Raw genomic sequence first — 72089 nt, forward strand, 5'->3', positions numbered from 1 at the left:
TCGGAAGTCATTGAAAACCGGCACTTGGTCAGTGACCTCTGGGCTGTCAGACGCCGACAAACACTTGCTTGAGATAGGGCCTTTCAAGTTTTCACTTCAGCCACTGTAGTTAGCAGCCCCTCCACAACAGGCTGAAAAGCATTAGAAAAGCACTGATTTTTAGCGGAAAACTGCTTTACTCAATGTTTTGCTGGTTTAAACCACCAGGTCTATTTGTTTTGGAGAGAACAAAACATCTACAGATAATTCGGCTCCTGATAGAAACTTGTGAAATGTATTGATCTTAAATTATCAGAGAAAAAAGCGGAGCACACATGAGCAGGTGCTGGGCTAGCAACATGTCTGAGATGTGCCGAACAGCATTGGACAAACACTGAATTGCAACATGAAACTGCCTTCTTGAGTGTTGTTACTAGTTTAAATAACCTGGAGTCTCATATATAAAACAATGTGTAGGATCCATTCTAAAAATGTACATATGGACAAAAGCCAAAAATGGCGTGCGCCAAAAAATGTCAGACAGTTTCTACGGTCAGGCTTTCACCTCACCATCTACGCCACCAGTTTCCCATCTCTGACTTGTTCCAAAGCACAGGTCAAAGTTTCTCCCATAAAATCAGTTTTTAAAGATCACAACTTTTGTGTGGGAAGTTGCATAAGCCTCTGTCAGGCCTTGTTTTGTATGTACGCAATGTTTATAAAGGAGACCCCAGGTCTGTTTCTTTTGGTCAGGAAGAGACCTGTGCGAATAGTTTGGCTCGCTGTAAAAAAACGCCTGAACAATGAACTGAAGGAATTGTAACCAGGAGTTTACGCTTGGCACATGTAAGAAGTTTCAGCTGGTTGCAAAGTGCAGTCTAGGACCAATGGTCAACTCAGTGCTTTTGAGGGTTTTCTAGCTTTTCTATACACAAGTAGTTTAAGCCTTGTTTTTCAGTGGTCGGTCTGGCGGCGCAGATGTGCTTCTATATTAACCAGCACAGCTGTCTACACAGGCCCTGTTATAACATTTCCACCATTTCACTTGCCTTAACTGCTTAAAACACAAGTTGAGGCAAACGTTAATGCTTTAATTCTCTTCTGTTTTACACTACAGCTGTTATATAGCAATTGTGTATTGGGCTCTGAGCGCTGCCTACACAGGTGACCTACACTCGACACTGTGCCTGAATGCATCCTGTGTAGACAAAGACGGAGGACTGAAGCTGCTGCTGCTCTGCTAATGGGCTGCTTTCACTCTGCAGCCTGTGTAGACATTATGTAAGACATGCCTTGGACCTGCCCTCCTGGACCTGTGGCACGACTTGAGACTTTAGCTAAAAGACTTCAAAGTTCTGGCTCTTGCAGACAACAATGCAGTCTTAGATGTCTGTGGGTGGTTCGAGAAAAGTTTTGAAGAGGAAGAGTTTTCTCTTATCAGAAGGGAGCTCTGATGCATTTCTATAGTTTTATTTCACAGCTTATTAGTGTATGATTATTCAAAGGATATATATTAATGCAGAATCTTATCTAATTTCACTCGTTGGATGCATAGAATACATGTTAAGCATTAGGGGCAGGCTCTGCGGTGACAGCATAACAGTCTGCTAACAGTGAGCCAAAGATTAGAAATTGAATCAGATTAGTCTGATATTGCAAATCATTATTGATTCCCATGGAAAAACGGGGATTCTGTAGCAGGAAATGTTACGGATACAGAACAATAACACAACATTGTAGGAAGAGATATCAAACATTCAAACATGTCGAGAAAATGGCTCCATTTAAGGGATTTTCTGTTGAGAAAAATAATGTACTCATAGCTGAATAATATCAAGAGCAGCAACAGTTAGCTTTGTGCAACTTTGTGCAATTATTTGTTTCCTTCCATTATCAGAACATGGATAGCACACACACTGTTTGCAGAAGTATATGCAAACTCGTGTGCCCATGTCGACTCCGATGTCAAGAAATGTGCAAATCAGAAATTGTATCATAATATAAGGGGAAAAAAGGATATTAAAATGCAGCCTAGCTCAGACTGTGTGGGCAGTGCAGCAGTGCTCTCTTCAGTCAACACAGAGCCACACATATACATTTAATAATGAAATTCATAGACAACAGCTGAAGTACAAAAACCTCTGCACATACTGAACATATATACATGAGATATGGAGGTTCTGCCATGCAGAGAAGGCAGACCCCAGTGCGCTGCTGTATCTCAGGTTCATCACTCGCCAGACTGATCTCAAGGCTGTACCAACTATGGCCTTTTTCTTTTTAATGTGTAACCAATTTGCCTATGTTAGTGTTTGTCACCATTTTTACATTGAACCATTAGATCTGATGTGAAGAATCTGCTTTATGCAAAATATCTGAAAGATTAAACAAGCTTACTGGATGTTTCCAGGTGACAAGAAGACATAGACTGCAGTTTGATTTAATTTTTACATTTTCAAACAATTCTTTTTACACTATGTGAAGAAATAATGTTGTTAAAACATTATTTTTATTATAACGTCTTGTCAGATTTTACAAATGAGTTAATATTGATTTCAGGGATCCTGTGACATCATTGTTGAAAGATGTCGACTTTAACATTTATGTTGCGAGAAAGTTTTCCCCAACAGAGAATGTGTCCTCTTTTCTTCTTTGTTGACTTCTATCTGTGTCACTCTGTTCAGTATTGGTAATTAAAATGCAATGATGAAGCCCTGCTTGTGATGGCCAGTGGATTCAGGGGTCCAACTAAGCCAACAACTGTCAGTCAGGGAGAATGTCTATAATTTGGTCTACTTGTCTGGCATGGTGTAGAAAATGTGATCAGAGGTTGGTTTTTTTTAAAACAGAAATAAGCTGTAGAAAAAGTCACAGGGGGACATTTTAAAGACTATTTCATGTCTCAAATTCAAGACAGTATTCCATAAAAGTGGCCATTGCAATGTTAAATTAATATTTACTGTGGCATTCAGCAGACTAATAACCATAAGGGAGTCACTTTGGGACACCCTCTGGGTTCCAGAGCTCATCATTTCCAACATTTCGTTGAATTTACTGTACTTACTCTGAAGACACACACTGTATATGATCCGGGCCTAGGTTTTTAGTGCCCACCAACACAATATGCACAACAAATCCATAATTCCAGCCCCAAAAGAAAAAAGAAAAAGATTACAGACCTCCATTAAGGCCAAATGCCCACTTAATAGTGTCAAAATTGGAATAAACATTAAGCACACTGGAGCAAGCATCTGTTTGCTATTTAAAAATATAGTGGAGTATTGGTGTCCTGTGCAGAAGATGAAGTCACACCCCTCTGTGTGTATTGTAATCTGAGCTTCGCTGTTCTTTATTTTGGTCTCCGGGCCAGCCACGCATGCATGTTAGTGCATGAAAGTCCCTCCCTTGCCTCATCTCATGTTCATGTCCCCACTGGCTAGCTAATCGACACTGCTCTGCACTGCGCATCACAGTGCTCTTTTTACTGTATTACCAACAGTCCAGTAGGGCTTACCACAACTCCAGCTTCTTTCTCCTGAACACGATTAACTGACTCTTGCACACTGAGTTATATTCAAGTTAGGATAGCTGTAAAGGTACACCGTACTGGACTGTGTTGGTGAAGATTCTCAGTCATCGAGGTCACGGTAATGTTAAGTGCTCAAACATAGGCACTGGGCAGCAGATCCAGTTGCCTACAATATAGCACTTAAGCATACTGGACCCTCAGCTACTGTTTGTGAACAGGATAGAAAGTGAAAATTTAAGTGAAAGCCAACTCCAGCTTTGTCTGCTTGGCCTTTCTGGTCTGTGCCTGAGGTTCTCGTCACTTCCTCTTGGATGTATGCTGCTGGCAGTCTTGCATCTGGCTGCTACCTTTTTGTGAAGTCCTGGTATCACCTGCGCCCTGTGCCAGGAAACAATTCAAACATACATGATTAAGATGAAAATAAGAAATGTGTTGCATCTCTACAGATAAATACATCACCATACACTTTCAGTGGGTCATAATTAATGATTGAGAGAGATTACTTTCACCTTTGGTAACCTGCTAACTAGCTTTAATAGAAATTGTGCAGCGCCTTAAACCCATATTTTGGTTAGGGCTGCCACTTGAAGGTCGGAGATTCGAATCGTCAGTGAGAGGCCCCTCAGTCGACTGAGATGCTTTTTTGTTCGCTAGTGTGCTGTGCAGCATACTTCTTTGGTCCTCAGATTTTGCTGCAAATTCACAAGGGCCCTACCTTAACCCAATATTTTCATGTTTACGAGGAATGAGTTATGAAAAACTAAAAAGATATAAATGTAAGGCCAGCGTGACAGGAAAACCTAAATTGTGTCTGGTTCTGCTGGCCTATCACCTTTTTATTTTACTTCGTAGGGGCTGATTGAATATTTGAGGCCCAATAACGGTACAAGAGCACCCCTAATCATAACATACTCACATCCCAGTGTTTTCAGGCAAAGCTGGACTAAAGGTTTAATCTGTACAGGTGCCAAGGTAATTCAGTGAGGTTCAGGGGAGAGGAATATATACCATTGATATGATCAATCATATCAAAAAGTCCAGAAGAAAACAGCTACAATACGATGAACTTCTCATATGAGAATATATGACAATATGCTGTCTTAAAAAAAAATGCATTGTAGATAGTCCTGTTGCTCATCTCACATTCTTCCTTTCACCTTGACAGGAATCCCAGCACATCTATTGACTTGTATCACAGTTTGACAGGTCTAGCTGGTAACAGACATTTTCTTCGACTTACAGGCTGAATGCGTTTGCAGCCAGCTCATAAGACTGTTTTAAAGTCGAGTTAATCCACCAAAAGCTGTCAAAATGGAAAGTAATATATTCTTGCTCGTGGTTTTTGAGCAGTTTATTCTCTGGTTCCCTCCTATTCCCAAAGATGAACTTTTCAACAGTTGCGTCTCCTCTTGAAGCACAACAATATTTACCTTTAGGGATATGGATCAAAATTAACAAGACAGAAGGCACAGAATGCTGTGAAAAGAGATTAACAGAAAACTTTGAAAGTAAAATCTGAATTCAAACAGAATAAATCGCAGTAGACTCCAGCGTGCTGCTGAATAGTCACGTTTTATATTAAATATTTTGAATTGAATTATAGAGAACCAGAGGATGCAACTACAGACGTATGCCCACACCCTTAGGATTAAAGTAAGACATTTCTGAGGGTCCATTCAGTATATAAAGTATATTCTGCAGCTTTGTAACTTCTTTCATTAATAGGGAGTGTAGAGCTGCTAATCATTAGCATCATGAATAACATAGCAGCTGGGGCCAACCAACACTGGGGCCTGTGTGGTTTCTGCATGAGATTCTGCTTCAGCCAGTGTGCCTGAATTACAAACTTCCGGTTTTATGTGCGCATCTGTGTGTGTGTATTCAAATATGTGTGTGTATGAGGTAGCAAGGAATACATGTCAGCGTCTGAGACTGCCGTGAGTCCCTCCAAGTGTCAAGGTGCTCAATGCTGCTGGCATAATTGAGTGGAAAGATTTCATTTTCACTGTAACATGGAGGAAGACACGCTACTCAAATACCCTGTGGAGTGAAATGTCACATGGACAAGTTTAGTTCACATTTTAGCAATGGCTTCCAATGAAACACATAAACACACACACACAGGCAGTACTTTCTAATGCTTGGCTCTAGTAGACTCTTTGCATATGACATCATACATTGGTGCACTGTCCAGATGGAGGGCAGGCAACTGGAGGCAAAGACTACCAACACGGCACAAATGCTTATGATTTGCGCTGTTTATGGCTGTTCTAACTGATCAAATTGGAAATAAAACGAGGGCCATTATAAGTCCCAAAAATAGTAGGACATTAAGGGGAGAAAAAAAAAGCAACTCACTAAGAAACAGCAGCAGATGTGGATCAAAAACCTCAGTCTTCAGTCTTGAGGAGCGGCATCAACTAATGTCAAACATTATTGTTAAAACGTTGGTATTACACATGCCTCGAGTTTGTCTTTAGCCACAACCCAGATATCTGACCGTAGTTCACCAGACCGCTGGAAACAGTCGACCTAGTAGATAGAAAATAGTGGGTAATAATAATGTCAGCTAGTAGGGCTGCCCCCGCCTAAGAATTTTCCTAGTCGAGCAATTCTGGTCATTTAGGGACTAGTCGCCCGCATGTTTACGATATTAATTTGATTATTAAATGATCTATTTTGGGCGGGGCAACACAATGGTTTGAGTTGAAGGTGTGAGAAAGAATACTATCAGTAACATTGTTAACACTGTGCTACATTACAGAGAAATACAAAACCGTACTAATGAACCTTCATTAATATAGGCCTATATTTTATCTACAAGTGCACGTCACACACTGAGTGAGCTGCCTGTTAATGACGCCATCGGCAAAGTAGTAATGATTGTGCTAAGTGGCTAATGGGCATGTAGCTACTTAAATGTTTCGGATGATACGTCATGTTTGTAGCCGACCATTGAAGATGAGTTTACATATCACCTTGGGTTCGTTATTCACCTTCTCAAAATGATCCCACACTTTGGATTTCCTGCCCAACATGTTATTAGCTAGTCTGTGTAATAACCGCAGGTACCAGCCCTGGCAATTAGGGGCCGTACACACGCCGTCTTTAACCACCTGGAAAACGCATGGTCAGGCACTCTGCGCTACTCCTGTGCCTTTTTTGTGCCAGCTTTCAAGAGCACTGTGGCAGGTTGCGTCCAAGGTTACCAAGCAGCCTTAACAAGCACAGTATCCTGAGTGCAGAGCTGATCGTCTTCCAGGCGCAGTTTATAAGTGTGTAGGCCTATCGTCCGTGGGACAGATGTAAAGCTCTGGGTAGCCCTGCACTGAAATTATCAACTTTTCCGTGTTTATCAGACTGAATATATACAGAAGAAGGGAAAGTTATCTGTTGGCTGTGATTGGTTTGTATCATGACTCCTGTCTGACTGCTGAGCGTGGCCTCTTCCTGTGTCTGTCCTTTCAAATTCAGTTCCCACATGGTCCAGTCATATAGGTATTGATTTATTTTGACAATACGCATCTCTTAATAGAGTTTCAAGTTAGTATTCTGTTTTTTGTTTTCTACTGCGACTAAGCCACCAATGAAATCTTGCCGACTAATGACCTTTCACGTCGACTAACGTTTGGTTGACTATTAGGAGGCAGCCCCGTTAACTAGTAACGTGAGCCTGACAGCAGTGCATCCACTTTAGGGTTGGGTACCGTTCATAATTGAACCAATACGGTATCAGTACCGGTATCTGGAATTCGGTACCGGTACCAAACGGTACCTTATTTTGGTACTTTTTAAAGTCTAAACTTTCCAGTTTCAACATTTTATTGAGATTTTTTTGTCACCATTGTTGCTGAGTCTGAGGTGTGAGTCATGCGCTCTCGCTCCGCCTCCACCTCAGGTACCGAAATTTGGCACCGATTCATTTTAAGTGAATCGGTACTTGGTAGTACCAACGTGAATCGGTACCAAGTACAAAAAGTACCGAGTTTCGGTACCCAACCCTAATCCATGTACCGTCTTGAAATGTAAAAGACATGTACACTCAAGCACATTTCCTCACCCCGCCAAAAACAAGACAGCAGTTGTTTTATTTGTAAATGCATTGGCACAAACTAATGTTAAAGTCCTTTATAGACTCTTGTATGCTTTCATCAGCTCTCCATGTAACATAAGTAACTTTAGGAGGTCTGAAGGAAGAGGTCATTTGTAACGATGATCGTGTCCACACCGGGCAAATAAGTCAAATTGTGAGAAAATCTCTTTTCTTTGTTTTGTATGGATCACATACCTGCCACCTGCAGGTTCATCTAACCCCTTTATGTAGTCACATTCCACTTAGTCTGAGTGGGTGGAAGTTCGCTGCAAAGATCAGCCTCTCATTGGGCGGAATGAGCCACCCGCTGAAGTCCTGCCCTACCACCTCCGGTTGCAGTTTTCAACATGTCCTTTACTAACTTTTGCGGTGTTTGATCTTGCGGGGATGTAGCCATTTTTCTGCCATGGTTCGCGTCCTGTAGGCGATATTTTTGTGGGCATATTACACCAAAACCTGTTTCCCCCCGGCAATATTTTTGCAAGCGCACCGTTGCTGTGGCACCGCCAAGAATGATTGTGATTGGTTGAAAGAAATACAAGCAGCCAGGGCGTTTTTTTCCTCCAATCTTAAAGTGAGAGTCGGCCCAGCCAGACCTTTCTTTTCTTGAGAAAGGTCTGGTGAGCGAGACTACATTCCACTACTTTCAATACTGTATGGATTTGTCATTAACTGCACTCCATCTGAATTTTGCAGGTCAAAAAAGTCACAGGATTTGAAAGAAGCTATTGATTTTTACATCTGTAGAAATTGCTGTGTTTGTCTACTATCTCCAATAATTGTAATTTCATTTATAGTCATGGCGTTTTCTTCAAGATGTAAGTACTAGAGCCTTGAGGTAAGAAAGTGTGAGGCCCATGGGAAGTCACATACATGAGAGTATGATGGTGACATTGTGACCCAACATGTAGAAGCAAGGAACAAAAAGAAAGTTGGCAGCAGGTATTATCAGGCCCCCTGGAGAGAAGCCATTGTGAGGTGTCCTTATAGGCACTATCAGATGCTGCTGCTGCTGCTGCTGCTGCTGCTGGTGAGAGAGATGGACTGTGAAGAGACATGAAAAATCTTACAACTCACAGGTGAAGAGTTTTTCTGATATATCCTTTTTTTGGTTTGAACTTTATTTTTGTCCTTTTGTAAGTTGAAATTCTGAAAATAGAAAATGCAGTCTTATAAATAATTCTCTGTTCTTTTGAAAACTTTTAATGGTTTTACGTTATTTGCAAAGGTTTGTGAGATAGCCACCAACCTATTATTTGTACTCTGTTATATTTTAGCAGCATTTATATTTTACTCTGTGTGTGTTTGAGTGTGTGTGTGTGTGTGTGTGTGTGTGTGTGTGTGTGTGTACATCGCCGTGTGTTGTAAAACACAAACAGTTTAATCATGCCTGCAAACCCTAATGCAGCGTTTCAGAGCAGCAGCCCAGCACACTAAGGCCTGTCTGGGGAGCCTGGACTCCCAACTGCGTCTCACATGAGCAGTCCAGTAAAATTAGTTGATGATTGATCCCACTCTAGTGGGAGTGGAATGTTTTTCTTTTTCTTACTCCTAAATAGATATTGTATTCAAATAGAAGAACAACCATTGACTTTGTAATCCCCGTGCAACTGTAGCTGACGAGCAGGAAAAGTCAAGTGTTGTATTTGTCTGTGTGCCACGCTTATCTCCTCCGGTCCCCACAGGCCTGGCTTGTCAATGTCTGTAGCTTCAAGCTACGCTTAGCTGTCTCTGATATTAAAGAGCACTATCTCTGAGGTGGCCATTTGGGGAGACAGGTTTCTTTTCATTCCAACAAAGACACTCTTTGCCATAATATTGTGAGCATTTTTACCATGTCAAGCTGAATGCACTTTCACCACGATATAACGTTTGTAGTCTTTATCTCTGTGGATATGGATTTCATTCAGTCTGCCCTGTATGTAGCTTTATTTAGAACATCCGTACAATAGCAATACTGTAATATATTGCATTTGCAATATTTTACGTTGGGTATGCACCTCTTTATCAGGCAATATTTGCCTTGTTGACTGCCACTGGCCTATCAGCAAATAAGGCCTTCACCAATGGCAGTGGCCGATGTTTTTTCTTTTTGTCACATCAATTTTTGCACAAAGCAGGGCTTGAGACTAATGGGGTCTCGTCATACCAAGAACAATAAAAAAAATTGTGTTTATAAAGGAATAGAGCTCTTTTCCCAGGACGCCTTTGGAGCGGGAGGACACAGTAAACTCGTATCGATGCGGGGTGCACCCTATTGTGTCCCTGATAATACTACATTTTAAACAACAAATGCATGCTAGGGTTGGCAGGATGAGTGCTAGTTAATGTCAGTTGTTAGCAGCCCATGTCCAGAACTAACAGATGATGAAGGTTGCATTCTGTTACATAATGATGTATTCAAGCTCTCTTTGGTAAAAAGTGTATTAGGCGAAGCTGAATTATAACATTCTCATCATGTGTTCAAATGTAATTTTGTGAAATATAGATTTTGGTGAGAAACTTACAAGTTATAAATAAATGTATTATTGTATCAATGTATTCACGGCAATACAAAATACATATTACAAAGGGAATTGTGATATAGATAAAATGGCTTTCAAAGTTTTTTAAAAATCTTTTCATTAGGGCTGTCAAAATATCACGTTTTTTGTGATTAAATACTCACAGAAAAAATAACAGGTTAAAAAATTAACACTGATTAATTGCGTTCCATGGTGCCTTTGACCTGGTGGGTCACTTAAGGCCACAATGGCTTTGTCGCATGATGGAGGCAGACGAGAAGCTGCTTGGCCCCTGTGAATGGAACATTTACATTTAAAACTCACCCAGATGGAACTGCTGACAGGAGCATCGTTCTCTGCAGCTTCTGCAGTGACGAATTATTGTACCATCGGAGTACTGCAAGCCTGAAATATCACCTCAACACAAAGCATTAAGCAGCGAAACCCGAATGTCCAAGCTAGCGCTAGCAGGCAGTCTCATCAAGCCACACTCGACCAGGCGTTCAGACACAAACGAATTCTACATGTGACCCACTAACTAACTCCCTTGCAAAATGGACTGCAGACCAGTTTGTGTGGGAGAGGGCAGGGGGACAATTGTGTCCGAAATCAAGCAGCTTTACTGCGATATATCTGCCAAAAAACATTTGAATTGTTTTTTTTTTTTCTTTAAAATACTTTCACAACAAATATTATGTTATGTATGCAGTTAATGTAGATTAATTAATCACAAATCATGTACTTAATTAGATTATTGTTTTAATCACTTGACGGCCCTACTTTTCATATTGAAGAAGTTTACTTTAAAGGTTGTGTCATAAATGTGTATGACTGAATTTATGCTCATTCAAAAGTAGTGTAATGAAGGGCTGAATGACTTTAAAAGTTATTTTTTTTACAATGAACATTTCTTTGTTTCCCTTGGACAAAAGGGGGAATAAATAACAACAAAAACAACATTAAAAAACCTCAGTATTGGCTGTTGGCTGAAGTGTTATTTTAAACATTGTTTATTGACTCAGAATTTCAAAATCAGTGCATCCCTATTTAAATATACTCTTAACATTTAAACTATTAAAATACATTAAAATGTAGAAGTCAGATCCTGATTATATATAACGCCAGAGTGTAAAGGGTTTTAATGAAGGGTTTTAATAATTTTAATGAAATGCTAAGGTTGTTTCAGTCTTTCCAATCCTGCATTAAAATCAGCTGCCCTGCATGCACCAATTAAGCAGTAATTACAAAAGCATCCAGTTTTATCTCTACTTGCATGAGTCCGGTGGTCTGTTATGTACTTATTAAAGTGAATTATCTCTGATAATCATTCTAATCGGGGTTCAGCTCATGTTAGCAGGCTTCCTGCTGGGTGCTAATGTCTAATTACAGTGGAGCACGTCTTGATGGGAAGGGTGCCCCGCAGCCCTCCTGCTCCACGTTCTGCTATGCCTCTCTATCCTTGTCTAATCACACACTGGACTGTCAAGTACACATCACGGCCAATCACTGTTGATAAGCAGCTGATCAAAGAAACCAGAATGAACCTGATCAAAAAGACTGGGAAATATGGGGAGGGAGTCCATTCCTGTGAGATCGTATTTTTCCTCCCCAGGATGACCTTGATGCCCCGAAGGCGAGTCCTCCATACACGTTGCTTCTTTTGTTCTGTGCGAGTGTGTGCATAAATCCACGTGTCTTCACGTGTGTCCATCTATCTATATATGTGCACTCATAGATATAGAGAGGGGCTAGGGGTAGGTGTCTTTGGCGGGGACATGTGTGTGGGTGTGCACTCTCCACAGGCAATCAATATGCTATGCAGCTATAAAGAGACATGCAGAGAATATGTTAAATAGTCTCATTTAGTTCAACAGCTGCTGACTGAAATAAAATGCAACTCCAGAAAAGTAAAAAAAAATAAAAGGACAACTTTATATAGGTTTCTTAAAGTGAACATAATGAGCGCTGCAAAAAATGCATTTACTTTTATATTTTAGGCAATCCATCATTGCCGAGACAGGTGGTGTACATATAGTCTGCATTTCAAAGAATATTGAAAATATGAATCTTCATATAAAGAAAAAAACCTTTGTCCAGGACAGATTTGTATTTCACCTACTGTTGTCTTTCATGAAAATAAATTGAGTGGAAATCCGCTTCCAAGGTTGATCATTACCAGTGGTAGGTAGAGTGATTTCATGGCAGCAGATTGGAAAATGGCCCTTTGTAGCAACTCCATTTACATAGAGAAATGCTGATGGTTCACAATAACAAATGTGCCATAGTCGACAGAGAGCTGCTCTGCCCGTTGTCTTTCACTGACACTTGATAGTAGTGCATGTACAATTATGCATAATGCACTAATGGCGGTTTCTCATAACTGTCAGAGAAGCTGTGGGTAAAGTGTTTCCTTTGCAGACAACTTGATGCTAGGTCTACCGCCGGCACGTTTTGATTCTGCTGACGCCAGTACCCTTGACAACAAAATAGCATTGTATCAGCTGAACGTCTGCCTCGGCCATCCTTGCAAAGTTATTGAAAAAGAAGTTTAAAATTGCTTATTGAGAAATGAGTTTCATAAGTTTTCTGTGCTTATTTGACTGAAAGAGAATATCTCAGCAGAGAGAAAATGAACTTTAATATCTGGGTGTTTGTGTTTGCAATTATTAAACATTGTTTTAATTTAGTGGAGGCTAAAAGTCCTCGTTTGACTAACTTGAAGGGGGTGATGTTTCCAGAACTACGGAGAGCGGAGCAGACATCCGCACAACATTAAAGTATTTATGGAGATATATATATTTCATGCTGACTGGTCCATACGGATTACAGCGGGACACATTAATGGGGAGAAGCAACCATTACAACAACAAGCTGATGAAAAATTGATTATGTTTTCTTGCTTAACTCTGTTAACTATGTCAGGAGGTAATTAGCGACAACAACAGTTACAGTTTAAATGATACTGAATTGTTCAAAAATCATGTCAGCAATAGAAACATGAGCTGTCCTGCAGGCACAACATACGCAGTGTTTCTCTACAATACAATTAAAACTTTATAAATTCTGTAATTCGCAGTGATCATTACTTTTAAGTGTTTTGAGAGATGCATTTTGAAATATCAATTGCACATTTAAAATGTATCAGTAAATGTGTTTAAGACTCTAAATGTACTATAACTCAAACCAAGTGGGAATGGGGGTATTTTAAACATCTACTTGAGGGCAAAAGCATATTATAAAATGCCTTAAATGTTTTTGCAATTAGAGAATTTCTAACATTTTATATACTCACTGATATCATCTTGGTGTCATGTGTATATCGCTTTTCATTCTCAACAGGTAAAGCAGCAGTGTAGATATCTGAGATTTAGATTCAAATGCATTAGTTTTGTTTTTTTGTCCCGTTATCGGTGTCGTTCTTACAAACTTCACTGCTGCATTCAGTATATCAATATATCCGCCTCGCATGGGTCACATTGAAACGCTGACATCCATCCTCACTAGCGAGTTCTACTTTGCTGAATCTGAAACTTTGCAGGCGACATTGATCTAATGTAAGAATAAAGCGGCATGTCTCCTGAAATAAAGTCAAAGGTTCGAGTTACCCTTAATTCAAAGCGATGTTGTAAGTCCAGCTCTGCTTGCCACAGCTTCCTTTGTACCCAACAAGAGGGAAAAAATAAAAAGCAAAAGAAGAACAAAAAAATGTTTTGGTCAAGTGTGAAGGAATTCATGTGGCAGTCCGAGTGATTTAATCACTGCTGCAGGAATTTACTTGCCAGTGTCTCATGAAGTCCGCTGTCACACAAAGAGCACTCTGAGTGGCACTGCCACAAAATCACTGAATTAGAAAGAGTAGTTCCACACACTGTGGTCCTTAGAAGAAAATGTTATTTATTTATTCTGGGCCTCCCCTCGAGTCCATCTCCAAAATCACGCGGCAAAACTCTAGGGGTGTGATGTTTCTCAATAGTTTCCACTCCACTGTTCACAGTTGAAATGAATTTCTCTGAAGATTTATTCTTCACAGCTAATCACTTGTTACTTGGATCGAATGAGTACAGTAAGTCACACTTGCTTGCACTTTACAGAAAAAGAAAATAACCACGAGTGAATCAGCGCCTGGCGTGAGGTGATTCAGTCCGAAGTGATTGGATTTCAGAGACCTCCCCCTCCCCAAATATATAAGCACCTCATTGCTTTTTAATTTAAGATTAACTTTACTTTTTCTGTCTCTAACAAAGACGGGGGGTTTAGTGTATGCTCCCCTTTGTCTGCCGGCTGTCTCTTACCCTCACTCTCTCCCTAATATGTTTTGCTCGTTCAGTGCCATCAGTTACACATCTGCCAAGCATCACACGTCGTCAACTTGCTCCCAATGACATCCCACTGTTCTGACCATTGATTGGCAGGTCAAGCAGCGAGCGCAAGCAGGAAATCAATAGCAGAGGACCTCTAGACAGTACAGGGGGAGTCTTCAAGGAACTGGCCCGCTGGACACTGCCAATCACCAACCACAAAATGTAAGGCCAGCCAGCCATGAACAAAAGCTATCTCCAGGCAGAAACACCAGCTCGACAACGCAGATGGATTTATGTTTAGGTAGAAGTTTCTCCGATAGTGTGTGAGAAGGACAGGCAAAGTTTTCTGGAAATATATTTGCATTACTTATGCTCATTCATATGCTAAAACTCAAGTGGGATCTAGGACCTTTGGGATTTGGCATTACCAAATGTAGGCTCTTTATCTTAACATGCAGTTGCACCAGGTCTGACAGTCTAAGCATGACAGAGCAAGCTTATTAGCATCTAGTCAGCCATTTCCAACCAGTGAAAGACATAGGAGATACAAGCGGAGTATACACAACTATATTCACCCTCTAGCCTCCTTAAAATATGGCCTGAGGGACCCTTGAGGCTTAGTGGAGTTATGCTTTGTCCTCCTTGGTGATGCTTTTCCCATTTTTCTCAGACACACTTTTGGATGCTGTTGGCGCAACACCAAAACAAACACTCAACTGACACCGGTGACAATAATTCTGGAGCAGATTTGAAAATAAAACCTGAAAAGGAAATGGGAAGACTGTAAATTTAGCTCTGACACTCAGGTCTGCCTCCTCGTCAGAAACAGTGTTGTAGCTGGAGGACCCAAAGGAATGTTTTTTCCCTTTTTCCCAGACAGCACGCACTTCTCTCAGAGACATATCTTCATAACCGTGAGCTGTTAAAGCCAAGATCACTTTGTGCTTCTTCGTCTTGTCCTTCACTTGCTGAGTGTTAGCTATGTTCCACTACCCTTGCAGTTTTATCCTCACACTCCTGGCTCACAATCAATGACCTTTGAACCCGGTCATTTATCTCACTGGTCAAAATATATTGAGATGATTCATTGTGCGCAGCGCTCAAGGGTGTGAACTTGATGAATCGATGGGACAAAGAACATCAGATGTACAGTTGCTGCAAAACTTAGGGCAAATATTCACAACAAACAATTTTCCATTTTTTTCTAGATCAATGTGCTTTTGATTTTTACACTTTTCAAGGCAAACTGTTCTTTTATATTTCTGTAGTTGCCGAGCTGATATTGCATCAGTCGGGGCTGCATTACAGAACACAATCATTTGCCTCTCACTGATTTGAGTTTTCAGCAAAGCACCAGAGAGTTTAATATAATTTCACTGCAGACGGGGAATAATTGTACGCTCATACATAATTTTACAATTGGCAGGTCTAAAAAGTTTGTTTGTTGTTAGGGAGGATCACTCCTTCAGAATAAGAATAGAAATGCTGTGACCTTGCTTCTGGCCCCTGGCAGTTGGTGAAACATTTGAACGCGTTTCAACTACTGTCACCTTGGGTCCCCGCCATGCACCTGCCTTTCACAGTGCAGCTGACAAAAAAATAAAAACCCTGCATTTCCATGGTAACCACTGGAATTAAAAATGCATCAAAACTTCCCAGTGCAAAAAGAGAATGGCAGCAGAAAGACGCAATGACAGCAGGCGATAGCGTGCTGTCCGGATGCCTGACAGAAAATGTACCACATTACGCCAATGTACGAAACAACCTCTCCCTCACATACGAGCACCAATGTACTAACAATCACATACACACATCACCCTCGCCTCACCTCTGGTGAGCACAGAACAATGGGACTGTTTCCAGTATAAATTCCACTGTTGCTGACAATGGCCTCTCCCCAGCCTCTGCCCATCTTTTTATGATCTCTTGTATCTACAGTACATTCCTAATGCTCTGTGGATAGATGTTGTACTCTGAGCTCTTGCCTTCACCCTACATTTCAAATGTGGATGTTTGTGAAATGGACTGGAATGAAATGGAAAAAAGGAGCCTGTGTCTTATTTCCACCTCTCACCATCTCCTTTGCTCACTTCAGTTTCATTTGCCTCTCTCACTCTCTCCCTGGAGATTAATGATAAAATGTCCGGCAGTTGAAATGGTGTCTTCCTTTTGCTTTCAATGACCGTTGAAGACAGGGTGATAATAAGAAACGCCAAAATGGGTAAATTATACCAGCGACCAAAGTGGTCTGACTAAGCTGTGGAAGCTGTTGCGCAGGCCAGTTAAAAGGCTTTAAGCAGAGACGCTGCAAGCTGCAATTTCTTTCTCAACTCTGCTGGATATCCTGAGTGTCGGTCAAACTTGATTTCGCCTGCAGTTGCCTTATCCGGTATTACAATCTGGGATTCTATATACTCTGGCTGCCTCTAAAGGGCAACACACCCAGGCAAGTGTATGACATGTGTCAAAACACCTGCACCTACTGATTTCTCGTGGCGTCATGACGTGTGTCACTGCAGGTTGATGCATGTCACCACGTCAAGATACACCACCCTCCTATTTCCCGGCGTCACCATGCATCAACGCTCCAAAATAATAGTCATTTTATCACGTTCGCTCCCTAGATGCACACATCCTGGTTATTATGCAGTGACTATTATTCTGTCTGCATGCCGTGTCGAGTGTGTGCTACGGGCGTCTAATGACACAACGGTATGTGACGCACCTGGTGTGTATTGCCTTTAAGAATTGTCATAGTGTGACATCAGTGGCGGCACACAGCTCTGCCTGTTACAGTTACAAACATGGCAGGTACCATAGTGATTTTCCCCATAAGTGTTTTATATTACTGAAAAGATTATGGCCATAAAGTATTGATCTGTTAGATAGGATAGTTTTAGTTGCACAAATATATATTATATATTTATCTAGTGTTTTGTGTGTATGTGTTTCAATTAAGGCTACACAAGTAATTGAAACATTTTCAAAATCACAATATGGCCTTGTGCAATATCCAAATCACAGCAGCTGCAGTAAAATGTGTCATAACATGCTACAGAGATGCCCCAGCCTAAAAATCATATTTCAGACCCCAGCAAAAATTTCCACATTATTTTTATTTTTTCCAGTGAAAATGAATTGCAAAAATTACTTTTTACACTAAAATTGTCAAAATATATTAAAATAATTGCGCCATATTTTTTTCTTTGTCTATTGTGCAGCCCTAGTTTTAAATCAGAATGAAGAGTGTGAGTTTTTAATATTCTGATGCTGCACATAGTAGCAGTAGGCTAATGTAAAACATTACCTGTAGCATCTCCTTTAATGAATTTAGCTTTAAATAATAATAGCAATAGCCGTCTGAACAGGGGCTTGATTGGGTAGAAACTATGAACCTTTTGTTCCTTTGATATAGATAATAATCATGAGCTTTAATGTGTATGAGTTTCTTTTGCTTATCTGCTACTTTTTTGGACACTGATATGAAAAAATTAAGGCATTTGTCATTTGTTCCTGTGGCATGATCTGTTTGTCGTGGAGTATCCGTGACACAGCTTGAAATAATACATAGAAAAACCAGGAAACCATATAATTAAGCTTATTGATTATATATGCTTTATTTTCTATCCACATGAATCTTATATAAAAGATAATTGAATTGTTTCCACCATTCAGAATAAATCCAAATAAGTAAATTAATAAAAGTAAGACATACTGTAGCAATTATCCTCACAGAATGAATCATAACAATGTTTGTTGGTGTCCCAACTCAGTTGGTATCAGATTTCACACATTGGAAAAACATTACACAGCACTGATTTGCTTCATTTACCTTTAATTGGGGTTTTTAATTCTCAGTGAAAATGACAGCTGTGTAATCAAAACCATCTCATGCACAAAAAGGCTATGTTGTAAATTTAACACAACCCTTGTAAATGCAGCTTCTCTCAAAGCTGCTTTATAAATCACAGAGATGCATTATGACAGTGTGTGTGTGTGTGCGTGTGTGTGTGTGGAGGAAAAATGACAGTTGTACATATGGTTATCCTTTTTTGTGTTGTAAGGCAGCAATTAAAACATGTATTATGGTATTATTTTTTCCTTTCACGCAGCAGAGTTCATGCAAAGAAGTCCACCATCTTTAAAAAATTCTGCAGTGAAAGCTGACAATATGATTGTGCTAAAAAGTCACAATATAAAATGCAAGTTCACAGTTTAATCCTACCAAAAGTGGAAATCAGTGAGCAGTGTTAGAAATAAGGGAAGACAACGGGCAAAAATGCCTCAAGAAATCTCAGAATACCCCTAAGAACCATGATCAAGGGGCAAAAATTGCACACAAGATTAAACACACACACACACACACGTTTATATATACATACATGTAACACATTTAGGGCAAATATTCTGCTGCTACGTTAAGCCATCATTTTTTTTCATTCAATTCATTAAATTTCCATTTTTGTCTCCAACTCACACGAACGGTGCTGTTGTTCACACACACACACACACACACACACACACACACGCAGCTGTTACAATACCTGGCAGAGTCCAGGCAATCCTGCACCTGCATTGGAGTTGGCTGCTGCGATGGACCGGTACCTCGTTAAAAACGCTCCAACTGTTGTTGAAGTAAGCAACCAAAATCCTGGGCCGCCACCAATGCCACCCCCAGCAAATAAGATGGCAAAGAAAATGTCGGCTGCTGTATTAAAAATGGAAAATACACTGGCTTGGTGTTAAAGACATGAATTAGACAACTCTCATCTTCTTTAAAGGATGTAGCTCACCCACCTAAACATAATTTGGACAGCTGTAACTACATCCCAACTTTTTTAAAAGATGCAAACAGATGTAAAAAGTGTCCAGCTCAAGTGTCATCAGGGGTGCTGGAGCCTATCCCAGCTGACATTGGGCGAGAGGCAGGGTACACCCTGGACAGGTCGCCAGACTATCGCAGGCTTGACACATAGAGACAGACAACCATTCACACTCTCATTCGCACCTACGGGCAATTTAAAAGTCACCAATTGATCCTCCTAGTGGGAGGAGGCCGGAGAACCCAGAGAAAACCCATGCTGACATCGGGAGAAGATTGAGAACACTTGCGAACACTTTGAAACAGGAGCCCTCTTGCTGTGAGGCGACAATGCTAACCACTTCTCACCGATCCGCCATCTAAATAAACAGTGCCAATTAATTAGTCAATGAGTATTTGTATGTGAAGTGCACATACAGCTAGTAGGAGCAGTGACCCACTGTCTAACACAAACACACCTTGAGTACCAAGACTGATGTAAATGAGACAGACTCGGGCTCGGTGTGGACGGAGGGCTGTTGTCGGAGAATGTCACAGCAGGCGAAAATGCCATCTGATGACAGTTAACCTAACTGATTTGGACAGCGGGTCTGCACTACAAGCCGGTTGGCTGTTGAAACAGGTGACATGCCTTACGTTCTAAAACCAGCTGCTGGCGACTTGACAAGCTGAGTTGCAGGTGACACTATCAACTGGCTTGAGTTGAGGTAATAAAGGCCAGTTCACACAGCTGCAACTTTCTCCAATGGTTTTGTCTTGTGACGAATCCTTGGTCTGAATCTGTCTTGTCCTGAATCTAGTCACATTTTTTTAATTCTACTAAACAGTGATGCACTGCTGGGTATAGTCTATAATTTTATTTCATCCGTGCTCAAAATGTCAGCGGGACTAAATTGAAACACTGCCTTTTATATTCCCAAATGTTTTTTAAAAGACTTTTTCAGTTTCAAAAGCGGAGGTTTAGAAAAAGGCCATAAAGTAGTTAATTTGAAAAACTGTGATGGAGTTTGAATTTGTCTATAAACTAATGCAGTATACATATTCAAAGGCCATCAAGAGCCAAATAAAGCCTAAATAGTTTGAACTGTCTCTTGCTTTCTGTCACACATACAGATGGTACTCTATACACATACAGATGAGTGCACACTTATCTTTGGAACAGCAATAATAAGCTACGCTTTTTATTTGCTCATGTTGGCACAAAGTGGTGATTACTGTGTGCATTTTTATCTGGGCTCATTTCACATAGAAAACAGCAACTTTATGCACTAATTACTATTTTTTTTAATGTGTTTTTAAATGCCCCAATTTCTATACAGTGTGGGGAAAAGTTGCCTCCTTAGATATTTTTTTAATTTCCTACACTGTCAGTGAGCACATCTGAACAATGTTCGAGACACCAGACAATGAAACAATGTCTGTGTCCATGGCGTGGGGTCAGAAGATCACCAGACAAAAAAACAGTCATTCTTCATCTCCTTTAAAGTAGCGGCAACATCATCCGCTCCCAAGCTCCATGCTGACAAGCCAGGGACTTCTCAGAAAACCGGTGTGCTGACAGGACAATGGTTTGGTGCTCTGGCCTTGAGATTTCTCTCTGCTTTGCCTTCATTTCAGCCTGGGAGCCACATGTCATGGGTCAAGCAGAAGAAAATGCTTAACTGCTTGTTATTCCTCTCTGCTGGCACTCGAAAAGGATCTGGTGAGAGACAGATGAGCCTGTCTCCCTGAATAGAAAGGCAGACGGCTTATAAAGCACTGCTGCCTTTGCCAGTACCTGTGTGTGTTTATTGCCGCTCTTCGCCTTGGGGAGACTGCTTGGAAATATTAAGTGACAGAGTTTAAAGTTACAGCTCGGGGACAAACATTCCCAAGAGTCAGACGGAGTGGTGAAAAACTAACAATTTTCTTGTTGTCTCTGCTTGCATGAAATGATTTGATCACCTTATTAACAAAGCTAAAGAAGTGGCAGAGAAACAGGGAAGTTTTACAATTTCTAAATCATGAAAAACACCCAATCTTACTTTTTATGACTTTTCAACATTGTCACTGTTGTCATAAAAATGATTAGATATTGATTAGATATTGTGTAATGACATTATGTGATTATCACTGGGTTAAGATGTGTTACAACAATTGAGATGTTAGTGCTCTGTTATAGAGCAACTTGTTACAAAGTGTTGGCAAATAGTTTCTGCATCTTAATTGGCCATGTTTATTAATAAGTAAGTCAAAAAGCATTGATTTTGAGAGTGGAGGGTGAGCTTCTCGCTGTGCAATAGCTAGACCTCATGCTGCTTTCTGTGAGCAGGACTCTTGCTGTGTAGCAGTGATTGCAACATATCCTTCTGATTACTGTCAGTGAATGTTATTAGGTGTTTTCTGATTGGGCTTGCATCGGCTGCAGGGTTCACTCTACAGGCTTCATGGGAATATGCAAAGTGCTTTGGCAAGTAAGCCTCCATCTTAAATACAATGCTACTGCTTTGCTTTTGTGGGCATAATTTGACACAGATGCTGGGTCTGTCACAAAGGCAGTGGAAAACACATTAGCGATGGAAAAGCCAGCATGTCCCTTCATCCAAAGACAAAGCTGTTTGAGGATTGTGGTGTAACCACCAAAGGATGCCTCTTGATTTTTCTCCATACCATCGCCTAGTTTCCCTCCTGAAAATACCTTTGCTAGTCTGGAAGCAGTGGACTGAAAGCATATGTTGCTGGACACTCTTTAATAATAGTGTGGCTTGTGGAGAATCATATTCATTATTTGTTTTGAAAGATGGCGCCTTGGTGTTGATCCCCTTGTCAAGCTCCGGGAGGTTCGCCTACCACAAAAAAAGTCCTTTCTAAGAAAGCAAAATCCAGCCTCCCTTTTCTCTTCTCTACATTTCTGAACAATCAAACACCACCAAACACTCTTAACACTTGCAGCTTTCATCTTACTATATCTTTAGCAATAAGGCAAGAGAAGAAGTGGGGGATATACAGTTATCATCCCAGTGTGCCTCCGATGTTGTTCCACCTCCACAGGCAATTCTCAGAGGATTACAAACACACTGAAGTATACATGAAGCCTTCAGCAGATATTTTCATTCCTTTGTACTGTATGTGTGTGTGTGTGTGTGTGTTAAGAGAGTTTCCTATTATTTAAAACCTTGGCCGGTATTCCCTCTTGTTGAGCCCAGAACCAACATTCGCACATTAAAGAGTGATGGTATGCTGCATGTTGGCATCTTCAGTTCCTGGTAAACAACCCGTGTCTTACCTGTATAATTGTATTATTACATGTGTAATTGTGGCTCTGACGAATTCAAATACACGTCTCAACCATCATCTCATCTCTCCAGTTTCTTTCCTCTTCCTCGACGTAATGCGGGTCATTCAATCTGAAAGCAATTTAGCCCATTAGCTTGATGTTTGGGAGGCCAACTAAACCATGTGCATCTACTCTCCAGCTTTCATACGGAACTTAGGGGCAATTTGTTTGTTAATAATGTGGGTAGTTTTTCTCTGTGTTGGAAACGGAGCATTTCTGACAATAATGCAAACAACAAACAGGATGTATGGAGGGATTGTGCAAATGCTCACTGAGCAGGAGGAAACATTTACGGAGATCTCCACGAGGTTAATTGGCCGGGGTTACGTTCAACACTGTAAGCTCTGTAATTAGTAAGGTACTTATTCTGTTGAACTATTGTTTTAAGTTACCATTAACTACAGCCGGAGTCTACACAGAATCTTTGAAGAATGAGTATGTTTCTTGTTGTGTTTTTTTTACTTTTGAAAAGCAGCACTCTGTTATGGTATCGTTTTTCTTAACCCTGGGCATGTAGTGGGTCCCAGTCTTTCTGACATGTGATCCCTAAATCAGAGGGATGGCCTTAGAGTGGATATGAGCTGTAAACAGTTCAGTTAAAGACTATTTATTAATTAAAGCTGGGGTAAGCACTTTTATTTGGGCATTTTGGGGCAAAAATCCCATAATAAACTTTGAGCATGTTGGAATTTAAGTGGACTTAGAGAAAGCTAGATTTCTGCACGTCCTCTTGGCTCTGTTTCAATGCTTAAGAAAATCGTGACAGGAGACTTTGGCTACGTGCACATCCCTTTGGTGAAAGCCTGATTCAGTGGTCAAGAATCTTGCAGAGAAAGTTTCTATTCCAGCATTGGCAACTACTGCTTATACTGCAAAGCAGCCCAAAAAAGGACGATGGATTTATCAAAATCGAGTTCAAAAGAGAGTCTGACAATAAGCTAAATCAAACACGTAAATATCTGCAAATCATTTTAAAAATGGAGAGTAAATGCTGCTAATAATTTAGCCTACTGCTAAGCGGAGCCAAGGCTTATGGCTGTCACTAATGCAACTTCCTGTTTGTGTAGCTAATGTTCGCTAGAGCCTTAAATCACAGTGTGTCCTCCACCTCACTCCCTGCCTCCACAGACCACCTTGCCAGGAGGAGAGTGGGCAGCAGCTCCAGAGACTGATCCCCAGTGAGTTGCCACAGGAACAAGAATCCAGCCAGTGCAAAATTCAGCGGACAACCTCGCCTCCCAGCCAGATCGGCAAACTTCTGTTGCTGCTGTTACACAGGTAAGATGGCCACCAGCCCACTGTGATACCAGGCACTGGGGCTTGCGTTGGCTAAATTCAAGCTGCTAAGCTACTGACCAAAGGTCCGTCTCCCTGAGCTGTTGGTTGCTCTTCCCCTGCAGAAGGAGACCACAGCGGCGGGGAGCGAGGTGAAGGGACTGTGGGGTTGTTAGCTAGCTTTTTCTTGTCTCATTTGTGAAAGAAAGGGGCAATGAGGGGCTGAGCGAATGCGCTGCATGCAATTTTACAATGAAATAAGATTATATAAATCAATGTTTGGGAAACACTGGGTTACTGTATGAAACACAAGCGTATGCCCATAATCATCCGGTGGGAGGGGCTTAAGACAGAGTGGAGAGCTGCAGGAAGAGTATGCAGTTCTGTCTTTTTTTTTTTTACATACCCCAACTTAAATAATAATTGCTCTATTTGAAGGAAAGCCCGAAGACGAAAAAGAAACTATTTTTTATGTTTTGGTTTTTAAAGGCAAAATATTGTAGAGGACTTAAAGAAGTTAAACATTATTTGGAGACCTATACACTTGGAACCACTGGAGTGGTATATCAAGCTAAATATCAGATTTGTTCTTGTCACTGTAAGTGATTGATAGAAGTCAATTTACATTTACCAAGTGGTCAAGGTCAGAACAGAGCAACATATTAAGGCACTTATAACCGTTTAGACATCTTGTTCTCATCTTCTCACATCTGAAGTAATCATCATATACCATTTAAATTGAAAGTATCAAAACACTCAAAGAGCCAGAACATTCTTTTGGGTGATTTGAAGTAAGAAAAGGGTGAAATTAACTGGCAACTCTGCTAAACAAACATTCAGTCATTGGCATGGCCCCAGTGATTGCCATTTGTCATTAACGTTATCGTCTCCTTTTTCAGTTCTCCCAAGAACACACTATTTTTTTTTTTTATTATTTAATCAGTGTAAGTCATCAAAATATTTTTTGCAAACCACTGCCTATACCACAGTCGGTGAACGTTTTAATGACTTCATGCTAGCTTAACGAAAACTGATCCCAATTATTGCACTTTTGATTTGAGACCTCCCTTACTCAGGGGTTATTAAACTGAAGTGTTTTCTGCCATTTTGTCCACTTAACAGAGGCAGCGAACTAGTGTATATGCATTTCATGATCATCTCTATTAAATGTGGGCTTGTGATAAACTAGGAAAAAAGACATTTTCAACTTGTCTTAAGTGACCAGATGATTGTGTTATTGTGGAATAATAATGGATTTGCAAGATCCTGCACATTCTCGTTTAGGTGCCTCGATTTACCCACAGAATCCAACATCAAACATGCAAACCATTTAGCCTCAATATCTGCTTATTATCCATGTGCTCTGTTCCCCATACGAGGAATGTTTCTGTGCTATAGACACTTGAAGCTTTCAGGTAAAGAGTCATCAATCACCGGCCCTCTTCTGACATTAACTTTTTTGTCAATGCCACTGTCTCCAGTTTGTCTGCAGACTGAAAGATTTGAGAGGCACTTTTTATTTGCACGCTTTTAACTCCGCCCAGCCGGGGTAATGGAGCTGGTTGTGTGCAAGCAATTAATGCAACCACAATGCCAAAAGTGGTGATTTGTCATACACCGGTGATACATAATCATTATATGGAATGTAACGCTCCTAAACTGCCCAGCCTCGGTTGATGTTGTGATTCTGTCTGTCCTTGGGTTTCTTATGGTCTTGCCCGGTACTCCCATTTCCACATTCGCAGTAAAACACATGCAGACACATTTAAAAAAATGCACGAGGATGTAGTTTCCTGTAATATGTGTTGCTTTTTTTTCTTGCTTACTGTTATGTGTCTTCATCTGTGGTTGCCTTTGTGTAAAGCAATATGCAGAGCTGGAATGACCCTCTACAAACATACTTAACCTCTTTGTCTCTTTGTCAAACACTAGGTTTTCCTTCCTGCTGCATGGTATATATAATTAAAATGCAGCTATTTCATGTTGTTGTTGTAGTTTCCCGACTGTCATTTGTTTTGACTTTATAAGCAACAGTGCTGCTAATTTATCGTACCTCTAATTTTAACTCCCCGGACTCTCTACCTCCTGTCTACTCTTGCCCTTAATATGAAGGCATTTCAATTGCAATGAAGCCCCTAGGCTGACAGCCATGAGATTAGTATGAATGTATTACCCCCTTGGGTGCCATAGGCTGTAATAAGTTCCCCATTAATCGTATCCGTTGGGGAAAATTTGTTTAGGGCTTAATTACATATCATTAAAATTGGTCTTGATTCTCTGAGATTTAAGCTCAGAATTAGACTGCACATTTTCAGCTTTCTTTGCCTTCGGCCATTCTGCAAATTTATGTTACTTTGCTCCCTCCACCAGTGTGATTTCTCACAGCCTCAATGATTGCGCTAATGTTTTCCTGTTCCTTAAAAACACACTTGTTTTCACTGGCATTTTAATTCATAATTCCATAGTTTTTGCTTTGTTTGTGTCTGTTTTATGCCCAGTCTTATCTATTTTTCTGTCTTTCTTTTGTCTCAATTGACAAAGCTCTTTGAAATGTGCCTGATAAATAGTTTACTTACTTTCTCAGTGTTGATAGGGGAAAAACTCTGTTAGCATTATAAGGTAAATCTTTTCAAATGCAAGACTCCCATAGAGGGGTCGGGCTTCAAGCTCAGTTAGTCTGCACAGATACAAAACATATCTTAAATTTCAGACTGCTTTCTGCTGGGGAACTTTCCATTTACACTATCGAAGCTTGAAGCAGAATCATGGTTGTCTTTAAATCCCTCTCCTTGACTTGCCAAAACACTTTGAAGTCAGCTGCCAGCGACGGAGTTCACATCTGACTTTGGCTGAAATGTGCAGTGGAGGAACCGGTGACCTCTGAAGGTTCTGCATGGCTGCTAATCCATATCAAATGATATCCAGAATATTGTACAAGGAAATACCTCCACTGTCCAAGGGCCCTTTTGTGGCTCATTATAAATGCCTTTTATAGTTTTACTGTGCTCATATCCATGAGACCAAGCTGAGTGCTGCGGCCTAGATTGTGAAATATTATCATCTTGGCTGGAAATCACTACTTGTCCAGGTTTAACAGTAACTTGATAACAGTATGGTCAAAACAAATATTTTAACAATTTAATAATAAAATCCTTTTCATAAATGTACAAATAAATAGAATACCTTTACACACTCAGTCATTTAAAAAAAAATATTTGTGCATGGTTTGGTTGCTTTTTAATGTACTCCAGGTTTTAACAGATCTGGGGGAAAACTGCCGTCTCCTACTCTGCACATTGGACATGGAACAATCTTCAAATATATCTAAAATTAGAAACACTTATATCCATCCATGAATTTAAGTGCATCATAAAGGATGTGGTGAGAGAGACGTGCTTGTTTTTCTTGAGAGGCCACTGTGTTTGAATAGTTGTTGTTTTATTGTGGATTTTTGTATTCTGTGTTGTATTTATTGCATTTTAATGTGTTATGATTGGCTGCCACCTCGGCCAGGTCTCTCTTGTAAAAGAGATTTTCAATATCAATGGGACTTTCCGGTTAAATAAAGGTTAAATAAATAAAAATAAATAAATGAAAGAAGTCATTATGACATCCTTTACTTTGCTTAAAACGGTCCAATAAAGTAAAAGTAGAGGACTTTTCAATTCGTTTTACAGCAGTAAGGCCACGCAAGGAAACATGTTCTTTGTTAGAGCTGCAACGTTTTATCGATGAATCAAGTAGCTGTGAAGTATTATAATCATCATCAACTAATTTGATAATTGACCCATTCATTAAGTATAATTAGAGTATTTTTTAGACTAATCAGTGTAATTTTTAATTTTTTTTATACGAAATTCTTGATACCAGCTTCGTAAATGTAAATTTTTTCTGGTTTCTTTTCTCCTATATGTTCACTATTGTTTTCACCATTTTCTGACTTTTACAGGCCAAACAACGGCAACTACAATTGATTAATACAGAGTAATTGTTTGTTGCAGCCCAAGTTTATGCTTTATAATAGAAATTTAGATTGGTTTCCCATAAACTATGCGCTGGTGTCTGCCACCGGTCACCTGGGACAATGACGGCCAGCCAGAAACAATCATCTACAACCAATTGCCTGTTTGATAATCAACAAGAACACATTATATGCCAGTGGCCTTTCTAAAATGGACAATAGTGAGAGTTGAAATGTACACATGCACTGTTTTTTAAGCACTTGGAGCTAATTAATGCATGTTTTTCTTTTTAGTTGAAATCGTCCAGTTCTAAAATTGACTTTGAATTGATGCCACTTGAACTAATCACTGACAATAAGATGATTTCGTCAAAGACAAGGCTGCATGTAGAAAGTGGCATTTGTGGGGTTTTATGTCCCTGGAAGTAATTAGAGCAACAGTGGCTCTAAAATGATGATGATTCAGTGTTTGTTGATGACTCATAACGTATTTAAATCCCTGTCCTCGAAGAGGACGTCAAGTAAGTGACTCATGATATAACATATTCTCTATCATGTAGACATCATTAGGCAATCTTAACTAGGCTTTGTTATTTTTATTTTTTGCATGTCATGCCTGCTGGTTGGGAGTGAATGAATCAGGGTTATGATTTTTTTCTGTGGTAATCTGGAATTCTGACCTGAAAATAGGATCAATGTGACATTCACACATGACATTCGATGTCTGACATGAGTTCTGCAGTACTACAGAACAGTTATCAGTTAGCTTTCTTGTGGATACATTTAGTTTTGTTGAGGTGTTAAGGTGTTTTTTTTCTTGCAGCAATTGAGTTTATTTAACAAAGTTTTGGCATAATAGAAATTTCCTTCTCATGTTTTTTACAGTCCCCAGGGAAGGAACGTTCAGCATTTCACAAAGTTGTCTTGTCTAAGCCTCAAAATGTTCCCTGATTTAAGACATATTTAAATGCAGCCAATCATAACACCTGCAATACCTGCAGCACATAATGTTTACATTTCCTGATAGCGTTTAGCATGAGAGGAGCACTCCGACAGGAAGAGACATAACGAGCTGTGTGTAGAGCTGTCAGCAGTAACCTTTTCACAGCTTCATTCCCCCACACAGACCACCTGTAGAGCAGTGGATGTTTTCTTGGCACCGCATTGTGCTTTATTAAAGATTCAGAGCGGAACCATCATGCCTTTTATTCGGCTGTTTTGAGACTCTGTCTTCAGGAAGAAGAAAAAAAAGACACAAAATTTCAAGCTGACAACTATGTTTCACAAGTCTCGACAGAAATAAAGAAGAAAAAATTGATTTTTTTTGGATGTGACCGATACGGGATAAAGGGTTATTTATATTGGCCTCCTACATGGTCTGCTCCCCTAGTCAGGAACCTGGGAATGGCAACAGTTCGTTGGAGCAATCTGACTCGATATGCCGATGATTTATCAGACCACTGGGACCATTTGGGCTTGTAAAACATGAGGTGAAGCCAAGACCATTAAGCTATGTAATCAGCCATGGTGAGCCTGATACCACACTCTCTACATCAATACATTTACGGCTCAAGGACCAAAGCACATACTTGTTGGTCGTTCCTACTACTCTTGAGTGTTTTTCTTCTGTTTGTTTGAGCAACTATTTCCTCTTATTCAAAAGCTCATGCCCCATTTGTTCAAATGGAGCATGTGTGGGAACCAGAAGTTCTCCACAAAGCATTTTTTAATGCATTTCCTCTCATTGGAATTAATGGTGCCGTTTCGAAGTAGTCACACAGCACAGGAGACTTTGTATATGTAAGCAGCATTATGATCGCCACATGTGATTGTTCCACATGCTCCTGCTTGAAAAACATTATCTTCTCCAATAACAACAGTTAAATACACCTACTAAATTACTCCTGCAAGCTTCCGTCAGAGTTAAACACATGGAAATAGGTTCACCGGTTCAGACTTGGTTATTATTCACATGGACTGGTTCAACAGTATGAGGCTATTTCGCAAACTATTTTCCGAGGATTGTATTGACTTATTTCCCCTAATGATGCCTCTCAGGGAGACTGTCGTATTTGTGAGCAACTAAAGGGTAGACACTTAACTGTAGCCATGACTTTTTGAAGGTTCATTATAGTAACATAATGGTTAAACTTTTGTGGAGAGGCGTCAGGGCAGTGGTAATTTTTCAAGGAAGTTTTCATCGTGCCACACAAGATTAATTTCCATATCCCATAGTTTTTTCCCTAAAGACTTCTCTTTTCAGTAAGCAAGCTGTAGGTCATAAAGGTATTCAGCTAGACCAGAAAAAAAAAAGAAAAACGAGAAAAAAAAAAACACTAAAGCCCATAGTATAGCTATATATGAGACACTAAGACATGTCCTTCTCGCTGTCTTCTAAAGAACTGCTTGCTTTTATTCTGTTCAAAGGAAACATAGAAAAAAGTAGGTCTAAAACATCATTTGCATTTGATGCATCTCCAGCTTCAAGGTTCAGTTTTATTGTCATTACACAACACAGGATGGCACTATGAAACGCAGTATCATATAGAAGGAACTAAAAAGGAAAACTAAATGATATTGACAGGAAAGATACAGTTAGGTGTGTATAAACATACACTCACACAGGGTAAACTATGTCCAGTATCGATATGAAATTCAAGGTAACGGATATCAGTATTATTCAAGATACTGCATTGAAGTTAGACATTCCACTCTCATGACAACACCCGTCTGTGGGGCCATAAAGTCTGTAACACCCACTCACACATTGTGTATGAGAGCTCTGTTTCTGCCTTCTTTACACACCAAGCTGGCGTTCTCTTTTATCTGTCTCTTGTTGATGCTGATCATGTAGCCCGAGCCAATAATCACATTTATAATTATCAACATCTGTGTGTCCTGGTGTGTTACTGAGCCAACCGGTCAAAACTCCACTGAAATTTTTATCAACATCCGACATAAGAGACATGAGACCCTTTTTACACATACATTGCAAACCTAGAATTATCTAGACATGACCCAGAGGGGCTGTATGTGAGAATGCGCCGGACATTAAATGGACTTTATCCTGCCAATTCCTTAGAACAAAGGCTGTGTAATGTAGGATTGCACTCACATGTGAATAGAGCAGGTAATTGTCTGGAAAATTCAGAGTGAGCGAATGGGCGTGTTGATGACGTTTCTATCGCTTGCATGAAACCGGACGAAAACAATCATCTGAGGGTGAAGAAGACGGGTCATTTACAGGAAGATTGCAATGATAATGCCCTAACTGGAGAGATGAAAAGATTCTGGAACTTCTGTCAGTAAGGACTGAAGCCAAAATTCTCAGACAGATTCAAAGAACGGCAAGAGACTTTGTTTTTGACAAAATTACAGAACTGCTACTTGACTGCAGTGCAGTCCACATCATGTCTTGCCTCCTGCACTCTCTAACCAGGCGCCAGCCCTTACCTAAACCAAATGAAGTATTTCCAGAAGTTGAGAAGGCTTCTGACACAGACAATCCTCTGTTGTGTTTGCATGTGTGAAAGATTAACTCCAGACATTGTCCAGGGCTCATATGAGAAAACGGCTATGAATAACAGTCAAACATGACCAAACATATGATTCCATTACCTTGCAATTGAAATATGAAGCATTAAATCTCAATCAGCAATCCTCAATTCCTATGTAGCATGTAGGGCTGGGCAATATGGGCAAAAAATGTAAATATTGTTATTTACAGGCTTACTGGCGATATACAATAAATATCTCGGTATTTTCTATGAAATGGGCAACATGTTTTAAGTTGTAAGTTAAAGCTTCATTTGAGATGTCACAAGCAGTTTTATAAAAACAGACTGCGATAAAAATAAAATGCAAAGACAGGGATTTTATTACCCTGTTTGAAAATATGCAGCTGCACAACAGTTACACCTCCAAAACACTAGTCGGCGGCGGAAGTGCTGTAAAGTTTGGTTGATTCAAAACACACCTAAAACACACATTAATCATGGCTTAATAGAGACAATTTCAAACACAAGTACACAACATTAATCATGGCTTAATAGAGACAATTTCAAACACAAGTACACAATCAGCTTCACTATAACTCACAACATTCACAGACAAAACATTTGTCTTTATCTGGACATATTTTCCCCACAAATACAACATGCTAATGTCTTTAGGACAAGCCTATGGCATTTTACATTGTATAAATTAGCTTAGTGGCTAGCAGACTTTTCCTCTACTTACATGAAGCCAGGGATAACATCAACATTTGACAAAGGTAACGTAACAAAATTCGGCTCCATTACAGCTCACAAGGTTCACCGACAAAACAACTGTCTTATACTAAACACGTTTTCCAAACAAAAATAACATGCTAACATTATCAGCACAAGCGTATGGCACTTTACATTGTATAAATTAGCCTAGCACATAGCAGAGATTTTTTAATGTTACTGTTGCTTTAAAGGAGTTTGTTATATAACCTTGTGGCAGTGATAGTTACTAAAGGTGCCCTGTGGAGTTTTCTTGTAAACAGACATGTTTGTTTCCGTTCAGTTTTACTCACCAAACTGCATCCTGTGTCTCCTTTTGGCCTGACAACCATGATGAATGCATTTCCACCCTCTTGAATATTTTGAATCGTGCATTGTTTACATCCACGGTGGCTCGCCCGCTGTCATCCTCCTCTTTGCCATTTTTGGTGCATTGCTATGCTCCTTTGTGCGTTCCAACAATCAGCTGTCAATCATGTAGTGTGAAACCAACAGCAGAAGTTTGTATCTCTCTGTCCACTCTTGCAGGCAGGATACAATGGATGGTGTGTAATTTTTGTGCACTGCAGATGTAACACTGTAGGAACATGATTTTTTAAAAGGAGATGAAGAAGAATTGAACATTTTAGTTTAAAGGGAGTCTCTCATATGTGATTTGGTTTGGAAGCTCAACTTACATCTTCCCTCGGTTTTCAGCTCTTTTAATACAATAACTGTCATTTATTTAGAGGATTTTGGATATTCGACTGACTCCACGGTTACAGATCGTCTTGATCTCTCATTGCTTCAGTCCTCTCAGAAAGAGCTTACCTCTCAGAAGGGAGGAAGCCTAAAAATGACTATTCCATACACTGCCATAAAAGAGGTGTTTTCTTTTGATGATAACGATAAGAAGAGTAAGGGATGGAGGCTGTCTGAGGAATTGGACTCGCATCCCTCCCCTGGGGATATGATGTATTTTAACGTGACTGTATGGGAAATTCATTTGTCCGACCACGAGTTCACGTGTAAACAAGAGATTTTATAAACCCCAAGGTGGAGTACTTTAGGGAAGGAGGAGATTTAAGGTCATGTTCCTCACATCTGTGCAATACATCACTGTTAAAGTCAATACTGTAAGAGATTGTGCAAATAGTTCTGGGGGCAGGGAAGTGAATGTTCAATGTAATTCAGTTGAAAAGTCTATACATTGATGTTTTCACTTGATCCCATCACCAATGTTGGGAGGGTTACTTTTAAAATCTATTCCACAATAGATTACTGAATACATGCTCAAAAAGTGTAACGTATGAATTAAGTGACGTACTCTAATACATTGGATCACTTTTAGAATACTTTCCTACTGACATTTGATAGTTGTCCTGGCTGTGCATCTCCTCTAGCATTTTTTTCTGTATGTAAAATCCGTTCATGGGAAATGCATGCCTCATATGAATTTCACAACATGTAACTGCAAGCGAGCATCACTCTGTCCACACTGAACCATTAAATATGCACTTCTGTTACATTATTTAAAAAAAACACATAGGCTACCTATCCATTGTGCACTTGACTGGAGATGTAACCACATAAAAGATGGGTGAGTAATCACTATCTTTCTATGTTTGTACTTTATAAACAGAGAGCACATGTTTTTTTTATTCTGATATTTACTGGAAGTGACATACAGTACAGCCAGCAGCAAGTAGGTTGTTATTATCGATGGTTATTTACCAGAAACTTGCGCCATGGCAATCTCCATCCAGCCAGCTGCCACCTTGATTAGGTTTTTGTATTGAAATGAAATGAGCAGGTATCTACAGATCAGTGGTTCCCGACTGGTCCAGCCACAGGGTCCAGATTTCTCCTTTGTCATGAGTTCAAGGTCCACACAGTTTAATACATCAAGCCTCATACTTGCATTTGGTTATATCGTCGAGCTAGTTTACTGTCTCTGTCAAGTAGCTGTCCGTTAGTCACTCAATCTACAGCAGGAAATGGAACTTCAAAATTAAAGCTCAGTACAGGAAATTCACTGTATTTAAAAATAAAGTGTGTTTTTTACAAACTTGACACATTTGCGAGTCACTTAACAGTCCATTCATAATTGACCCGCAACCTTCTTTTGGACCGCAACCCACCAGTTGGGAACCACTGGCATGGATCAGCTATTCCTCATCTATTGTAGAGTTTTCGAAGGGAGAGACAGGAGTGGATAGAGACAGAGCGTGTGACAAAAGTTAAGCTCATAATGGCACAGCATGTGCCAACAGTGCTATCAAACTGATTTTGTCAGTGACACAAAAATAAGACAAAAACAATAAAATAATCCCCTTAAGTAATCTATTTTAAAGACAGTAACTGTATTCATAATACCACCAGTTTTGCTGTTACTGTAACAGAATACAGTTACTCATGTTTTTTATTTTAGTATGTGACAACTTGTACTTGTGCATTGCATATTTTGTTATTGCCCAACCCTGCCTGTCATTATGATAAATTAAAAAACACAAATTGGTTGACTAATCAAAGAGTCAGTCAACAAAAAATAAACTATTCTAATAATCAATTAATTATTTTTCATTTTGCAATTAAAAACCAAAAAGTAATTATCTGGTTCCAGCTTTTTTCTTGCTGGTTTTTTTTTGTAATCTTATACAAAAGTAAACTCAGTATTTTTGAGTTTCTGACTTTTAGCCAGACAAAAAAAAAACATTTAAAAAGTCAAATCTGGGGAGTTGGAATGGGACATTTTTCTTTTTATTTTACATTTTATGGACCAAATTATTATTCACTTAATCAAGAAAATAATTTGCAGATTAATCATTAACAAAAATAATGATTAGATACAGCTCCTATAACAACAAAACCACGAAGGTTGCTACCTTGAATTTAACAAAGAAGCAATAAACAATAAATGACCAGAAAAATAAAAACTCCTGTTAATTGTAATGCAGCTGCAAACAACATAGTTAGTATCTTTGCAAACTCTTGAACATTTTTGTGTTGTTAATACTGCGTGAGTGAGGTGTTGACAAACTATAAAAGATTTATTATAATGTGGTCTCCTACAATCCCATCCCTCAGAGTTGAGCCTTACAACATGAACTGGAAGCTCTCAACTTGCACTCGAAGCAGACATGGAAACAGATGCTAAGAAATGGTCTCACCAGACTTGTCGCTGCATGTCTGCATCTATCTGGCACTCACAAGTAGGAGGTTCACCTACTGTGCACCTCCTCGCCCCATCCTTTCCCAGAATTCCTCCCTGTATTTCAACCATCTACTGGTCTTCTCATTTCACTGTGGGAGGTTGGCGAGCAGAGGAAGAAAGCCTTTTGTGGCTGACTTGAACCAGAGTGCAATTCAAGACCTTATCAGCGTGTGGCTGCCTCAGACAATGGGAAGTACATGTGTTTGTGAATGTGCTGCAAGCCAGTTCATGTCGACCATCAGCACTGCCCTTCGTCTTCACTCAGAGAAACCTACTATCAGTAACACTGTGTTTATTCACCAGCAATATGGCAGCGCAACAAATTTTATTTCATGTTTTTGTTGCCACTGATTTTATGGAATTCATCAATGGACCTTCTCCATTTAATGTTTAAACAAATTCTTCTGGCCACTGATGTATCTCCTAACAAATTTATTTATTTAAGTCTGTCTTAAATTTAATTCCTCTACCCACACTAAAGCTCCCTTCCCACTGGACAAAAAAATCCCCATTAACACCAACTAACATCTGGCTTTTGTCTTAAGTGGGAAAGATTACGATTACGAAACATTCATTCTACTCTGCAGTAGTCACAAGTATTTATCGGCACCAGCTGCGATTGGCAGTAATGGAAATATGGAAATTTTTTCCCAGAGTCTGCCGGGATGCAATGACGCACTGTCCAAGCAGGGCTCAAAAAATCTTTGTATTAGTCAGCACAGAGTGTGAGAGAGACTGAATAAACAGATACAAAAAAATAGTTATAAAAAAAGAAGTATCTGTCATTTTGACTGGCCTCCATGCTGCTTTCTACTGTTTTCGGGCGTACGTAACATTGAATGTGACACACCAGTGAAAAAACAGAAGGCAAACTCATCTACTTTAGATCTGTGTACACACACTAACTTTGTTGGAAAAGGGGTATGAGTGTCTGTATTTGTCCAGGTATTTCATGTGATAACACTTTATTTAACTGGACCTGGAGCTGCAGAATCGCTTGTCCTGCTGGGGGTTTCGTGATATTAAGACATGGCTGTTGCACATTGTGCAGTACAGGCCCTCTGGAAGAGACTCTCCTCTATCTGTGAGACTTTGAACTGAGGCCAGATGGCCTGCAGTAACCGAGTGCAGCAGGAGGCCTCGCTGCTGTGGAAGTCAATGGTCTCCTCTGGGAGGAGAAACAAGAGAGCTAACAAGACAGGAATCACGATCCACCTACCCACTTTAAGATGATAAGTAAATGTGTCAGACTGGAGATGTGTACGTCCTACCCTTTAATGCCAGACAACAACACAGTCCGAGGGCATGCGCTAGTGTAGCATCACTGATCTCTGCAGGAAGAGAGTGTCAGTAAAATAATGTATAGCAGTAGAAGTGTAGCTCCTCGGATCAGTCAGTTGTTGACAGTTTTAGGGACATTAGTTTACATCTACTCAGTATCCCCAGTCATTTTTTGTGCTGTTGTTAGATATTTTTAGAGATTTACTTTTCGTCTTATAAGTATAATGCATGTGAACAGGTTGGTTTCCCCTGTGTGGCTTGAAATAGTAATAATAGGGAGCTGTCTCTAAAAATATGTTTTTAAATTTTCCTTTTGTTTTTTAAACATGCACCTTTAGGGTTTCAAATTAATAATTCAGTCTGGCGTTTCAGACAGACTAGATTTTTGACAAACAGGTTTTTTAAGTGTTCCTTTCATATGCAAATGAAACAAGAAGGCCACGTAAATAATACAAACAACCTCAAGACGTCACACAGAAACAAATGTGGTTGGTGTTGCTAGGCGACACTGGCAGCTAAACTATGGCACACAGCCATATACACTGTAGGCCTGTGTTTTGGAGCAAGAGGTGCTAAACACCTCAGCACAACAAGGAAGTCAATGTTAAGTTAATTTACTGTGTGTGGGCGAATACTGATGGAGCATGAGCAGAAAGTCACCAACAAATGCCAACAGCCGAATTGTTTTCTGTAAGATGGCCTTGTTTGCTGGGCCCATTTAGTGCTGTTGATTTTTATTGACTTCTAGTTGACACTACAGACATAGGTTTTGTTTCAGGGTTCCTACACAGTATGGATGAGCATGGAATAAGATTTTAGTCATTTCCAGGTCTGGATAAGTGTGGAAAAAAGAAAAGAGAGTGGAAAATATATGTATCTCTAGATTACCGCCCCTATTCTGTTTTCTAAAATATTCTTAAAGTAAACTGCTCACACAAGCAGAGTGTTTTTCATTCCATTTGGAGCAGGCAGCAATATCAAACAATATCAGAAGATGTACTTTGATGACACTGTGAAGTAATGTGGGGTCATTTTTTCATTGCTGACAGAAATCATGTTCACGGTCAAGGAAATGTATCTAAATTTTAGCCATGTTACATTTAGTCACGTTTAGTAGCGTTGAGCCGAATACTTGTACGAAACAAGTACCGTTAGAGATACTTTTTAAAAGTATGAGTGACATCCTAGTAAAACGTGTCAATATCTGTACTCGAGATGAAGAAAAATACTAATTTGGTTAGCTGTGTTTAATTTCTTACTCTTGTGATCAAAATTGATCCGCAGCTCAATCTTGAGCTTGTTCTGTAAATCGTTTTCTGCTAAATAATAAGTATAGCAACTTCTGATCAGCACACTGGGTAGATCCCACCCATTATCAATTCAAACCCCACCCACTTCATGATTAAACCACGCCCATTCAGAGTACCGATACGGATACAGATCATTTAGATGGTAGAGCAGATACAGACACAGATCCAGATAATGTTGTACTTACTCACTACTCACCCCTAATGTTTAGTGACGTTCTGTTGTATCATTTTAATGAAAAAGCTGCAAGTCAGTCACGTCAGCTTGCTTACTGAGCTGAATTGGGGACACAGCTACTGGAACTAACGTTATGTGGAGAATTCAATCGTGGGATGGCCCAGCATCTTCATCCGTGGTAAAAACACATGAAAATTTTTGTAATGTTATAATGTTACTGTAGGCATTAGTTTGGTGGCTGGTTTTATCTTCTTCTTCGTCCTTCTCTTCTTCTTCTTCTTCAACAACGACAGCTTCCTTTCCCCCCTTCTACGGGCATATGGGTGGTTTAATTATATCAAAAATTTAGCGAACATTTATTGTATCTCTATCAAGCAAATTATATTGAGATCATTATCATTATTGTTGTATTGCCCAGCCCCAATACGTAGCATCTCATATAAATAAAAAAATATTAAGCTTGTCTGAACATTTAGGAGTCATGCAGTGATGTAGTTATCCAAAAAGGAAACGGACCGTCTTTTCTGAACAAGGAAACCAGACCTTTATGGCTGCAATTATCGTCATTTCCATGGACTCAGTGAATAAACAAGGCTGGACAGACGCTAGGAAATTATTTAAGTTTTGTCAACTAATTTTTGGTTCTTAGATTTAAAAGAGTCCAAAAATATGCAAGGAACAATGGTGTATTATTTATTTAATATGTCAAGGGAAGATAATCCGAGTGTAGTTAGCCCCGGTTAGTATGATGTTTGACAGTAGAACGTCTTCCAGCTTTCTGTGAGGAGTGTGGACTGAATAGCCACGGTGGCTTAGCGTAAGTTTTCCATATTAATGTGTCGAATATGTTCTGAAAAATGTACCAAGAAGTCTAAAGAAGTATGGATTTCTGCATTGCAAAATGTGTCAGAGCCCTGTTGTTAGATAATAAACTAGGAAAAATTCTTCAGACATACGTCTCATCAGGCATTCCGTTGCAGGCCTAGCATTACAGCTTTGTCTGCGGGTTGCTATCTCTCTAAAAAGCCAAAATACCGAACCTGTGAATTACAATACAAAGATGACACCCAGGGAAGAGCAGCAGTCTGTATTTGGAAACTCTCTATTGATAAATAATTGACCGCTGTTATGAGTTGCCCGTTGTGACCTGGAAATTAAGACAGAAAATTAAGGCAAAGAAGCAGCAGGGAAGAGCGGAGTAGCTGTTGACATTTCTGAAAGTTGATGACAAGGCCCCCAACACAATTAATACCTATTTAATCTCAAAGTCGAGAGTTCACAATCGCTTTTAATGAAATAATTACATTGCGAGAGAAAAAAAAAAAGAGAGAGAGAGAATCAGCTCCTTACCTCTCAGTGTAGAAGGACTTCAACTTCTCGTGCTCATGTGAGGCTGGATGATAGTTCGTGTTTTCAAAGCTGAGTTAAAATAGCAGAAACACAGTTGTTTGGGGAAGAGATATTGTATTATGTGATCTTATTCTGGCGCTGCTCTGGGAGAATGAAGAACTCATGATTCTTTCTTGTGGGATACTGTTTCATCCATCTTGACAAGACAAAAGTCACACTCACTCTATTATAGTCTTCAGGATCTCTCGACACATTCTCCCTGTCTCTGTGAAAGCAAACGTGCTAATGAGCGAAATCCCACAGATGGACAGTCATTGTTAAAATGTTTAAGCAGTCAAATGAAGACTTCAATCCTGACTTACTGTAACACACATGACATGGGTGGTTCTGTCATTTGGAGTCATCAGAGGGGCGAAATATGGAACCCTGGGAAATCAGGGCAAATAATAAATCTATTGTTCTGCTCAGAGCCGCACTGCCCACCGGTTTCCCCCCTGTACGAGTGACTGAAGCCTTAAATGGCTATAACATCTAAGAGAACGTCGGACTTGAATAATTCCTCATGCAGGAATGGAATTTGTATTGTGACACAGACACATTTACTACACGGCAAAGCTTTGATTCAGCTCCTTTGTAAGTTCTGCTTGCAGAATTCAGTGAAAGTAACCAAGGCTCATCCCCTGTTTGCTGTTCTAGTAGTTAATGATGTAGTAGTGGAGGGAATAAGTCGGGTGCACACACTCCTTTATTCATCTTTTTACTTTGCTATTCCTCGTTTTCAAAGGCAAGATGTGCATAACACAGTAGTTGATGAAAGGGGAGAAAAAAGACCAGCCAGCAGGTTTTATTTATGGATTCACCGTGGCTTTTTTTTTTTTTTTTTTTTTTTGACCAGGCCCAGCTATGGGCATTGTGGCCACCAGTGAATTTATTCCACACTCTCTTAAAATGATGACATACACCAGGCTTTGTTGTGGGGGGAGTGTGTTTACTGTGAGGCGGTAAGCTTCCCTTTGCAGTTGTTTGGTCTGACCTCTCCTCCCCGTCAGTGACATACCATTAACTACTACACATGCTTCTCTGTGCACCTACCATCCCTCGTCAGCGCAGGCAATATATTTTGTTTGTCTTTTTCAAAGGTGGCACTGCCGGTGCTACACTCCCAGCCGCTTGCTAGGCTCCACTGCTTACCATACAGTATGTTAATGGGCCTTACAGATGTCCTTCAAAGGATCGGGGGGAAAGGAGTTTATTTTGTAGTCATGTCACATTACTGTTCTTTCAGAACTGATTTTAGCTGCTGACAGTTGCAATTAAGTGTAAAATAACATGCTGTTCCTTTCCTGTCAAAGCAAAGGGCTTGGGCAGAATGCCTTCACCCAAGAATGGCCAGAGGGATAACTCTTCTGCACAGTCCCATTTAATGGAGATGGTGGAGTGTGCCAGTGTGCTGGCAAAAAAAAAAAAAAAAAGTGGTTGCTAGTTTCATTTATTTTGCCCTTTTTTTTCTTCTGTTGTGACACCTATGCAGTCTCTCCCACTCCCCCTCTTATTCTTTTCTGCACACTGTCTCGCTGTGTCAGGAGAGGGCTGGAAACTCATCTGACACTCAAGCTGAGATTTAATGTAAAAGTGTAATAAGAGCTTTGAAGAGAGTCAGCTCCCCTCTTAAACGCCGTCCCCTCAGAATTCACTGTTTTTGGAGGGTATTGTTATGGGTCGTTGAGGAGCCGGTGCTTCTCTCCGGTGAGAGTGGCGTCCAACATATTGGCCTGTCGTCCTTGGTGATGATGGAGCCCATATTTTATGGGAGTTGCACTCTAAGTGAAACTGAGAGGTGTTCCTGCAAAATGGGAGATGGAGGGGGCGTGGGGTCACAGTGATGGCCCCTTTATTCCCAGCTGCCAATTTCAACTTTGATATGAGTGTTTGGGTTCCCATGGTATCAACGAGAGCAAAATGACTTTTCAGCATCCAGACGAGAGACGTGTCTTCTCTCTCACGCCTTGAGTCTCAAATCCAAATCACCTCCTCAATAAAACGGTTTATACAGTAACACTGTGGCTGACATTAGCTGCAAAGTGGACAGAGAGGCGGGATACATGCCGAAGTCTGTGGTTTGAAAAATGAATTTCTTTTTTACTTCTTTATATTTTCATTATGAGGGAATGTGATAAAACACTATGAATGTTGGATTCCTTATATGGGTGGACAATATATCGATTATATTCAATGCTTGTTCCACATGGGATAGCTATATCGTGAACATCGAATATAAATTTTCATGTTTTTTTTTTTTTTTTAAAACACTGGCAGAAACACACAAACCCCCGCCCATATAGACCACTCTCTCCTGGATGACCTTGAGTGTTTTTCTTTTGTTTTGGTCAGCAGGGCTCCAGACCGCGAACATTTAGTCGTATTTTGTGACCATTGAGCACCAATGCAACTTGCAGATATTATTGAGATATAAACTGCAAAGGTTTTTTTTGTTTTTTCCTTCTCACAGTGAATAACTCCTCATGCTTAATAACCCTTCTGTAACTGTTTAATTTTCCGCTAACATCTAACAGAACAGAACTTTATTCAATTTTATTATAAATGTGCTTTATTTAACCTTATTACAACAGAATTTTATTTACCTTTCTGACAGCAGTACTTATTTAACTTAATTATAACAGTACTTCATTGTAACAGTACATTATTTAACTTTATTATAACAATACTTCATTTAAGTTTATTATAACAGTACTTTAACTTTATTATTACAGTAGTTAATTAAACTTTTATACAGTATGTTATTTAACTTTTTTGTAACAATGCTTAATTTTTCTTTTTTATAACAGTATGTCATTTAACTTTATCGTAACAGTACTTAATTTTTCTTTATTATTTTTATGTCATTTTATTTTTTATTATTTAACTCTTTTTTATAACAGTGCCTTAACTTTAATATTATAACAGTACTTTATTTTATCTTATAAACAGTATTTGATTTAACTTTATTATAACAGTACTTTATCAAGGGCAAGTTAGGGTAGTTTAGTTAGTTTAACTTTTATAACAGTCCTGTATTTAACTTATTTTTCTTCTTTTTGTTATTTAACAGTATCTTATTATATTAGCACTCTAATTTTATTACAACAGAACTTATTTAAGAATGCTTTTTTAACTATTATTAAAGTGGTGCCATATTTATCTTTATAATAATGGTACTTTATTTAACTTTTTCATAACATTACTTTATCCTTTTCATAACAGTACTTAATTTATCTTTACTATAACAATAATTTATGTAGCTTTTATTGTAACAGTAATTCATTCATTTTTTTTTAACAGAACTTCATTTAACTTAAAAAAAAAAAAATCTATTTCATATTAACTCCTCTGTTGATGTTGTTCTAACTGCAAACTAAAATGAGGGTTAATTGAACACCCTACATGTTGTTTGTCATCTTTCTACCTCTGTGGCCTTGCCATGTTTTTATGCCTCACAAAGTTAATAGAATAAACCTGTTTAATGATTTCAACATTTGTGATCAATGGACGAGACAAATGAATTTCAGCACTGTGGTTTTTATTTTGCGTCCATTCTGCAATTTTCTCCCGACATTTAGTGTTCACTATTAAGAAAAGAGAAATTAATGGCTTGGGGTATCTTTTAATTAGCTTTTTTTTTTTTTTTTTTTTGCATTCCACTGTTGCTGGAAAACTGGCAAGACAGAAAGGTCAAGGTCAGAACAAATTGATTACATTTTCATATCAAGACAGGGAAGAAAATGTTTTGTGAAAAGCACTGTGTATTGGGATTTTTCTGGGGTGGAGGGGGCAAATTTTGAAAAGGGGAAAATATGAAGAACTCATCAGAATGCTTTTGCTCTTGGCAGAGTGTAAATAAATTAAGAGCACTCTCAAGTGTCAAGAAATTTGTCTTTGTCATGTCTGCGTTGGTTAGGCTGACAGTTTTGCCTTCAGAGGGGGAAATCTGGATCAGCTTTCACTTCCTATATGACAAGACCTACATTGTGAGAGCAGAATAATGTGCTTTGTGCTGACCGATAGAAGGCGTGAGGCAGTTTGATTTGAAACTCATTTAAACTGAGTGCTAGAGATCCTTGGGAGGCGGTGTGACTCTTGAGTTGGAGATAAAAATAAAGCAATACCATTCAACAGCACCAGAAAACAGACCTTGAAAGGCCTAAACATAATAACCCTCATGAAGGCAGGATTCATTGCAGGGCTGTTGTATTAGATTCCATTAGTTTCTTCTAGATGTACTTATATAGTGTTGCAACTCAGTGTATGTTTGTCAGGAAACTCTTCGATGTGCATGCATACATAAATGTATATTATTTAGATATGTAAAATTGGTTTCAGCTGTGCGTTCCATTGAAGATATACATAGGTTTTTTCTTAATTATTGCCTGTGTGTTGTGTGTGCTTGATCAATTGTGTGCCTACAACAAACCGAGCGAGAAGGGGTAGCTGAGCAGGGCCAAGCTGTGTCAGCCCTAATCTGTCTCTTGACAGTCCGGCCTTATTTCGCAGCAGAATACTCATATTGATCTGTGCGCCTGTTACACAAAATAAATAAATAAGTCAACTGCACTGCACTGAGTTCACAACCTGCCCTTGACAATACTCTGAGTGTGTGTGGAGAGAGACGGGATGTAGAGGTGGAGGGGTTGCAGTTGTGCAGCAGGGGAGCAGAGAGTCAGAAAGGGTTCTGCATTGTTGATCCAGTATGACATTGATAGACAGCAGCTGAAGGAAAGCTGATAGCCATGTTTGGCGTGCTGGTTTTTAAAGGACGGACGTGACTGCCGATCCAAAGTTGACCGAGCATGAATTCAGCAGGCGATCGCCCCAAGTGGTTGTGCCAAACAGAGGTGAGGAAGGAAACTTTCACATATGACTTGCTTGACTTTCCACCTTTTTTTTACCATTATTATTCTCCCCTTGAACTACTTGTTTCTGCCAGGGTTATTTTTACATGAGCCTACTTCTCTTTGTTGAACACGGTGATACATGTCTGTTTCCTCTCTCTGCTCCACCTCTGTCAGGATGTACAATTTTTGGACAAATGTCAAACTTCCCTGCTGAAAGAAGAGTTGCACAGTTATCCACATTAAAGGAAAATATCTCTCTTGGTCGTGCAGTCAGCAGTTTCGTAAGACTGTTATGTTTTTAATGTCAGACCTGAATGCAGCTTGGAAGTTTGTGTCAAGCATTTTTTTTATTACTGCTTTAAAGTGTTTTTGCTTTCCTGCCAAATATGCACAGAGTAGACACTGCATGTCACTTTACAATCAGTAACAAATGGCCTCTACATTTAGGATCTGCCATAGCCTATTATCGGCCTTATTCAGACTACAGTCAGACTTTAATGTCAATATTAGCTCAACAACACCTTATATTAATTTGAAGGAATAAAAGGAAGTACATGAATTAATAAAGCGACTGTACAAGGTTCATGACCTATTGCTTTTATTCAAGGTCCATTGACTCAAAAGATTCAAAGCTTTGCTTTTGAATAAACTCAGACGTTTCCTTGACATGATAAAGTCTCTGGGGTTTGTGTATTCTGCACAGCGCAAGAAACTTTACCTTGTCTCGGGGAGTACTTAGCATTGTGTCAAATCCTAACAAAAACAATATCAAATGCAGTTAGCTATCTCGCAACAGTAGGTCTCTGGTTAGCCTCACTTTTCAAAGTGCCACTTGACACTCTTTTGGGGGGCCTGCAGCAGCTGCTGTTTTTCCAAGCAAAACATTGTAAGGCCAGCAAAAAAACCAACTAAAAGCCCCTGACAAATTAATCTTAAATAGAGGCTGAAGGCCAGCAAAGAAACTGCTGTACAGTTTTGAGGTACTTTAAGCTACCTTTCTTCTATGAATTCAGCTGCCTCTCTTTACTAACCTCTGCACACACTCAACAGCTCTACAAGGTGAGGTTTAGGAAAAGGTTATTGCAAACAAGTGTCTCATCTATATATGCTTGCAGTTACATGACTGTTACAGTGTGTGAAATGCTGTATGACTTGTAAATAGAGGTACGTGACTACACAAAAGGGTTGGATATACTTCAAAATAAAGAAACGTTCATAAGTCACTTGCAGTCTATTCAGAATGGACCCGCAACCCACGTTTGGACCATGACCCACCAGTTGGGAACCACTGCTCTAGACCTCCTAATGTTACTAATGTTAAACGGTGAGCTGATGAAAGCGTAGAGTCTATGGTGGGCTATAACTATTTTGTGAGCAGTTCACGACTGAAATGACTGCCATCTTGTTTTAGACTGGATGAGTAAATGTGCTTGAGCATAGGGATGCACCAATCCGATATCTGGATCGAATATCGGCCCTGATATCATTAAAATAGATGGATCGGGTATCGGAAAATGCAACCTATACCTGAGGCGATCCTTTCCCTTTAAATCTATTGCAACACGAGCTACGTCATACTTCATGGAGCGAAGGAGAGAATCTGCTCTGTGGAGGTGTTTCACACTATTTCAACTGCTGTTGCACAATTGTTTATTTTTGTTAAAAATAAATAGTTCATCATTGCATTCATCTGTTTCATCTTGTTTCATTTTATCTTAGGAAAGAACTGTGTAGTCATCAATGCCTGATGCCTCTAGTCTTTTCTGTTCTACATGTAAAGGTATATAGCTTTTTAGGTCAACCATGGTAGTGGATCGGTATCGGGTATCAGCTGATACTCAAAGCCAGCTGAAAAAGCTGGATTGGTGCATAACTGTCTTTTATAATTCACCTCTGTACATGGATGCAATGCTGTCAGGCAAACATTACTAGCTAACGTTGTCTAATTTTAGATACTATTTTCTACCTACTAGGTCAACCATTGATAGAAGTCTGGTGAAAACACATTGGAAAATCTGGGTCATGGTTAAAAACATGGAATAGTTACCACATCACATTATAATTGCATCCAACTTGAAGCATGTTTAAATTAACACAGTACTTGACATTAGTTGGCTCCACTCCTCCAGGCTGAAGAGGCCTGTTGATCCACATCTGCCACTGTTTCCTAGTGACTCTTACTTATTTATTTATTTGTGTACTTCTCTGCTTTACTGTTTTCAGAGCTTAAAGTGGCCCTTTTTCCCCCAATTTGAGGCATGATGGCTGTAAACTGTGCAAATGATAGGCATTTGTTGTTGCCCACCCTTCATCTGGACAGCACATTGATGTATGACGTCATATGCAAAGAAGCTACTTGGACAGGTGGTAACTATCGAAATAGGGGTGTTGTGTATCTCCTTTGTTAGCAGAATCTTATGTTATGGTATCTTTTACCAAAGCACCTTGCAGAATCATTTCTCATTTTTATGGCAAGGAGGGGCCCCACAGGACATCAAAGCCCCAACCCCAGCATTGTTAGTGTTGTTTTCTGTACACTCAACTGTAGCACACATAACTGTCCTATCCAGAACACCGCTCCAGTGTTTTTCCTCTGGCCGTGGACTTGATCCAGCTTTAGGCTACATATCACAGTGCTTTTTGATGGCGGCATGGGACCGGTCCTTGTTGGTGCTCCTTGCTTTGTTTCCTCTCAATCTTTAAGTTTGTTTCTGTGTTAGTGTGTGGTTAGCTTCACTCTGTCCATGTGTTATTATGATGCAGTCATTAAGAAACAGTAGAAAAACCAGGTTTCCTCCACAGGAAAAGCTAAATATTTGACATACAGGGTAGTGACTGGGCCCCCTTTCTTTTTTTCCTGTCTGTAGGCTGACATCTTTGAAAGATTGAACAATTCACATACAATCAAAGGCCACTGTGTTACATTGTCAGATAACATTGCCTGCCATGCTGCCGTGTTCACTGGGGACTTTTTATAAAGGCAAGCCAGTGGGCAGATTGATGATGGTGAACCAGACAGTGATGTCTGCAGAGTGATGTAAAGTATAAAAACAGTGTAAAATAAGAGACAGGCCACCGTGCCTCGCTAAGTGAGTTGTGTTTCCTCACATTTGCTGAGCCCTGAGTTGTTGAAGACTAATTAATTCAAGAACAAACGTCCCCAAAGGCTGCAATTAATGATAAACTTATTAGACATGATGGTGCCCATGAGGTCTGGATCTCATCGTGGTGTCCACGCTCCTGGTGGTGTTACTTACTCAGCTGTCACTTCAAATAAATTGAGAAAGGGTACAAAATGTGTGTGCCTGCGTGTACACATGTATAAGTCTGTTCATGCTTTATAATTCCATTTTTCAAGACACAGTGAGCCTTCAAATAACCCTTCAATCTAGTTCTATCACTTGACATTTGACATGACTCTGTTAAGTTCTTATTGACACCATGGCCAGCGCTGAGGTGAAGGGATATAAATGGTAACATATAGACGAGTGGTGTGTGTGCTTTCTAATGAGTCTGTCAAAACTGAAGTCTCAGGAGGATGGACGTCTTCCATACTGCCTTACAGAGACTGTCAGTGCTGAAGAATGAGGGGTGATTCAGTGACCTCCTTTCTTGCTAACTCTTTCAGACTAGAACAGCTGCACCCGGGCCATTTACAATTTAGTTAAAATGTCCCCCTGAGCACAGTCACCCTACCTTGCCATACTAAATAGAGAAGTGCAGTGAGTGTATGTGTGAGTGTACGTGGGTGAGAGAGAGAGAGAGAGAGAGAGAGAGACAGAGAGAGAGAAGGAGAGATGGAGAGCCTGAGAAAAATAAGATATGAATCTCAATTCAGGCAGACTTCGTTCGGGGCAGCCTCACGCCTCACCAGTCTCACTTCAGTTTTACATCCCCAGGGGTTAATACCTCTCACTGCACTGCCCCGCTCCGCTCTAACAATGCCATGTGACGTTACAGATGTAGAGCCAGTGTCAACAGATGTAAACGTTGTTTGTGTAGTATTTAAGACTGGTGTTGATGTGACTTTTGGGTCTCACAAGTCGTCTTTCTCTCGCACACATGCCTTGACTTTACCCTCCGAATTACTCAAGAGAACATAAAAACCTTTGTTGAATTATTTAAAACTAATACCACACAACTCTCACATTGTGGTTTGAAGTCACTTTATGTGCCCACCCAATGGTGAATGCAGCAATGTAGCAGTGAAGGCAGCCAGAATAATCTTGTGCACTCAAATGCACAGGAAGCATGCTGGACCTTTACGCCAGTTTGACATGGTGGCCAAACCATGGAACTACAACCTCTGGGACCGTCACATGATACTACTGGGCCCAAGTGACGTCTGTAAATCAGTGATAACATTTTTTGGAGTGTCAATGACTCGTTTCACTACCAAGATTTGATCCATTTCAAAAGTCTAGAGCTGCACATTTAATCATTTTATCCCCATTCAGGTTAGCAGATGGCTAAACCAGAAGTAGCTGGCTCGGCTGGCAGGCATTCGCTGCTTGGCAGGCAAAGTCTCTAGTGTGCCCGCTCTTTGGGCCTTATGATACAGCCGATCCGGGTAAGTTTACACCCTGGAAGTCTAATGTCTTTTGGCTTCATGCACCACCAAGCAATTTTCACTGGAATGGACAGGGCCCCTCCTGGAACGCTGTGTCCAGATTTCTTTATATATCCATGGTCTAAAGACAGAGGAGGGAAATACATCCATATACCCCAACTAACATAGCTAGTAGTTATGTGAGGCTTGGCTTATCAGTCTCCTTGTTGGAATGACAAGTGTAAGAGTTACACATTGGTAAGAGGGAAGTGACAGCCGTCTGCTTGGAATGCTTGTGGCTTTCCTGAGTCAGAGGCTTTTTTTTAATGTATTCTCAGCAACACTCCACACTGACACAGTAATCGCACTTGTCGCATTGTCCAATGAAATCCCCTCTCCAACATCAGTTGGATGTGTGGCGTCCGACTACTTTCTTTACGAAACAAAAAAACCCCACAGACTTCTCTCTCAGGCTCTCTTTTTTTCATTCTTCACACAGATACTTTCGTCACATTTTGTGTGAACAACCAAGTGCAGCGCTGCCTTTGAAGTGCCTTTGAGGAGAATCTGTGCAAAAGTGTGCTTCTAATCCCGATTTGTACAATACATTGCATCAAAACTACAATGAGTATTTGGAGAGAGATCAGGACGGCAGTGAAGCTTTGAACATACTTCTGTGCAGATGCGGTCCACTGCAGACTTGTCTTCTGCGGGCGCTTCTGTACATACAAGAACCATGGGTCTGTGTACGCACACACGCATTCTGCACATGCCTTCAACTTCGACATGCTTGAAAACAAGTTTGCATGACAGCAAGAAGAAGAGCTCCATTGTTACACTTGGCTGAACAACAAGACGGTGTGGAATACAGCACACAAAACAAATGTTCACTTTACTTTTTGAGTGCATCAGTCTATGCACTTTTGGTGCGTACAGTTTTGGAAGGTGCGTAGATGTCCGCACATGAGATCTTCATGGACTTGAGCAGATGTTGAATTTTACACCATGCATAGCCTGGTGGAGTGGAGTGTGGCCTGTCTGAATAGGTTTGCTATTAATTATGGTCATATGACATGGCCTATGAACTAATTCTTAAAGCATGCTAAACCCTTTATACACCTCCACACTGCCCTGTACAATGTCTGGCCATCAAGTGCCTGGCTCAAGGGCATGAGGCTGGTAATAAGGGAGGGGCTACTCCTTTACACCACTGCTGCTCAGAATTTGATAAACATCAGCCATCTGGCTGCTTGCATGTTGAAGTCAACGTCTTGAAAGGCTGCCAGTTTCTCTAAATGTTTATAAGCAGCGCAGTGCTATTAATTTTTTCCATTTTGCAGAGTTGTCAAAATGAAGAAAGCCAAATGTGTAAAAGTCAGCGCGGCTCACATTATGGCAGGTTAACCAAGGTACAAAGCAGATATACTGTACAGTACGTGCTCTCCACTTCATTGCTTCTACTCCACACATTCTTGTCTACGTGTGCACGTCTATGTGACATCCTCCAGCCGCTTTCTGAGCCTCTCCCAATAGTTTCAGGCCAAATGAGCTTTCCAAAAGTGCAAAGAGTTTAATCCAACTTCCAGATCCTCTAACCTTCTGTATGACAATCCCTCTTCTCTTCCCAGCTTCTTGCTTCCTGCCTTGGAAATGGAGTCTGCATTGGGGGAGACTATGTCTCACTTTAAAACCCAGCTAAATTAGGAGTTAGACTGGTTGTGGGCGAGGGGGATGTGGTTGTGGTGGGTTGTGCTGCTGCCAAAGGGTGTGTCAGGGCAATTTATTAGCTTGCTATGCATGCGTGTGTGTGAGTGTGTGTGAGAGTGCGTGTTCCCAGCCCTTGGCAGCTTAGCAAACTCAATGGCTGAGGCACAGCTGTACCACTACTCTAATATGGAGTCATTATGGCCATCCACGATGTGCCTCCAGTTAATTCACAAATTTGACCATAAGAGATGAACTTTTTTTCAAAAACTTGGATGACTATCTTGTGGTCCATGGTTTTTTAGGTTACATTAACCTGAAGCGATGGTGTAATGCGGCTCCTCTGCCTGGTTTGCGTGTACCACTCAGACTATGCAATGCATGCACAGCAGGTAACAGGTGTTCAACATAAAAACATAGATTGGTCCCTCTGGGAGGGGGAGTTTGAGTATATGCAGCAGTGCTGCCAGTGCTGTAGTTTTCTACCTGGGTGAATGTGTGTGAATTCTTGGTTGTGTGTAATTACATGTTAATGACCCCCCTCTTGTATTCAGCTGTGTGTGGAGTTGAGTAGCAGCCGTCTGATCAAGGCTCAAACAGTGGAGAACGTAGTGATAAGGTTTACATACTGCCGGCACCTGCTTCGCTCCCAACTCCCTTCAGCTTTCTTCAGAGGCCAAAACAGATGCTAGGGGACACTTAGCCTGCAAAATGCAATCTGCAAGACATGTTCATTGTGTTTGGGGAACAAAAAAAACCTAAACAAAACAAAAAAGTACAAATAGCGTTGCTATCAGTGTCTGTAAGCACCTGCAGGTCTTGCTCACGCTGGAACATTTTAATTGACCAAGCAAAAAAGCCACAGGGACAGGGGAGCGCCTGTACGACTATCCCCACCTTGTCTGAACCAATGGCTGGTTTCAAAGCCCCATCAGCAATCCTTTGCTGTAATGAGGGAGTTTTTGGGAAATTGGGAGATGGTGTCAGTTTACCGTCTCTGAGCTGTGGGTCCTGCTGTCCAAAATGTGGAATAGCGGGAGAGAGGTGCTGTCAAAACACGATAGGCGCAGACATCAGCACAAAGTTAAAGAGAGGGAGTCCAAGTCGCCATGCCTAGACATGCAGTTCTTTTGAGCGCCACACAAATGAAGTCTCTAGACTATTATGAAGCAAAAGAAAACACACACACTCACTGAGTCAGTAACAATAGCTACACAAGTTATTTTTCTTCAGCTCGTTGATTAACTAAGTTTTACAGCAAAGGGCCGCGCAACCATCGACAAAGGAACCAAAGCCCCTTGTTTGTCATTTATTTTGAAAGTAATCATTGCTCACCCAGGCACAGTGAAGGTAATAAATATTTATACCTCTTTTTGGAAATGTAAACCATATAAATTTTTACCAACCTTTACTTTGAGAGCAACCGCCCTTGATGATAACAGTATCATTTAAATGTCTTTTCTCTCCATTTCCCTTGTTTTCTCTCTCCCATTATCGCTCTCCTGTTCGCTCCGTTTTCCCCCAACACAATGTTAACAAGCTCCTTTTCTGCCCTATCTGGTGCGGGTGAGACAGCTCCACAAAATGACAAGGTGAGAGGGCGCGCGGGTGTGTGTTTGTATCTATTATCTGTCCTCAGTGTGTCTGTGCATGTGTTTATACCAGTCTGTTTGTGTCTGTACTTGCACCGTGCGTCATGTGTGACCACCAGCCACTGTCAGGGCTCATGTTGCCCCCGACGGTAACAATAATCATGGGATTTGATTGCCAGTTCCCTCACCCTCCATAATTGATGAGTCCAATATTTACTCTGTTACCTGTGTGTTGTAAACATTCATTATGGGGTTCCTTCCCAGATAGGTGAGCAGGAGAGGAGAATGGGACAAGTCCAGCCTGCAGGGACCAGCTGTCAGTTTGACTAATGACAGAAATGAATAAAATCTCATAATTACTTTAGAAAAAAGGACAGTCTCCTCCTTATCTCGGGCCAATATGCATTTTAAAATTTTTTGGCGGGTTTATTAAATTCCACCCCACCACCGCCGCCGCCACCCCCACCTCCACCACCCAGCCCCCACCGTAATACATTACAGACAGAGGCAAGTTCTCAAATTTCAAATTTAATTTTCTACTCGCCATACACACATGGGCTCCGTAATCAGATTGGGACATTATTGTGTTTCTATTGACATTAGCATTGTTATTATTTTGTACTGTGTAAATATCAGTAACCGGAGCACGCCTGGTTGCTTTGCCAGGAAGGGATTATTTTGTGTATTTATTTTGTTCTGATGCTCTCAAAAAATATCCTTTCAAGATGATATCTGATGCATTCCATTATCAGGAGATGCTGTGTCTGGATGCTGTGATGCGGTATTATTTTAACGTAGAGCTGCAAAATTAAATTGGCTACCTGGAGTTTTCATGTCTACTATATTGTGACACCCCATACAGGTGACACGGCAACTACAGGGACCTGCTGTATGCTGCAGGGCCCCGAAATGGGATATAAATGAGACACATCATATGTGCTATTAGACAGAAAGCCACCACAGGTCAGACCATGCTTTTAGAGCTTCGTCTTGTGTATACTGTATGTGTGTGTATAATTGGATAAGTCTCCAATAATGCGCATGTGTTTTTAAGTTGGTGCACTGCGAACCGCCGTGCACTAAGTCTCAGGAACAGGCAGCGGCGTAGTGAAGTGCAAAGCTCTCAGCTAAATCAGGTATTCAAGATAGAGGGATGGAGGGATAGATTAATGGCAGCAGGGATGGAGGGAGAGCAGAGGGGAGGGAGGGACAGATATGGGGAGAGACAGTGCAGTGATATACAGTAGGCTCTACTTAGACAAGTCGACTCCTCTGTGCCATTAGGCCCTAACAGGGGGGCAGACTGTGGGAGAGCCATAGTGTAGAAGTAAAAGAGTGGACTGCTATCAAATAAACATCTGCCTCAGTGTGTGTCCACTGCATGTTCGTGTTTGTACACACGTTCGTTTGTACCATCGCTTGCAACTCTAAATATCACACAAAACTCAACTTGATTCCATTTGAGTGGCTACTCTCTAATGTCTTTTTTTGCGGAGTGGAATCCCACATAGAAGCGTGTAATACGGCATATTTGTGTCTTATGGAGGCAGACAGCTGATCGTGTCCATTTGTCATGCTGTCAAGTTAATTACCAGATTGAAAAGGGGAATGAGATTACCCCCTCCCCTTCCAACGGACACTCACACCTCCACACTTGCAACACACTCACACAGAAACCCACACACTTAAGTGTCACAGGGAAATTTTCAGTGTGCCATTGTAGCTCTACTGGAGTAGAGCGAACAACATCAGAAGTTAAGGGAAGAAATTGCACTGGGTCAGGCTAATGTCTTCAGCTGAGTGTGTGTGTGTGTGTTGCAGTGAATGACGCAGCAGGTTACCTTTACATATTATACTTTAATTCCATCGTGGAGAAAAGAGGAAATCTTGTGGCTTTTGAAGGTCTTGTTAAAGTGTTCTCTGGCTTTTTTTCCCTGCTCTCCTGCCCACTGAGAAACTTAGCTCTTAAGTGAAAACTAATTCTTATGTACTTCAGCTGTGTCCTGTGCAAAGAAGTTTGTGTCTGTACTTGTGTAATCAAAGTGGACACTTTGAAAAAGCAGACAGATCATTAGTGCATAATGAGCTGAAGTACTTTGGGCAGTGAGGAGGATTTCCTCAATAAGTGATGGCTTAAGGAGATGGATACGAGAGGGTGGAAATCAGATGCTCTCAGCTGCAGACAACCTTTCTTCTCCCCAGGTGAGTCCTCTGTTTCCGTGCATGTTTGAAGTAAAGCACACCTCAAACAGGCTGGCTAAGAGAATTAATAAAGCCTTTTGGCACCCCGACAGTCTTGTCTCTGGGTCTTGATAGTTCTCTTGTGCTGTGGATCTCTCCTATTATGAGGAGGCATGCTGAAGATCTGAGTTATATGTTCACCAGGCTCCAGACATGTGAGAACAGCACCTACAAAGAGTTTCAGCCCCGACAATAATTCCAGGATGAAAAACTCTTCTTTTTTTTTTTTGTCAGCCACTGACAAACACAAGTATCATAGAGAAGAGAAGGAGGCTTTGATTTGCTTGTAGTGATACTGAATGAATTACAACATAGGACAGAAGCGGGCTTGTTACAAACTTGGAAGACAACCCAAGACCCTTGGGAACCAAGACAAAGAGTACAGGGATATCAAACAAGTGATAAAAGGAAGGTGATTCACTCTTGTGCATGCGTGGAGCTTACGTATTCATTAAAACCTTGATTAAACGCCAACTCTCCCTCTATCCGTCTCATCCTGACAGCCAGGAGTTTTATCCAGGAGCCCGGGGTAATTTGTTTACCTGTTTCAGAGCAGACCCTCTAATGCAACCATTTTCCAATATCCTTGCTGATCATGTAACTATGCAGCTCCTTTAATATCTCTCCCCCTGCAGGGTTTTAAAAAGTCATGGACTGCTTAGTTGAGACATGATGAGGCTCTGTGACGGCACCCAGCTGGCCAAAGTTCTGCCAGGGTGGCCTCGGTGACATCACAGCAAGTGGCGCGTGACAAACCGCCAGCACGCCAGTCGCGACCCACGAAATAATCTCCGACAGACGAGGACAAGGGCCATCTTGGCTCGCACTCCCACCCGATGCCCTTTTACCCCATCCTCTGCCATCACGAGAGGCAGGCTGGGCTTTCGGAGAGGTGTCAAATGCACAGCGTGCATCGGCAAGAGGAAAGTTGTTTCCTGTCAGGTGATGACAAGTAAGTGGCAGGGGAGGAGAAATTAAACACATCACCCTGTTTTGTTTTTTTTCTCCACAGCTACTTTCTCATGCTGTCAATTAGCCTCAATCAATCCCGTCGTTTCTGTTTAGAGTTGTTGTAACAACTCCAGTCTGTCTTCCCATCCGTCAGCGCGTAATAAATACGCTCCACAATATATGTTTCAACACTTCTGTCAACCGTTGGCAGCAGCGGCCTGCCGTAATTGTCCTGCCACACTGGACAAAATGATCGCTGCTTCATTTGATCACGACTGGAGGGAATACGAAACAAGCAAAACCCCAGACTTGTTTTGGTTTGCCAGGACATGTTGCTCCCTCTAGCCTCTCCAAAACTCAATCGCTTCTGAGCCTTCTGATCGTAGATGTGAGACAGAACTGGGAAAAAGTGCCCGAGAAAGTCATCTCCTTAAATGAGAAGAAGTGATTGGCTTCTAACGACTCTCCTCTCGGCTGTATTTGACTAAAGCGCAAGGTGGAGCGGTGCTTATCAGTAAAGTAAGTCTGCCGCAATGTATTATTAACAGGTGACGGCGAGCAGGGGTTGCTTGGCTAAAAAGGACTTAAGTGATGTGAGAGCGACACTGTCAATCTTAGCCTTCCTCTGAGAGTCAATTAGGTGATAAACAGGACTACATGTCTTTGGCAGTGGGGAGAAGGCTGATAGGCTGTCCCATGGATGTCCTGGGGCAAGGTAAACTGACAGTACAGCGTTGCCATCAGGGATGGAGGCAGAGAGAGCAATGTGCGACCAGCCCTGCCACTTGAGAGAGACGGCTATGTGTGTTTTTATGGCTGTGTGTGTGTATGTGCCGGCTATTTACTGTGCGAATGTGTGTGTGTCTGCTCAGCTGACTGAGCTGAAGAAACTGAGTGTGGTAATGATGCTTCTCCAAGAGAAAGCAGTTTGGATGGTAACGCCGCTGATTGTAGAAATGATGATGACGGTAGTGGCGATGATAACTGGAACGGTGATGGCTGCGAATTTCGATTCGTCATCGTTCTATCAAAACACATTCATATCTACTGCTGTCAGTATAAACAATGTTCATGCACGTGTTTATGCTGAATGCATGAGTGAATATTTTCCTGCATTGTTTTTTGTGAGTGAGAGGAACATGCAAATAGAGAACAGGCATTACTGACATCACATCCCAATTTTTAATATAAGATGTATAACATAACACAGGTGTGTATGTGTTATACAGTAGTTCAGGTGTAATGTTACATTGTCAAATCACAAAGTAGGTCATCAAAAGCATGATTGCATTCACATTCAGCACGTAGATCCTCAGGTCATACATAGCAGCCCTTTTCATAAGAATACATTAAACATATAGAAGCAGCACACTGCACATCATCAGCATTGTATTATGCATGTTCCTGGTACAGTAATGTATTTTTACACAATGTGTCTCAGTTGAGGGAATTATTGTATGCTCATTAAGTATATAGATATTCAGGTCGTACACCAACAGTGACTTTTTCCCCATATAATTAAATGTGCCAATATGAGATAATGTTCTACTATCTTCTGTCTCCATGCCATTTCATTCACCCTCAATACTGAGCTGGAGAAGAAAAAACAAAACAGGCTCAACAGATGAATTTTAATGAGTGGTTAGCCATTATTACCCTCATTATTTTCCAATTAGCAAACTGTACACCACATCAGCAGAGTACAGGAAGATCAACTACTGTGCCATACCATAAATACATCTCCTCTCTTATCTGTAAATAACTAGAAACTCAATACCAGGCACTAAAAGACTCCACAAAGGATAGATCATTGCGAGTGCACTGCACGTGAAACAATCCCAGTGAGCTGGGATAAAATGCATTAAAGATAATGAAGGCTATGGTAGCCCATACCAAGAGCCATCCAAGACTAAGAACCCGGATAGAAAATAACAGAATGTCTGAATTAGGAGCATTAATTGTGCAGCGTGACTGATAAAACGGAATAGAAATATCAGGCGGAGGGCAACAAAGAACTGACCCTGCATGTTTTTATCTTTCTAATGGCAACAGGCTGGTTAGTCTTGTCACAGTGAATTAGCAAAAGGATGTGTTTTGTGGTTTAAACAGAGACATCTAAGTTAAAGGAAGCTGTGCCAACACAAGGTTCACAGATACAAAGTGGTGGCTTAGAGGCCAAACAACTGACTGGCTAGAAAAACTGAAAATAAAGAGTCACCAATACCGAGCTGCAAAGCCTGGAAATGATTGAATATTGAAGACGGATATTTGATAAAAAATATTCTTATGTTTAATGCATCTCCACAAGTCCTCTAAAGGCTTTACATCGTTGTATGTGTGCTGCGCATTGGTTTAAACAACAATATGATCATCAATGATTGATATTAAATCAAGAATAAAGACACTATCGCCTTCTTTACAAACCAGAGAGAGGCTGTATATTATCATGTGATGACAGGCTGTATTGTAAGTACAGTAAGAGCGCCACCCTTCTCTGCTCAGCGCCGTTGCAGCCCTCCATTCTGATGAACACGCCCTCCACAGCAGCCATTTTCAGTTGAACCACATCTGCGTGGTGTTTGACCTATTTTTCTGCCATCTTGCCTTCTATGTGTAAAAGAAAGAAAAAAACACAAACGGTGTCACTGTATTTCAGTCAGCTCAGTTATTTGGGGGCGAAAAAGAGCCGTCTCCGGGCGCATATGTAGCGTGAAATGCAAGTGGCGGACGAGTGACACTGTCAGCTCGTTTTCTCCACCTTGTCTGTTGATCGCGGAGCGTAAGAGCTGGTTGGCTAGACAGGCAGGGGCTATGGGGTCATTGTGTGTGTATGAAGAGATGCGCTGAGTGAATAACCTTCCCCGGTAACAGCTGTCAGATCCACCAGAGCAGAGCAGAGGACAGAAGAGCAGGCCCGGCCAGGCCCAACCCAGACACAAGACTGATCGGGGTGGATGGCAGAGGGGGTGGGCGTGGGCTGCACTGTCTGCCAGTTTCCAATGCTGGGCTCAAGGGTTTTTTGATGGGTGGCCACACCGAGCCTCTTGACGGGGGTCTCAGCACCCAGGCAGCTTATTGTTTAACACATTGCTCATCTCTTTTATTCCCCCCAATGCAGATTCCATGCACAGCAGTGCAGAGCACACAGGCCCAACAGTGGCCCAGGACGCCGCCTTTGTCGAGGTGTCATTCTCCAACGCAGCGTCTCAGCATGGTTCACCACTGGGCATGACAGGGGATGCAGACCCCATGAAGGGGGATTAGCACGGCACCTATTGTCTGAGGGCACAGTGGTGCTGGATTTGGCTGCATGGCTATTCAACGACTGTATTTCTATTCTTTGGCACTTGACAGGGACGCTCAGTGGCCCCACTTTTGTTCCGCTGCAGTATCAGAATGTGTTCATGTCATGCCCCCAGCCGAGGCCCTTATTATCTCAGTTGACATGACGAGGAAAGGTGCGATGGTGGATTCTGTTATTGCTGTCTGCTGCCTGACCTGCAGGTTAGGGTGTTTTTTAATGGGTTAGGTAGAAGCTTGCTTCTCATGTATAATTTACTGTTGATTCTGTTAACGCTGAAAGGAGAGCATGTTGACCGAGACTTAACCTATGAGGGTTTGGTCGGATTTGATGTTATGAATACAAAATTAAGGGATTTTGAGGGGGGTTTGTTGGTTTTGTTTTATTTGCACTCTTTTATCATTCAAATCAAATCTCATCCATTTTGTTTCACATGGAGTGCTTTGAATAAATCACAAAATTTCCAACTGACAGATGTGTTAGTTGTGCCTTACTGTGTTAGAGTGTGTTTAAATAATCACTAGAAAAATGTGACCTTATATGACATATTAAAAAAATTTCAATTATATTTATATACTTACTTTACTGATATAAAATTACACAAAGATCATTACATTAAACACAATTAATTAAAAAAAAGATTATTTTAAATGAGATATTTATATCTTTAAAAATAAAATCCCACCTAAATCTTGATACATTTCATAAATAAAAACAATTTATATTTTTGCTTCCATTCAGCTGAGAACAACACAGTAATGGATGCTTAGTATACCTCGCTGTGCACAGTTTTCAGAGGCCAAAAACCTCTGCCCAGACCCACAGTACTCATTTCTATGTTGAGAGAGCAGTTTGGGCGGTAAAGCACTGTGGAAAATAGTGATGGATGGCTCCTTGGTCTCTCATAGAATAGAGAGGCAGTGGAAGTTTTTTCCCGTTTTTTCTTTTTTAGATTAAGGCAGCAGCTCAAGGAGATACAGGTTTACAGTAAATGTATTTTGTCCCCGCTGCGCTGTCTGGAAAAAGCTGTTTCAAGTTCAGAATTTCGTAAATTTTTTGGCATTTGGGGCCACTCTCATGCAAACTCTATTACCGCAACGTGCTCACTCCGTTCAACCCAAGCGTTGCATCTTAAAAGATAAAGCATATATAGGTTGTCTGAAATCTTCCTCAGCTCTTGACTCATTATTTCAGACAATAAACAATGAGTCATTTGGAAAATTTCCCCCCGCTCCGATATAGAAAAACACTTTCACATGCAAACAGATTATGTGATCGTTCTGCAATTGTGCAAGCGTTGCCAAAGCATGCTCCAATGTTGATGATACAGTAAACAAAACTCCATTGTGACTTCATCCGGACTTAAAACTGAATTGCAGACATATGCTTCACTGTACACTATCCTGGTCTGAATTTTAGTTTTTTCCCCCTCAGCTCTGTTTATCAAAAGATTTTCCACATACCTTTCCAGGAGATGTTGAAATAGAGAGACGAGAAAATCCTGTGAAGCATAGCTCACCGGTGCTTTGCCAAGGAGCAATCCCCCAGACAAAAGAAGCTCCATACCTCAGAAGTACCACAAGTGCTGAAATTGATATTTCTATTACCAGCTATTACAAACACCGTTGGCTTACAACTGCTTCCCATTTATGAGGATTAAGAGGAAACACTCAGGGAAGAGTGTGTAGAGAATGCCATCTTTGTTTTTGTTTCCCCCCCCCCCCCCTTCCTTGTCGCGGTGTTGATGTCACTGGAAGGTGAGCAACTGGGTCATGGGTAGCTCAGAGGTTGAGGAGGTTTTACTGGCCTTGATCCCTGTCAGGCAGCCATAATGAGGGGTTCCGCTTTCCCCATCAGCTGGAGTAATGGCCGCCATAAAGGCCTTGATTGCAGCTGCTGCAGAACACTCCTCCGCATGGTAGCATGACTCTTGAACTCCTTCAATCATCTGTCTGGCTCATATACAACCTGCCATCCCCTTAGACCGTTTTGTCAGTGTATATCACTTGTAGTCTTGCTTCTCCTTAAACATGCCAAGTTAAACTGTAATGTAAAGCACTTAAAATGTAAAGAAAAATATTCTCCTGTGACACAGGATAATAGTTTCCGACCTGTCATATGAAATGTTGTTTAACCCCCTCAAATTTAACATGAAAATATTCTATTAATTATATATGACGTTGCTATGTAATTGTTGCCTGTCATTTGTTTCATATTTACGTGTCAGCCAAAAGATAAAAAATAGAAATTTGGCAAACACATTCAACTCAATACAGACAACGATGTGTTGAAGTACTCCTCTCAAATCACACAAAGGCACGGCGGCCCCAAGGTTGTGCCTGAGTCTCTCCAGTCAACCTGCTGATCTCTCTCTAAACAGCCTGGGAAAAAAAGCACCACTGTGCGCGTTTACCTGTTAGACAGAACGTCATGTCGTCTTGGTAAAGCCCCAGTCCATGACAGCAGGGTGGCTCCCCCTGTTGAAACAATGCCACTCCATCACAGGCTCTGCCTATACACACATTTACTGGGTTAAAAGTATAGATTTTTGTTATTTATTCGCTGTGCTTTCATATTAATGACAATGCCTGTCTGCAAATCATATGTTATATATATTTTAGGATATAGTGGTAATGTTACTAAACACATACATCAGATCAGAATTTAAAAAATGTCAATTATATCCATTAATCACATATAATTATACCTAAAGTTTAGACTGCAAGATAAATTCCAGCCTGCCTTGTATCTCTAAGAGGATAATAGAAGTGTGGTAAAGGGGGCCAGGCAGGGGGAAGATTTCTCCAACGTCACTTGGGCAGCCACAACAGAGTGTGGGCGGTGACCAGACATGGCAGAAATCTGGAAGAGGTGTTTCCACGTTGTGTAGGTCGCTTCCAATTCACTGGATCACCATGTTCGTTTACAATCAGCCCCGTAATTAAGGGAAACCAACCCAGAAATTATCAATCAGTTAATTACTGGGATGCTGCAAAACAAATCCAGCTCCTGATTGAAGCCCACTGGCTGCCCTTACAAGATGCTGCCGTCATGCGAATGAAACCAGGAAGGTTTGTGAATTGACCGACGAGAGAAGGATGTGCAGTCGGTGTGGCGACAAGATGTGTGTGCAGATGTTTAAAAAAAAGATTTCTCACCTTTATATTAAACCATAATGTAGTGATATTTTTAAAGCAGCTTCGATTTACGTTATTTTTTAGCCTGTTAAATAATTTTTAGGGTCGAGGTGAAATTTTAATTCACCTTTAATTCACAGTCTTATACCCGTGGCCTGGCGACCCTCCAGGTTTAAAGCCCTGATGTGTTTTTTTGCAGTTGTGCAGCCAGTGGCACAGTAAATATGTCACATAACATGTAACAGTAACATGTAACCAGCTATTAACTCCCCAATGATGAGGAAGTAGAGGAGTAATTCAATTGTGGGTTTGCCATGTTTAGTGGTTTCCTTGTGCTTGAAAATTGTACAGCAGGAAAATGCTTATGCTGTAAAAAAAAAAAAAAAGAAAGGGAAATAATCTTGAAGCTTGGTTGGAAAAACTCGGTATTTATTTCACTTTAGTGGTGGATAGAAAAAGAAGGGGGATGCAAAACACATACACACACACACCTACAGTGTAGTAGAAGAGCTAGGGCTGAGCAGTATATTATTTATAGTGATATCATGATATTAGACCAGATATAGTCTTGGATTTTGAATCTGTAATATATCATAAGTGTTGTCCTTTCTTGGTTTTTAAAGGCTGCATTACAGTCTATCCATATTACTGATAATTGTGTATTAAAATGGTTAAATATTGATTTTAATTTTTGCATTTGTGTGTATTTATGTGAAACAGTTGACGTCCTGCGATGCAAGATTTTTTTTTTGATAATAAATTAAAAGCAAATCAAAAATATTTTGTGAAAGCACCAGCAGTATCGTCACAATATCAATGTCTCTGTTCCCACCAGCAGTATCGTCACAATATCAATGTCTCTGTTCCACAATATTTCCCACATATTGCCCAGCCCTAATGAGAGCTGTGGATTTTTTTTTTACTCCTTGTTATGTGTATTTTTCTTTGACACAGCACACACTCATTGACTCTCTTATTATTTTATAACCTGTTTTATTTACTCATTTAATCACACACAATTGCATTAAATCCCCAAACAATTATATTGCTGTTTTATGCATTTTTCATTACAGTTAATTCAGTTAATATATTTATATCGTACGTATCCAACACAAGCATTTTGTAAACACTTCTCACTGATGCAGCGTGCGGCGGGGCCCCAGCTGGAAACTCTGCACACCACAGTGCTTATTGAGATTCACTTAACTTTTTTTTCCCCATATGGGAAAGAGAAGGACCTATAAATTGCCTGACTCAGGACCTCCATTTCCCATCAATACATTTCCTCTGCCCCCTCTAGGCATCGCAGCATCAAAATGCATAACAATCCCCTGATAGTGTCAGCAGCCTACAGCTCATCTCTAAAGTAAATGCTGGCCGGTTGGAATTAAAGGGGAGGTCCGTTTGTTGTTCTTGGCAAAAAACATTTTCATGATTTCTCTGTTAGAGAGATGTCATCACGAGAGACGGAAACAAAAGGAAGAAAATGGAGTTTGGCAGTCCAGCAGATGACAACCCATGAGACACCTACTGTATGTGAAAATAGACAAGGCTTGTGTAATAATAGATGTTGTATAAGAGCCAGCACCAGTCTTACTGGCCCCCACTTATATTACGGTAACACCTGTCATTACCAACAGAAGAATATTTCCTCACGTTGGCTCCAGATTCAACACTGCTTTAATTGTTTCCCTTTAGTCATGTGTTGTTATTTGTTTCCTTGTGGCATCTCCGAGCACAATCCACACCGCACAGTGCCACAGATCTGATCTGTTCCGACTTGTTTGAAGTGACCCCGTCGTCGGCGACTTCAAGATGTTTTCTGGGAGTTGCATCCAAACAAGGATGCAGCAGGAGCAGGGTCCTCTGCTGGTGGCAGGCGGGGGGAAGATTGGAATGAGACTCGAGAGGCCAAATCACCGAATCTGGGCCCAGGGTTTTTTGGCAGGCAGCAGAGTGTGAAATTTACAGAATTTCTTATGTTGGTTGTGCAGCTGCTTCTGTGCCTGCTCCACGGTATTGTCAGACAGCAGCTCTGAGAGGAGACTAGAGGGCTGGATAGAGGGAGTGGAAGAATTCAGACGTGATGTTTTGCCAGCTTTCTTTGTATAAAATACTACAATGCAGATAAGATGGCTGAATTGGTAGGTGACATCGATTTTTCTATGTGTGATTGGACTTCAGTTACAGCAACATTTTTGGCTGGTTGTGATTAGTCGTTCAATTACCCCTGCAATTCTCTTGGTGTAGCTAATAGTACAAAGGAAAAGCAAGTTTTCAAAACACATTTAAAATCAGTGATACTTTCGAAATTTGGAATAGAAAGAGTCAAAGACAAGCATAAACAAAACATTTTTTTTGTGTCTTTGCTCCATTTTACCCTGTTTGCCTTTCCTGTCTGCTTGTCACAACCCAAAGCCACTTATATTTACATGGCATAAGAGGTGGAAGTAGTGCAGCATGCCTAATTTGCAGCAGGCCCCATGTTTTCTTTACAAATTGCAGTCACATATCATTTAGTTTCCCTGTATTATTGCTAAGAAAAACAATCAGAAAACCTCAAATGGGGGCCACCGTACACTGATCTCATCCCTGGCTCCGGCTTCCCTCCCAGTTCATCTCACTAACTGTCTCTGCCTCTGCCAGGATTTGCTGGAACAGATGCCTTCTTATTTTGACGGCCTGCTGCTTGCCTCAGTCAGTTGGGCAGCAGGTCACAAATGCTCGCGTACCCACGAGGACACATGGGCACACACGCGTGCACCGACACACACACACAGAAGTCTACGGCGCGATGGCTGTGAAGCATGTGTGTTTAACTTACTGGTTGTTTAAGTAAGCTGAGAAGAATCCCCTCAGGTGATTAGTTCATTTGCAAGTCCCCGGCTGTGGAGGCTAGCACAGGCCCGCTGCCCCACTCGCTGCCTTTCTCAGTTCAGCCCCTACTCTGTTTCTGTCTTATTCTTTTGCTACCAGCCTCGCTTGCTCCATCCTCTTTCTTTTTTTTCTCCCCCTCTTCTGTTCTGCTGTTTGTTTGTGTTTCTCTGGACTCTGAGGGAGGAGAAGGAGACAGAAAGAGAGCATAAGAAAGAAAGGAAAAAAAAAAAAACTAAAGGAGAGAAATGTTAAGCCAGCTAGAGTAATAGCGCCGGTCTTTGTCCTGCACTCATTATTTTCGCTTTGATTACAATCTGGAGCAGCTCAAGTTACCCTAATTCGGCCGGCTGAGGCTCTCGCTGAAATTGTGCTGTGCTGAGTGATGGTTGAATTGAAGCTGCCAGAGGGGGGGGTCAGCGCTGAATCGGGTGTGGAAAGAAAAAAATCACGATAATAATAAAATAAATAGATACATAAAAATGCAAAACAAAGGCAATATCTGTGGTAATAATGTGACAAGCGCGCAGCATCATAATAAACACAATCTCCGAGTAAATTTCGGACTCATCCAGCATGGAGGAGATGTAAAACGATGAGACCAACCGTGTAATTCCTTGAGGGACACTTTCATGCCAACGGGACGTCTTGTTTATGCCAGAGCGAGAATGTTGAGAAATGGTTTCGGTGTTGCACAGCGCTGAGTGGATGGAAGAACAGGCAGGCATGCTGGGATTCTCTGGCCAGTGACGGTGGTACCGTGGGAGGGGAATGAGTGCTGAGGACGCCGCCTAAGGGCCGACTACCACTAGACACTAAGCACTGCAGAGGCCCGGTCCCCATGTAGCACTAATCACAACCCCCTGCTGCCCCCCTTCCATCTGTTCTCCATCAGCGACCTTACAGTACCACTTTACCACTATCCATCCTCTTCCCTTCTGGCTATCGCTCTCACTGTCTCTTAACCTTCTGTGGCTGGACTCTCCCTCCTTTTTGATTTTTAGATTTTTCCCCGGCTGATATTTCTTTACTTAGCACTTCACAGAATGCAGGATTTGTTACATGCAGCCAGGGCAGAGGTTTTAACCTCTTCACCCCGACTGTTAGCCTGTGTTTCCAAGCCTTTTCCTCCTGCAGCTAAACTAAAACACATATATAGACAACATATTGATCCTGAATACTTTCATGCACTCTGTCACACATTTTTTTCACCCCCCTCCCATGCCATGTTTCTCAATTAACGTCCCCTTTGCCTTCTGGTCGCAGCACGTAATCTGGTAGAGATGGCACAAAGTGTCATCAGACAGATGTGAGTTTTCTAACTACGACGCCGCCGTCACTTCAATTACTAGCCTGGTTCACAGTTGTACTATAGCTGTGCTGATTTTTGCTGCCCTTAATGATCAGATTAGAGTTACTAATTAAAAAAAAAAAAGAAGAAGGAAAAAAAAAACAATATTATGAGCTGCCCTAACGCTTCTCTTGGCGGTGATGAGTGAGGGCAAAGTTATTATTCTTTTGAACTCCTGCGGTGTGGGGGAAAGACGGCAGACATTCAAAGCAGCATGACGTTTGGTGTTTGTTATTTCTTTTTTACTTTTTTTAATTCCTGGGCTGGAGATTTATGGCTCGATAAGTGCCTCGAACTTTTCTTTTTTTCAAATGGGGATAATTTAAATACACCTCACAGGCAGAGAGAGTTTTTCTCTCTCTTCCTCCTGTTCATCTGTTTCCCTCAGCCTTGCTGTGTTCCTCTGGTCTCTGCTTCTCCCCTTTTATTTCATTCAGGGTTTTTTCGCTGCTATCTGTACCATAGTGGACGTGATTTATTTTTTTATTGCAATCCACTCTGCCTCTGCACGTTTAAATGCAATTCAGCCTCAGATCTTTGGAAAAGAAATGCATAACATGACCCTTGTTTCTTTCTCTCATGTATATGAGTTTGTAAGTAACGTTCATAAGCTCAGGTGTTCTCACATGTGGACAAAGAATGTCTCGGACAGCATTTTGGCTGCAGCGCACAAATGTTTTGAGTACAGAGAAGTGTAAATAAAACATGTTTGAGGCTGAGAAAATGACCCACATACTGTACACAGACAAGCTCTCCTGCTGTGCATTTAATCCAATTCACCCACTTGCCTCAGATTTTAACAACTCTCTCAACTTTTACCCTTTTCTTTTTTTCCTGAGCAAGTGTAGGACAGACTTACACATGGATGTAGGTCAGGATTTCTGGACAGAATATATCTCTCATACATTTTTCTATACTTTATCATCTCGCCCAGGAGCTTCCTGTAGTGGTGCTCACCAAGCCATCCGTGCATGGTACTTCCTCATTCCACCATTACATCATTTGTTTCTATTTCCTGTCAAGCGTGACTGCTCGACAGCCCATCCGTATAATTAAAACGACCTTTAAGCAATTTGCTGCCGAGTTTCTAATATTTTTAGCCTGGTCGTTATTCCCGATGCACAGATGTGGCATGTCAAGGAGGGAACATGGGCCTGACAGCATCTCACTCCTATTGTTCATTTGGGGGAAAAATTTGGGTATAGGTAGTCAGGTTGGTGATGGAGCTATTGCCCAATTTATTCATTCAAGTGTCAGTTATACAGACAAATATGTGTAGCGCCAATGTGGGGTTGAATTTTGGAGCTGTTACAGCCTGTCAACATAGCGAGAGCGCAGTCATTAATCACCATACATTTGATCAGAATGCAGCAAACCTCTACTGTTTCCTGTGATGGAAGGACAATGGAAGGCTGTGTTAGATCTTGTTCCGCTAATTGGGTTAGTGCAGCTAATGGCCATTTAGATGGCGGATAACAGGGAGGCATTTTACTCCACAAATGTGGTGATGGAAGCAGAAGCTATCATGTATTTGAATTATACTCAAGATAAAAAAAAAAAATAAAAAAAAAGAGTTTTTTTGTAATGCTTGTTTCGGACTTCTTAGTGAGTGTACTTTTGTAAAATCCAACCATGCACCGTGGATAGCTTGCCAGGTAATTATTTTTAAAGTGTACCCTCCTACAGCTGAAAAAAAAACACTCTGCAGGTGTTTGTTTAGTTTCTTCTTTTATTCTCACAGTCTATATGCGATACGTGTGACAGTTTTATAGAAGCTATGCATGAAAGTGTGTAGAGTGGAAATCAGGAATGCCATAAGTGCTTTATAATTTGGACAAAACGCTGTGTGGAATCACATCACCTGCTTCTGTGTTCCGAACAGTTTCAGCACACCGAGCATTTTCAAGAAATGTTACCTCCAACTTGTTTGAGAAGAACAACAGCCCACTGTACAGGGACGTGGGAATTGAGAGGGGGAATTAAAATTACAATACCTGCATGCCCAGCTGCGCAACTCAAATTGCTCGGCTGTTATATGCTTCTCTATGCAATATCCTGCCATTGAGCTCTGTGCAAGGCACGCTAATAATGAAGCTGTCTCTGGCGTAAGGATTTCCGTGTGCAGGTCATGAAAATTGGAATAGAGGGAATAGATATGTGACTGTACCGACCTAAATGGGCTGAGGGGTTTGCAATTCCCCAACCAAAGTCACAGCTACTGTTTCTGTGGTGTCCAGTGGAAATGACTGCCCAGTTGCAGTGAACACATGGCAAGCTTGAAACTACTAAGAGCAACTCAAAAAGTGAAATAACCCCAGAAATATCAAGCACATCTACACAGCCCGTTTGGTCGTACAAAAAAAAAAAAAAAAAAAAAAAAAAGAGAGAGGAAGAATAAAAAACAAACAAAGACTGGCTGGCGTCCTTGGTTGAGTGTAGCTCTGGGCGCAGTTTCTGTTTGGCTGCCAGCGCAGTTTCTGGCCCCGTTATTTCCTTCCAAATGAGAAAGAAATGTCGTTTGTCCCCACCATGAGCGAGCGGCCGCTGAGATGAGGAATAGGCCCACTGCTTCACACAGACTAACGTGACAGGCTGCATGACATCACTTAGCCAAAATGGATTGCCACTTCAAAATGGGACTGTTCTGCCCAGTGTTAGCAAGGCTCTCACTGGAAGAAAATAATTGACTCTGAAACGTATTCAATGTATTTTCATTTTGTTTTAGTTCTGGCGGCGGTGTTGTTTTTCTGTGGGTGGCAAAGATTAGTTGGCAGCATTTGGTGTCTTCAGTCATGGATTTGTGTGGGAAAAGTGAATTAAAGACAAGAATTAAAACTCCCTAATTAGAGCTGTTGACAGTATTTCACGACGTCCTACGGTGTGTTTAATAACTTACGTTCAGCTGTATTTCCCAGGTATGATATTTTGCTGGTGAAGATTACCCTGTAGTCTCCCACAGACTAAATTTAGGGAAATCATATTGGTTGAAATTATAAATATTACACACCCTGTGGAGGCCAATAGAGAAAGTCTGATGGGTAGACCAGAGACTGCCAGTGTTAGATTTTGAACTCAAAATATAAGCTTGGATGTTTGCTGATTTGCAACAAATCAAAAAGGGTTAGTTCATCAAAATCACCAGACAGATATTTCCCCACTCCTTAGCCAGTGCTGGTTTTCTTCACTGAGGTTTTGAGCTATGTGCTGCTTAGCCTTTTGTCGCCACTCAGTTGAAATATTACATTTTAAAAATCTGATCAACAGTGTGTCTTTTCAGAAACTGCTTGTTTCATATAATCCTCAGACCCAGCTCTCAACAGTTTTCATTAGAAACTATTTTCTGGTGGGTTTCTCAGCGGGTGACATCTCAAAACGTTGGCAAATGAAACTGCAAATAACTGCAACTCTAGATACCTCTTGGGAAAGTGGGGAAATATGTTTTTTTTCCTAATGTGTTTATTTAATTTGCATTTTTTTCCAATATGTATTCGAAAAAATATAAAACACATGCTAAAAAAAAAAATACAAAGCACAAGGTCATTCAGTCTGCAACCCTTTTTGGGAGGTTCATATTAGACAGATGAAATGTTAAATGCACATAGCTGTTTTCCCAAGAGTGTGTCAGAGTGTGTGTGATCCTCCCGCCCCACCTCCACTTTTTTCCGAGGTGACCTGTGCACCACTCAGGCCCTGGGGGCTCAGGCACACATGGGCTGATCTTGGAATATCACTGCTCCAGCCACCACATATACACATGTACACAAACACACACAAACTCGCACAGCACAAGCACATCTGGTTTCCAGGATGGCTCTCATGAATGCAGACCTTTTAGCTGCCGGTGCGGGGCAGGCTGCTGGTGTTAATGACTGGGGCATTCCTCGGCTCCCAGGATGAAAATGGGGAGAGGATGCAAAACAGAGGCAGCCATCGCTTCTAAGGGGTAACCCAATCCATCCAGCAGGAGCTACGTATGTGTAGTGTGTGTGTGTGAGTAAATGGCCGAAGGGGGTAGGCCAGCCAAAGGTTCTTGGGGTCAGAGGAGGCTGCCATAGCACCCCAGCGCGTATGTGCCAGGTCTGGCTTCCTCCCAAAAAACGCAGAGAGGTCACAGCAATTTCCCTCAGTCAGGAGTGGGTCAGGGTCCCACTTCCCTTACATATCAGTCACTGAAGGATGAGGACGAGAGCGCGAGGCATGGTCTTTGTAGAATTACCTCCCCTAATCCCCAGAGTGTCAGAACTGAGAGGAAAGTATGCAGTTGTTTGGCAGAGCATGAGGTTATGTGAGGGGAAATGCGAAAGCTACAGAGACTGTATTTTTCAGCCTGCAACTTAAAATGTAATTATTCCATTCATAATTGGTGGGGAATTTCCTCACAGGTGTCATTATCTTTCTGGTTATTGGCAAGGTCCCACGATGCTTTATGTTAAGTTGTTCTCTAACGTCAGCACGTCACCTCAACTCACTTGGCAGCAATAAGTGAACAGGGATGCTTTGCTCAGGAGCTGAAAGTGAATACATTAAGGTTGGAAGTAAAACGTTGCCCTGAAAAGAGCTCAATAATGATTTAAGTAGCTTGCGGTGGAAGGGATTATTCTACTGATTTTGTAAGTTCTTTTTTTGGGAAGGTTTTTCCTTGACCCAAATACCAGGCTTCTCACTGTCTCTTCCCCGCTCGCTTCCTGTCTCTGGTTGGCTTTTGAATCCCCCAAAGAAAGGTGGCAGTCCAAACATACTCCTTATTCATTGCAGTGTGGTCATTTAGTGGGCTGCTCCTCACTCAAAAAAATCCCACCTGTGTGACAGCCGCTCACCCAAACCAGCCACAGGCACTGTGAGGGACTTAATCTAACAGACTGTGGACTAATACCATCAATCACGGTTTATGTTAGCTGGCATATGCAGGCTTTTTTTTGCAGTATCATGTGTAGTTGTGCGGCAGATGAAACTATCAACGGCCAAAATGTTTAATAGCATGTTAAACAGCCTGATATTATGTGTCCTATAAGATATAATAGTAATAATGCATTTTATTTATAGGTGCCTTTTGAAGCACTCAAGGACACAGTTAAAAGACAACAAGCAGCAATGTATCCTTGGATCATAAAATCAAACAATTCAATAATATACAATAAAAGTTAATAAACAAATGAGTAATTATAATATTATGTATGAAATTATCATCATCTGTGCAGGTCACCATATGTGCAACCATTAAATCAGACTGAATGTGCCATCTTAAAAAAAAGGTTTGCTTTCAGTAAGGCTGCAACTATTAGTCTACTAATCGATGACCAATCAACTATTAAAATAATCGGTGACTATTTTAATAGTTGACTAATCAATGTTTGAGACATTTTTCATAGAAAAGTACTATAAAAGTACCCCAAAATACTCTTATTGCAGCTTCTTACGTTCAGATATTGGCAGCTTTACACACTCTCCCATGACAGTGAACNAGTACTATAAAGTACCCCAAAATACTCTTATTGCAGCTTCTTACGTTCAGATATTGGCAGCTTTACACACTCTCCCATGACAGTGAACTAAAACCCTTTGGCATGAGTACGAAACAAGACATTAGATGACATAATTTTGGGATTTGGGAGAGACAGAACATTTTAACACATATTTTGCTAAAATGATTAGTCGACTAATCGAAGAAACAATCGAAAGATTAGTCGACAATGAAAAGAATCGTTAGTTGCAGCCCTAGTTTTCAGACAGGACTTGAAAGTGGAAAGGGAGTCAATATTGCGAATGTCATGGGGTAGAGTTTCAAAGGTGGGGGAAGAACAGCTGAAGTTTCAAGAACCCATGGTAGTCAAGCGGGCGGATGGTGATGTGAGTTGGATTGCAGAAGAAGATTTCAGACGAGTTCAGTAGGAAGGGGCTTGATTATGAAGGGCCTTAACGATATGTTGCAAAGACAACTTAAATATGAATTCATTTAATGCAGATCAGATTTTAAGGTTTTAATAATGGATACAGAAGCTGTACAGAGTGCGTCCCTGCCTCTTTGGAGCGTACACCACACCCATGGCAGTCAGGGTCGTCCTCTTAGCGCGCTTGGTGTAGGTGAGGGCATCACTGATCACGTTCTCCAAGAAGACCTTGAAGAAACTGCAGGTCTCCTCGTA

The sequence above is a fragment of the Epinephelus moara genome, chromosome 10 (genome assembly GCF_006386435.1).
Source record: "Epinephelus moara isolate mb chromosome 10, YSFRI_EMoa_1.0, whole genome shotgun sequence".
In the NCBI taxonomy this organism is placed as follows: domain Eukaryota; kingdom Metazoa; phylum Chordata; class Actinopteri; order Perciformes; family Serranidae; genus Epinephelus; species Epinephelus moara.